Source organism: Excalfactoria chinensis, chromosome 4, assembly GCF_039878825.1.
Source record: "Excalfactoria chinensis isolate bCotChi1 chromosome 4, bCotChi1.hap2, whole genome shotgun sequence".
Classification (NCBI taxonomy): domain Eukaryota; kingdom Metazoa; phylum Chordata; class Aves; order Galliformes; family Phasianidae; genus Excalfactoria; species Excalfactoria chinensis.
Genome location: NC_092828.1, coordinates 80,401,165 through 80,460,252, shown reverse-complemented (window position 1 = coordinate 80,460,252; position 59,088 = coordinate 80,401,165). Strand labels below are relative to the sequence as shown.

The following is a 59,088-nucleotide window of genomic DNA, read 5'->3' as shown; positions in this document are numbered from 1 at the left end:
TGATCCAGCAAGACATCATGCAATAGTGTTGCAGCCCTCCAGAGACTCAGACTTCCTAGATACTAGATCTATCTCCTCCAACCACAGTTGGTTTCAGGGCTTCCAAATACATAGGCATAGTCAGCAAAGACAGATTTGCACTTGTTCCTTTGGGTAGACACAGTGCAAACCAAGAGAGTTCTTCTGTTACCTTTGTAGCTTCCAAGAGACCATGAACAGATGGTTTAACATTACAAGTCTGCTGCTTCTCTGAAAGCAGATTAAGATCATGACCTAATCTTCTAGTTATTAATATACATAGGTATGCAGCTCTGGGTTTGTGAGAGCAACTTCACTACCACTGAATGAATATTTGATAAACTAAGGAAGGAATAAGTCCATCCTGAGAGGGAGTGGGAAGAAGAATCAGCAGAGGCAACCTCTCCAGCAGCTGAGCTTCCACAAGGACAGAAGGGAGAAGGGACGGAAATCATATACAGCAGAAACTACCCAGTCCTTACTCATGAGTGAGCTGCAAGGTGTACAGATGTTAACCAGGTCAGCAAATTGTCACCTGCTTTCTCCAGTGAAAAACTGATACTTGATAAAATTCAGGTTCCTAACAGTGGAACTCCCAAAGTAAAGAAGTTCAGGTGGAAGAATGGAACTGAGCAAATGCTCAATCAGTCATGACAAAGTTGAAGTCCAGCATTCTGGACTTATTTTTCTTTCTGGACATTATTTTTCTCCTGCAGAAGCTGGCAGCCCATGGCTTGGATGGGTACACTCTTGGCTGGGTAAGGAGCTGGCTGGAGGGCCAGGCCCAGAGAGTGGTGGTAAGTGGAGTTAAATCCAGTCATGAGTGGTGTCCCCCAGGGGTCAGTGCTAGGGCCTGTCCTCTTCAACATCTTTATTGATGACTTGGATGAGGGCATTGAGTGCTCCCTCAGTAAGTTCACAGATGACACCAAATTGGCTAGGAGTGTCCATCTGCCTGAGGGTAGCGAGTCCCTACAGATCTGGATAGGCTGGAGAGCTGGGCCAAAGCCAACGGAATGAGGTTTAACAAGACCAAATGCCGGGTCCTGCACTTTGGCCACAACAACCCCAGGCAATGCTATAGGCTTGGGACAGAGTGGCTGGAGGACTGTATTGAGGAAACGGACCTGGGAGTACTGATTGATGCATGGCTGAACATGAGCCGACAGTGTGCCTGGGTGGCCAAGAAGGCCAACGGCATCCTGGCTTGCATCAAAAACAGTGTTACTAGCAGGAACAGGGAGGTAATTGTTCCCCTGTACTCGGCATTGGTGCGGCCGCACCTTGAGTACTGTGTTCAGTTTTGGGCCCCTCACTGCAAGAAAGACATTGAGACCCTGGAACGTGTTCAGAGGAGGGCTACGAAGCTGGTGAGGAGTCTGGAGCACAGGCCTTATGAGGAGCGGCTGAGGGAACTGGGATTGTTCAGTCTGGAGAAGAGGAGGCTCAGGGGAGACCTTATAGCTCTCTATAACTTCCTGAAGGGAGGTTGTGGTGAGCTGGGGGTTGGCCTTTTCTCTCATGTAGACAGTGATAGAACTAGAGGGAATGGTTTCAAGCTGTGACAGGGGAGGTTCAGGCTGGACATTAGGAAGTATTTCTTCTCGGAAAGGGTAGTCAGGCATTGGAATGCACTGCCTAGGGAGGTGGTAGAGTCACCGACCATGGGAGTGTTCAAGAAACGTTTGGATGTTGTGTTGAGGAATATGGTTTTGCTGGGAAGTATTGGTAATGGTTGGACTAGATGATCTTCTAGATCTTTTCCAACCTGAAAAATTCTGTGATTCTGTCCCAGTACAGAAGTGGCTCCATTATTGTTTGGAGGTTTGTGAGAAAGGCAAGGTGATCTGGCCATGTGAAGGCAGAGCAAGAAGTCTCAACTGATTTCCATGAAATGGGCCACCAGACTCATCCACAACCCTGTTTTACCTTGGAAGAAACATCACACTCTGTGCTGCGTTCTGTCTGTGCAAACAGGACAAGCCATGCTTGTCCTGCTTTCTCCAAGCCCAATGGACCAGGTAAAGAGGGCTGCCTCAAAACTGATGTTCTGAACTCAAATCTACAAAGTGCTTACATCAAGTGAGCTCAAGTCTCTGAAGGAACTGACTAGTAGGGGCCAAAGGGTTATGGGGAAGCCTTTAAACATGCCTCAATCTCTATATCTGTCAAACAAGACTAACATTTTCTTGCTCTGGCCTTTCTCTAGATGTTCAGCAACCTCCTTAGAATTGCTGAAAACAGATGGATCAAGGGACAAATTTTCACCACTGGAAGAAAGAGGGCAACAATGCTATCATCAGAGATGAGCTAACACTGCAACAGGGAAGCAAAATGAATTCTTAACAGAGCTCCTTGTCAACAGTCACCTCTGGCAGCGCAGCTGCTGCCTAGCTGGTTGAAGGCCACTACAAGTTACAGTGCCCTGGCAAGGCCTTTATTTGCGGCTACAGTTGCTCCTCTGTTAGTCAGTCAAGGATGCTTCAGAGATGAATGGGAGGACACTACGACTGTATGTGGAGAATAGACAAGCTTCTATGTAACATTCCAAGTCAAGAGCATAATATTCCACATTCCCTTGACCCTACAGTCACTCTCGATTGGAGAGCAACCCTGGTTTGTATTTCTTCAAAAGAGCACAATCAGAGACAGTAACAATGACAGAGACTTGTAATTTTCCAACTAGCTCTGCACACTAGAAAGCTCTAAGAGTGGTATTAACACTTACTCAGAGCAAACACCTTCTCAAAAGATGCTCCTGGAAGGAACACCCAAAACTCCTTTTTTCACTCGCATTATTCTTTCCTTTCTCCTCCTCATTCTGCTTCATCCTACTATTCGAGAATTATTTACTAGTAACCTTGAGGGAGCTATCACACAGAACCAGATGTGCATCCCACGCATTGCTTTGTAGCAGTGACCTGCACTGCTGTCCACAAGCTGCAGACCTGTGAGATAAAAGTTTGCCTTAGCTTAACTCTGGATGCATTGCAGCCCAGATCCTTTTCTTAGAGATGAGCTGATTTTCCTGCAAGAAAAACACTGAACATCACGCACAGAGTCAACTTGCATATGGTTTGGCAGCAGTTCTGTATTGACTTCAGTCACAGATGAATTACACTGCTCTCTGCCAGTTGCCGCATGCTCTGATTATAGGCTGATATAAGTTAATTACACTGCATGCTCAGGACTGAGCTATACAGAGCTGAGAAGCTCACTCAACAGAACAGTCACACTGAACAGCACTGAGAAAATTAGATGTACCTGCTACTCTGTGCTTCCTTGGTAGGAAATATTCTGTCTTCATGATTTTTCAAGCAGTTGCCACACAACTGTCTATGTTTAACATATTGCATTACTGAGCATTGCAAGATGTTGGAACACGGCTAACAGATGCATCTTCTCAATGAAGAGCCAGCACAGCAAGATGCATGAAGTCTGAAGCCAGGTTACAATCATAGTATCATAGTATCATAGTATCATGCGAGTTGGAAGGGACCTTAGAGATCATCGAATCCAACTCCCGGGTTTCGAGCCCTCTGTGTAGCGAAGTGGCACTTCTACCCCTGCACCACAGGGGGGATTCGAACCCGGGCCCTCCAGTGCCGCAGGCAGCAGCTTAAACCACTGCGCCACTGGGGGCACACGCGCCACTGGGGGCACACAATAACAGCTTCCCAGGTCAGCTGACATGAGAAAGAGGGGAATTAATTCAGTTTATTATCTCAGGCTGCCTGGTAGTTCCACAGCTGAAGATAGACTAGGAAAATCATCGAATTGCAGAGCATCCTTTGAAGTGACCCACAGGGATCACTGAGTCCAAGACCTGGCTCCACCCAATATTCAAACCCTGAATCTGAGAGCAGTGTCTAAATGCTCCTTGAGCTCTGGCAGCTTGGGGCCACGAACTCCGCCCTGAGAGGTCTGTTCCATGCCTGAATACCCTCAGGTAAAGAACCGTTTCCTAATACCCAACCCTGATGCAGCTTCACACCATTTTGGAGTCTCCAGATTCTCCAGAAGTGTAAGTGAGAAGGTATTGCCCACCTAGAAGCAAATGCAGTACATGTTAAAACCCCACCTGTGAGAGCTGCCTTCACAGATCAGCATGCTTCCTCTAGAAGAACGCACTACAGTAGTGTTCAAGGAGAACTGACAGTTCATCTAGTCTTGTGTTCAGGTTTGTTTGAATCCTGGAAGGAACGAGGAAGACTGCCCTGCTGTATCTGTGCCAAATCCAATACAGATTTCAGAAGTTTCCATTGCTCCACACTACACTATTTGTTTCAGACAAGTTCAAGTTTCTCCTACAATAGCAAATCTGAGTACCAAGTTTTGATGAGATCTCTGCATTATTTTACAGGGTTATGCAAGCAGAGATTATGCGAAGACCCTCTTAGCAACCACATGGAAAGCAGACACCAACTAAGATAAAACAGGTCATTAGCAGAAAGTTGGCAGTGGTCATCCTCCTCCATTACTGGGCCCAGTCCTGCAAACTTAGGAAACACAAATAGAAAGCAAGCCAGGGCAAAGTAGCTGTGAAACAAATGAGGTTGAAATCAATGGTACAGGGTCAGACCCAGACAGACCCAAGTTTGAGACATACAACGATGCCAAGGCTGGCTACCTTCTTATGAACTCACCTCTTGCTAGATCCCTCGAGGGCCTGGGCACAGCCCTACACACCAGGTATTCCATTGGCAAGTTCCTGAAACAGTTTTTCATCCTCCTAAAACTTAGACTCAGGCTGACTTTCTATGGACCACATGTCAGACGTCTAACTAGGAAGCACATTGCTAGACTCAAAGCAAGCTTTAAGCAATCATCCAGACACCATCTGCAGAATTTCTCTAAACTTTATTGGCACTGTAGGAAGAACAGGGTATGGATTTTAACAACTCCTCCAAACAGGAAAAAAAAAAGCCTTGACATAACAGGTCTCTTTGCAGATAACCACATGGGTCCATGAATTACTCCATAACCCCAAGAAAATGTGTTTTATTATAATCCAGTAAAAAGGCTGGTAAAAAAAAAAAAAAAAAAAAAAAAAAAAAAAAAAAAAAAAAAGAAGTAATAATAATTTACAGCAACAACAACAAAAAAAAAAAAACAAAAAAACAAACAAACAAAAAAAAAAAGCCAGAAAGATAAATGAAGCCAGGCAAACATTTGATAAGGTATTTCTTCTCTACCTCCCTCCACCACCATGAGGAGTAGTTATCCATTTCAACTGGGACATAGAAAGGAAGAAAAAACAAATCTAAAAAATAAAAATTAAAAAAACATGCCTACAAATCTCACTGTAATACTGAAAGCTTCTTACATTAGTTTTCTTGCAAAATATCATTTCTTTATAATACAGTATACATTTCCAAGGGGAGGGGATCATAAACACATCCTTCATCCCCATGACTAATATTTTCTAATTGTGCATAGCTAGTAGTATTGAAATCAAATATCATTAGATACCACTGGAATATAATACTGCTTAAGAAGAAGGCATAGCTGAAACAACTACAAAGAGTGAGGTCAAGTCACTGGCACAGGCTGTTCTATTCCCATTTTGGACCATCTGGAACAAGAACAATTTAAGAGAAAAACCAAACCCTACAAAGAAGATATGCCAGCATCGTAACATATGAGTTCAGCAATGTTATGTGACACATCAAAGCAGAAAGGTTCACTGTTTTATTATTTGAACACATGTTTCAGGCACTATATATCAGATTGTTAGGAAACTGTTTTAATGTAATAAGGGCTTTATTTCCCTGCAAATGCACCAGTAGTTGCCACGGACAGAGCAGAAGTGCTGAGAACCAGCTTTAAAGCACCAGAAGAGAATTGTAATGGTTGTCTGCTCCACCAGTAATGAGGCTCACATAGAGCCAGTGCCAACAACCCTTCAGTACAGAAACACACAAATCAGTTCTGACAAGTTTAACTGCAATGTTTCATTTGTGACTTTCAAAGCACTGGAGCATGTGTTTTTGGTCAGCCAAAAGCTTCCTGCATTCCCATGTTCTGTCCAGGAGGGTAAAGAGGGCTCTGGATGTTCAAAGTAACACACTAAACTTCTAACTGTGGTTTGGTTGATTGGTGTTTGCATGGATTTACACATAGGCTTGTATTGCTCCCCCCCCAAAAAAAAACAAAAAAACAAAAACAACAAAAAAAACAAAACAAAAACAAAAAAACCCAAACCAAACCAAAAAAAAAAAAAAAAAACCAAAAAAAAAAAAACCACCAACACTGGTGAGGTTGCTTCAGCAGCCCAAGGAATTGCTGAGGAAATACTGCAGTTTGTTAACACTGATGTGGACATTTCTTTTTTTGGCACACTCTTTCTTTGCTTATAATAATAGGAGCTGAAAACAGTTCAGCAGTCAGATGTGAATCACCAAGAGCAGTGATACCATACAGAGAGAGAGCATCCACAAAATTAAGATTTAGAATCACATTAGGCAAAATAAAATAAAAATAAAAATCATAAGCTAGCCCAATGACTTCCTATAGGAACGAGCTATTCCAAGGAGGACAAAGCAAATGAGGACACCATTGTAAAGGAAATCCATTGTTAAGAGGCCTCTTCTAAAGGTCTACATTTCCTTCTATGAAGGATCAAGGCAAAAATCAAATTCAACCCTGAGCAAACATGGCTGTTCCCTCCCCAGAAACCCTGGGTAGCTGCAGCATGAGTAGGAATGGATAGGAAGTGATTACAATTGACATAGCCACCCGTGTCCTGCTTTTAAGAAGTGGAACCCTCTGAACTAGAAACTACAAAGGGGCAAAGCATCCTTCTGAAAAAAAACACACACACGCTTGAGCCAGAAATCTGGCAAAATGCTACTGAAGATTAAGGCAATAATTAGACAGATCTCATGACCCTCTCCCCTCAAATGCTGCTGGAAGCCAGGAAGACTCAGCTGCAGCTTTGTTTCTATATGATCCAGATACAAAACAGTTTTGGTCCTCAGCTGTTTATCACTTTTTGTGAATGTATCTATTTTAGACAAAGACTGAGCTACAGTAAGTCTATATAGTCATAAGGCACCAATGACTACATGCTAAAAAGGCCTGATGGAAAAAATTGAAATCACCCCACCTGACTTGAAATATCCTAGTTCAGCAAAAGAAATATGGTTACAGGAGTTTTTAGTTGTTTACATTTCTGCTTACCCCTTACCATTTTCAGTGGTGACCTCAAGATGAAAGGCAATGTTCTTTAGCTATCTCTGCCTCACTAGTTATATTAAAGTCAGACAAAACGACAGCAAACAAAGCCATGTACCCAGAGGAAAACTTATTCTGGAAAGCCTGGAAGTCAAGACTCCAATATAACCCACATCAATGAAGATATTTCAAAGGCTTCCGTGTGATTAGGAAATTTCATGTTTCATCTTTAAAGAATAAAAGGTAACATCAGCAGGAATGCCACAGATTCTGTTTGGTCTGCTTACATTTGAAGGACAAAAGCTTTGGTCTTTTAGAAAGTCCACATTCTACCTCCAACCCTTCTTCCCAGGTTCTCCATCTCAACTACATGATTCAGACCCTTAGTGATGTCAGAAATGTAGATCCTGGCCTCGAAGCTTAATACTGAAGCTTGTGCAAGTTAGTAGGAAGGCACAATGTTAAACTGTTAGCACTTTATATAGTTCAGTGAAAGAATCTGCTGGCCTCCCTACTCAATGGGAGACAACAGCTATATAGCCATTTCAGTGAGCAAAACAAACCAAATGCAGTAAGACTTTATCCAAAGACATAGAATTTCAGATTTGCCCTAATACAAATTTGCTTTCCCAAGCTACCCCAGGAATAGGCAAATGTCATTCTTTCTTCTGTTGCCAAACTTCAGCATTTACCAAAAACTCTATAAATAAGACCATGATTGCTCTTCTGTAGTGGTTCCAGCGCAGCACGATTACAAGTGAGTAATGGGAGAGGATGAGAAAGAAGGGAGAAGGGACTGCAGGGCAGCAAGTGTGGGGAGAGTTTACATGGACTCAAATTCATCAATGCGCTGCTTGGTGTTGCCCTGCCGAATTTGACGGAGGGTCTTGTACTTGTCTCGGCCCAGCCGCATGTTCTCAGCATGGATCATATCATTGGCCGTCTTCTTGGTTTCATCCCGAGCATTTGCCAACTCTGAGGAAAGAGCCTAGTGAAGGGAACAAAGACAGCGATGGGTTAGCCAAGCCAGAACCTCAATGCCAGACAAGGAGGTTTCCTGTTAATCCTCCTACACAGGAAAAAGATAAGCTCAACTGTATGCTGTCTTGGGCAACCTGCTCCAGCTGAGCCTTCTTGAGCAGAATAGTGAAACTAGATGATCTCAAGAGATCTTTTCCAACCTAAATAATCCCATGGAAGATGCAAATATTTTTCCTCTATATTTGAAAATAGAAAATTTCAGGTGCTTCCACCTTATTTATCTTTGTCTAGCACAGTAAGAAAGACTGTCACTAATTTACTTCAGAGGAAAGAAAAAGTCCAGCAGAGAAATACCTAAAGAATTCAAGATTTCCTTGCAGAAACTGAGCAATTACTAGCCTTCTGCCACTGAAGAAATGTGGTGTGCATGACAAAGGACACCTCTGTCACTCTACCTGTACATGACTAACACAGTATGACACAGAGCAAGCCAAGTCTGTTCCAAGCCATGCAGCCAGCAGACATTTTAAAAAGCTACAAAAAACAAGTTACCACCACATTCTAAGCATCAATACCAGAAGAGTGGAATTCTTTATGAGAAGGAGGAGGAGGTGCAACATTGCTGCTCCCATGCTGAGCTGTGGCAGGCTACTGATTGAATGGATTGCACTGCAAAATGCTGACAAGACAGTTACAGCCAGTTGTAGGATAAGAATTCAACCAGGCCCTCCAATTCATTTCAGCCAGTGTCTGAACAGCTGTCAGGTGGCTGGCAAGACTCACACAAGCATATTATATCTCACAGATGCTGCTTCTTGGCATTGTTTGAAAAGATTTTGCTATTTCCAATAAAATAGAAGTGAACTGGAGACAAGTTCTGCACCTTTCCCTAATGGCAAGCAGCAATCCAATAAAGTCACAATCACCTTCCCTCACTCACCATTCACCACTCCCTTTTTTTCCTCCTTCCTTTTTAAGGAATACCTGTAAAACCTCACAGTCACAACGATGAAAAGAACAGAAGCAGTGCCCATGCACATACACTCTCCACTGTGAACTTCTTACCTTCAAGTGTTTCTGCACTCGTTCGTTTTTCTCAGCTTCAGTGGTACGCTGCTCCTCACTGCGGTCCTTGATGGTGGCCTCTGATCGAAGCTCAGCACTGGCTTCTGCTGCATTTTCATCCTGCTCATCATCATGCTCATTCTCAGAGTGCATTGGCTCAGTGACATGAGGAGTGCTCATGGCAGTCTTCAACTCCTCTTTGGTCTTTTCTAGGTCCTCCTGCACCATTTGTGCCTGCAGTAAGAAATACCACACTTAGTGCAACCCAAGTGTGAGTAACTTCTTGCAGAAGTGCACAAAAACACTACTTAAGTGTCCTACATCTCTTGCACACTGAAGTGGTATATTCCAAAGCTACTCAGTCACAATCACTCGCGTAAAGCAAAGCTGCACTTTTGCAGCAGCCTCAGCTTGCAGATACTTTGTCTAGTGTGGTATTCTAGTGCGGTAGTTTAAGTCACAAAACAAATGAAGGTTAGTTCCACAAAAATTACTGTGGCTAGTTCAGATTCTGCTTTACCTTCTGCTGCCACTCCTGGGCCTCACTCTCTTTCTTCTGCCTGGCCAATTCCAGTTGTGTGATCCTAGCTGTGAGTTCTGCCATTTCAGCAGCCTGCAAAGGAAAGACTTTTAGTGCGAACAAAACAGAAGTACTTGCTAAATGAAGCATAAGTCCGAGTTCTGAATAAAAGCAGAATCTTTAATATCTTTCTTGTAAGGATAAAGCCTATCTGCATACTTCAGTCCCACTGATATTGACATGCTGCAAATGGAAAAATAGGGAAGGGTTTTGTTGAGGGTTTTTTCCTCCTCCAAACAGAGCTACAATATTCACGTCTTTCAACTCAATCCAAGGAAAGCAATTAATGAGTTCTACATGCTGTTCTCAGCATCAGATACTGTTGTAAGCAAAAAAATCAAGATAGTCTCAATTTACTGTACAAATGGATACAGACACACATATTTAGATATTAGTTCATCATCTTCAATGTTTATCCTTAAGAACTAAACTATAATTCATCATACTTAGAGCCAAGTTTTTCCATGACCTTAGAAAGACCCCTACAATGTCACTGTTTGTCCTACCAGATTTTCAACTCACCAGCTGTTCCTGTGTCTTTTGTTGATCATGGGATGCTTTCAGCAGGGCCTCCTTTGCCTCTTCTGCTTCTCTACGTTCTTTAGCCAGTTTTTCTGCCTCCTCTTGAGCTCGCTTTCTCTCCTGTTCCAGCTCCATGGCTCTGCGGGTCTGTTCTTCCAGTTCTGAAGGAACAGCAGAGTACATTTGAAGAGAAATCAAGCAAAAAAGTAGTAGAAGAGGCCTTATCCTCTTGGATTAAACTTTTCCTTTAGAGAGAATGGAAAGACTCAAGCAACTATGCCCTTTCTTCCCCTTTACACTGCAAACAGAACTGGAAGATAAAGAGCTAGACCTGTTGCAAGCCAGCAGATGACTTGCCTGATTGATCTGATCTGTGGGAAGTATCTCAAAATGACATCCTTAAAGACAGAAAAGCATGCTGCATTTTGATTGGGCACTGCATAGTAATGCTGGCCAAGGAACTAGATTGTAAAAGCCAGAGTACTGGCTAATGTGACCCTTGCTACACTTTCTGACTCTTTCCTCTAAAGATGTGCTAAGATAAGCTTCCAGATGGCATATGGGCAACTTGAAGACGCTCTTGCTTCCAGAGTCAGTTTGGCTGCCACCTCTTTAATATAAGCCACACTTCAGCATCTTCAGAGTTACATACAGCTTTAGAAGGCTAAACTAGGGCCCTGACACATTGGTTAGCGCACAATACTGGAGTCTGAACAGATCAGAGATGCTCCTAGCTTTACTATTTGAATCCTTCTCATTCAGTCTACCAAGACTGTACATCTAATGGAATACCAGAGTATTTCATATAACCTTGCTGAGCTTTCTTGGTTTGCTCCTCAATTTGCTTGAGTTTTTCCATCAGTTCCTCCTTCTCACGTTCAATCTTCTCTTTTTCTTTTTCTGCCAATTCCCTCTTCTTCTTTTCATTCTCCAGCAGGGCTCTGATGATGGGGAAAGTCATAATGCAATTTATAATTAACAGCTATTCAGTCTGTAGTGCTTCCTAGTGAAACTATAAGCACACAAGAGGAGTGCACTAGATCACTCAGCTGATGATTTTTACTCCACGTGTGCTCCTTTTAAAGTGAAGGAACAAAAAACTCGCTCTGCTGGCATTCACGTTAATGGAGGGTCAAAATAGTAATACTACTAACAGAAAGATCCATATATCAAGATCCAGATTACTCCTTTCAAACAGACGGGCACACATTTAATTCCAAGGAAGTGGTCATGAACCACACCTGTGATGAGCGATACTTCCATCATCTCATTAGATATACTGAAGCAGAAAGAAGTCTGCCCTGTTCTTGGCTCAAGCAGGTTAGCAAGTGTGTTGTCAGCACTTCTATCTAGCACATGATGCTACTGTGGAGTGACCAGCTGAGCCCACATTACTCAGAAACTTGCACAAACCTCTCCATCTGTTTCTGATGCTTCTCTTCCCGAGCCTGTGCTTTCATCTGCTGCACCTCAATGGTATCTGGTTTACGTCTGCGCATGTAGAGCTCATGGTTTCCCATACAAAGTGCCAAGATCCGTTTGTTAATCCGTAACCGAGGGGCATAGAATACAAAGTCCTTGGAACAAGGAAAAGGCAGCATTAAAATTGTTCCTTCAGCATAGTAAGGCCCCTATGTATGCAATACACACCAAAATTCTCTGTTTTCTAATACTGCTAGCCAGCATTTCTGATCAGTGTCTAATTCATTGCTGGTAGCAGTCAGACCACCATCTTTCAGGAGTTAATTTCAAGCTGATTAATTAACATGGGGCAGAATTGCCCAACTCCTTGTTACAGCATACTTGGTATCATCGTAAAGCATTCGTAGTTCACAGGGTAACTAGCAACTTGGCTCTATTGTTTCATTACAAATACAATCATGCTTACAAGGGACACTGAGGCTACATCTTCCTCTGCCTTTATTACCACTTAGTTCTTTAAGTCTGGTCATCACATCACGTGTAAGTTTTCTTATGCCACAGAGCATTAAATATTAAGACCTAAGGAAAAATAACTTAATTCTGTTAAAACAAGAACAGCAGCAGGAAAATGCTTCCAAGCAGCCAAAAACCAAGAATGACCAGAAGAACAGAAGGTTCTTCCAGCTGACACAGGATATTAACAGGCCTTAAAGAATAAATCAAATTAAATAATGTTCATTAAAAAAAAAACCAAAAAAAAAAAAAAAAAAAAAAAAAAAAAGGTGAAAAATTATTCCACGCTGCTAAAGTCAATGGAAGCACACAACAATTAGCACAGGTGCTTCATACCCCCAGTCATATCAGAGAATTGCAATGGTCATAGGAGAACCAGAAACCCTAAGCAAAAATCCTCTCTCCCACTGACTTTAGGTAGCATAAGGTTACACTGAACAAACACCTCCCTTCCCAGCCAGAACCAATCTCCATCTATCCCCTTACTGCTGTTCAATACATGCTGGGCATACTACTTAAGCAACTCCTGATGTTATTGATAAAAATATTATTTACAACTTAAAAAATGAAAGTAAAACCACGGACAACTAATCACTCATTTTAAATGATCCAGTAGCAATGGCTTTAAACTAACAGAGAGAAGATTTGGTTTAGATGTTAGAGGTTAATCCTTTTACTCAGAGGGTGGTGAAGCCCTGACACATTCTGACCAGGAAAGTGTGGGTGCCTCATCCTGGGAGGCCAGGATGGATGGGGCCTGGGCAGCCTGATCTGGGCAGGGGAAGCAACCTTGATCACAGCAGCTGGGGTGGAACTGGGTGATCTCTAAGGTCCATTCCAAACTAAATCATTTGACAATTCAGCTAAAAAGAAACTGAAAGTTCAAAAGCTTTAATGGATGCTGCTTCTTACTGGTGCTTTCTTGTCAATAGGCTTGATTACGAACTTCTTGTCATTGAAAGAAATATTTCTGATCTCACTCCAAGGGAATCCAATTTTTGGTGTTAGCCTGCAGAAGCAGAAAACAGAGGGGATAAAAGTTCCAAGTCATTTCAAATTCCTGAACTACAACATAAAGCTCAAAATTCTGAAAAACCTGCCCCTGTGATATTTCAGTACTCTCAGGTTGATGTGAATAAGCAAATAGAATTGTTCAGAACATTTGATTAAATGGAAAACAGCTGAAGAATGCATCCACTTCAGGAAGACAAAGGATACAGGTAAAACTAGCTTGATAAGATTTGACAGTGTCTTATGGGTTTTGCTCCTAAGCAGCACATTTTATGGTGCATTCTGGCAAAAATGCAACCAAGAACAACACATAAGAAGAAATCAGTATAAAAGCAAAATTCCAGAGCAGATTAACAGATTACTTTTAACTACTTTTACACTGAAAAGAAGATGAAGACAGTGATGAGTGGATTTATTACCTGTCATTCTGCTCATAAATGTTAAGTCCAAGAGCATCTACGCCTAGCCAGAGTTCAGAGCCCTTTTTGTTCTTAATGCTGAAGTAGTTCACACCATACATTTCTAAATCCTGTGCAATTTTCAGGTACTCCAAGACAGCATCTTCTCTGTATCATGCAAAAAGAAAGTAGATATTCTTTCTTCAGTCAATAAGCCATTTGATCAAGAAGATAGAGAATTTGATCACAGATAGAGAAGCAATAGACTGGCAAAGGTTCCAAGAATCATCCTTGAAGATAACAGTGAACAAGCTCTGCAAGTTCAGTTTTATTTTTACTAACATCAGCCAGTTGTTACTAGCAAAAGTCAGAGGCACACTGGCCTAGTTACTCTCACTAGAATAACCTGATGAATGCTAACTCATCCTGGAGCAAGCTACAGATTTACTGTGCGACTTCATACATTATACACTAGCATATCACTAGCATGTATCATGCTATCTTAAATACAGCAGTTTCACATGCATCAGTTACCTAATCATTCCTCGATGTTCCTCATGCCACACCTGGATCCTCTCCTCCCACTGGTCCTTGTTAAGCTTGTGCTGCTCCAGAACTCTAGAAAAAAATACATTGGACTTTTGAGAACAGCCACTGCATTTATGCACACACCACAATATCAGAACAACACTTCATTAAATACCCCATGAGAATCATTGCTCTCAACACAAAAAACATTCCGAGAAATGGTTTCATAATAAGGGTAGGCAGAGACATACACCGGTACACTATTCAAGGCTTCTGACAAACAACAAGCTGTATTCAGCTATGTTTCTACTTGTACCATTACATTTTCAGTGTGGTTTTTTTTTTTGTGTGTGTGTGTGGTTTTTTTTGGTTGTTGTTTTGTTTGTTTGTTTGTTTTTTGTTTTTTTTTCTTTTTTTTGGAACTTCTCCAACTACTTCTAATTACAATTTCCTCAGCAGCACTAAGATCTTTCAGAGAGGCACCAGGCTTCATTTTATTCTGAATGCTCTGTTTAAGACTCCAAAAAATAATTCCAAACTTTTTAGAGCAAAGTTGTTCTAAAACGGACCAAATCCACATACCTCTGTGGGAGCAGTTTGTCGCTAGCAAGGTAACCAGACTTGTGCACCTCTTTATTGAAGTCTCCATACTTTGACTGGACAGCATAGGAAGCCAGCAGGACAGCTGTTTCTGGAGGACAATAAATGTCATCATTCAGAATTGCCTCCTTCACTTGAAGGAAGAATAGGCGCTGTGTGATGTCCTGGATCAGCTCTTCTGCCACATCTTCTGGGTAGAACTTGGCTCGGAATTTGAAAAGAAGAGGGCTTTCCTTGCGTACATCCTGTGCTGTTACCTGGAGCAACAGAGTTTTGAGATTTTATAGCTAACATATCAAATGAAAGAGAGCAGGGTTAATGGACAGGAATAGAAGACAAGCATGCATTAGAAATAAGACTCTTTGCAACACGGATATGGATGGGCAAGATGCTCACATGAGCATCACATTAACAGTTACAAGGGTGGTTAACAGATCTTGCAGGCTGGGGAAGACTGACTGTATGATGGGGAATAGTGATGTGTGACCTGGGAAGAATACAAGGATGCTGTCCAGACATGTACAGATGAGATCAGGAAAGCCAGTTCACAGACAGAATTGAACAAAGGATGTGAAAAAAAGACAACTATCAAGGAGAGTGTATCCCCTCTGATAAATGAGAAGGAAGAAGTGGCGACATGAGAAGGCTGAGGTACTCAACAAGTTCTTGGCCTCAGTCTTCACAGAATCACAGAATTGCAGGGGTTGGAAGGGACCTCAAGAGATCATCTAGCCCAACCCCCCCCCTCCCAGCAATGAAGCAAGTTCCCTACAACAGGTCACACAGGTAGGCACCCAGACAGGTCCTGAATATCTCTGCAGAAGGAGGTTCCACAATGTCTCTGGACAACCTGTTCCAGTGTTCTTTCATCCCTATCATAAAGTTCTTCTGCATGTTTTTATGGAACTCCCTATGTCTCCACAGGCTTCCCACATCCCTCACATGCTTGAAGCTCTAGGTGAGAGTTGGAGGACTAAAATTCCTCCTGCTGTAGCCTAAGAGCAAGTTTGAGACTGCCTGATGAGACTAATGTGTACAGGTCTATGGAGCCCAATGCCACACATTTCAGAATCCTGATGGAACAGAACACAAAGGCTGAAGGCTAATCATAAGGAAGGGATGCCATCCAAAATGACCTGACCAAGCTTGAGAAGTGGGGCCATGTGAAGCTAATGAGGTTCAACAAAGTCAGGTGCACGATGTCACCCTTGGACTGGGGCAATCCCAGTCTGGACAATAGACTGGGAGAATAACAGCCCCACTGAAGAGGGCTTGGGGCATCTGGTGAAAGAGCTTGACATGAGCCAACAGTGGGTGCAGAAGTCCAATGGTATCCTGGGCTGCATCAAAAGGGGTAGGGGCATCAGTGTTAAGGAGGGCATTACCTCTGTCTGCTTTGTCCTCTTGAGGCCCCCATCTGGAATATTGTGTCCAGGTCTGGGGCCCCCAGCACAAGAATGGAGCTACTGGAGAAGGTTCAGAAGAGGGCGACAGATTATCAGAGGACTGAAGCATCTTTCACAAGAGGAAAGGTTGAGGAAGATAAGCTTGTTCAGTCTGAAGAAGAGAAAGCTTTGGGGAGACCTCACTGCAGCCTTCCAGTACTTAAGGGGAGCTTATAAAAAGTCATTCTCTCTCCTGTTTATGTGGTCCAACAGGACAAGAGGAAATGGTTTTAAATAAAAGAGGAGAGATTAGACTAGGAGGTTTTATTTTGTTTTGTTTTGTTTTATCTTTTTAAACTCAGAATATGGTGAGTCACCAGCTGCCTAGAGGAATTGTGGGTATCCCATCCCTGGAGGTAACCAAAGCCAGCCTGATCTGCTGAGTGGCAATCTTGCTCAAGGCAAGGGTTGGAACTAGAGGATTTCTAAGGTCCCTCCCATGCCATTCTGTGACTCTAACAATCAAAGGAAGATGGTATCTACTTACAAATCTTGCTGTAACTTCATGTGTGTAGAGAACAGATCCCTGATAGAAGTACAGAGACTGTTCCTGCCCTCCAAGAGAAGGGAATCCCAGACAAACGAGAGCTTGAAGCAAACATACATACCTTTTTATTTAATTTGAGCCACGTTGAGAATCCCTTTGTGTCTTGATACTGGAGTCCAAAGAACCAGACTTCTCTTAGACCAATAGTCTTGACGACCTGGAATAAAGATGATTAGTAAGAGCCATAGCCGGACAGGCTAATCTTAATGGTAGCAGAAAACCTGCCAGATGTAAGATCAGATGAGCACAGAGACAAGCAGTGCCCTAGCATTCTGCCACCCCTGACACTGTGCTCATACACAGATAAGAGCACCTGAGGATTCCCATGTGGGAAACACATGCATCTCTCTCCCCCATATCCTTAAGATTTGTTGCTACTTAAAATTGGATACTGTCCTTATCAGCCACTTACAAACCAACTTTTCTAGCCAAAATACAATACAATGGATCTGACAGGTGCAGCAGGTAAGAGCCTCCACAGGAAATATCCATGCTGGTATAGAAGCTTTCTTAGTCATGTCCCTAGCAGGTCACAAGTGCTAGATAAATAAGAAATAAGGCAGCTTTACAAACATACCGTAACAAAAGAAAAGAGCATCATGAGGGAGGGCAATATATTGCTGGTAGAAAGGAGAGAGAAGTTGTTTTTATAAAGCAAGTTCACCAGCATGAGGCCACTGCTTTGTGCTCCAACAAGTCTGAGACACACCTGCCATAGGGTTCATTCAGTCTAAAAACTGAAATTCCTTCATGTCCTTCCTGGACACCCTGGGGCTGATCTTACACATGCAAATAGGGCAATTACCTTTAACCTCTGCTGCTAGACAAAGGAGGAAGAATAAAGCACTAATCTTTAAGTCTAACACTACCTGGAAAACTGCTTTTCAACACTACCCACCTCTGTTCTTGTTCATAGCTTTCCTCCTGCAGAGCCTAAAGTATTTGACAAATAGTTGAGATAGATTTAGTACTGCCTCGTCCATGTTTTTACATTGTGTCTCTCTAATCCTCCGATTTCTTTAAAGTTACTTCCTTGCTGATTCCTAAAAATGTGCTCTATTTTCTCTTATGTGGAGTCCAGATTCGTTGAGCCACAACACTAAGGACACGGGGTCCCTGAAAACACGTTACTAGTTTGATTGTTTATGGCTTGGATCAGACATTTCTGATGGCATTACAGAAGTAGCATTACGCAGAAAAAAAAAAAAAACCAAAAAAAACACAAAGAGAACTTTCAGAGACGCGCTATTAGAAACACACACATACAGACACACAACCTACACAAGGCCACAGAGTCTATGTACATGATTCTTCAAGTCCATGAAATTATTCGGCCTGTCTTTGCTTGAATATGGAGAGCTGGCCCAAATAATGTGGTAAACAAAGAAGAATGTAGGTCTGATAAGCCTTCATTTACACGTCACATAGCAGGACACATCCAGCTAAGGTGGCTTTCAAAGAAGCATTAAATTTTGCTGAATATATCGAAAACATCTGGCAGAAAGAGAGGAAGAAAGGCTGTCCTAGAGCCTAAGGAAAGCTTTGTTCTCTGCAGTATTAACATTTTAATGGGATGGAGGCTCACCCCCGCTGCTGCATGTGTCTGCTTGCCTCACTTTCATTTGTCTGCAGCTTAAGCCTAGGAATACAACAAGCTGAACTGCCAGCAAGGAACTGAATGGCATCACACTGAGGCCCCGAACAAAAGGACTTTTATTCCACAGCAGAAGTTTGCACAGCAATTGCAGTGACAACAATGGTCTGGACAGAGGAGAGGGGTAGACAGCACAGCACACAACCTCACAGCCCCAGTCAGCTACTAAATCGAACTAAGACGCATTGCAATTCCTCCTCTAGGAATTATGTAAAATATAAATCAAGGCACATGTTGGCTTGTTAGTCTGAGAACAGATCTGGACCATTCAGCCTTCATCCTGACAGTTAAGATAGATGATGGTAGCCTCTATCAAGTGACAGTCCTTTCCACCTCAACTTAAACAGGATATTTGGTTCTATCTGGGAAGCAAAACTGTCACAAACTGAAAAAGTCTTCTACAGAAGAACACCTTTTTCAGGTCTGCATGGCTCTTTCTGACCTCCCCCTCTGTATGTACCAGTTTCCTGCCCAGCTATTGTTCTTGCCATTAAGAGCTGTCCCACAGTAGAAGGAAGGCCACAAGTAGACATCTTAAATGTAGATTTTAGCATCAGGATGACTTTTCAAGATTGCCCTAGTTTTCAGCCTAGGGAAATTGTCTGGAGAAGGATCAGAGACCTTACAGCTCTCAACCTGAAGGTAGAAAGTAACTGAAAGGAGGTTGTGTTGAGGTGGGGAGTCAGCCTCTTCTTCCACATCAGTAGCAACAGGACTAGAGAGAATGACCTCAAGTTGCAGCAGGGGAGGCTCAGGCTGGATATTAGGAAAAAGTTCTCTAAAAGAGTAGTCAGGCACAGGATCAGACTCTGTCCAGGAAAGTGGTTGAGTTACCATCTCTGGAGGTGTTCAAGAAACATTTAAATGGTGTTCGAAGGGGCATGGTTTAGTAGTGAAATACTAGTGGTAGTGAACAGTGAAGCAGGAATTTGGAACAAAGGAGGGCTAAAGGGGATAGTTAAAGGTAGTTTATAGAAACAAGTAAAGGAAACTTAAAAGTAACAAGTAAAAGAAACAAGGGGCCTAGGAGAGCAAGGAGGATGCAGATAAGGAGTGAGACCTCACAGACAACATCAGGCAAGGAGGAGTAAATACCAGAAGAGGAGTTGCATTCCCCCTGATAAGACAAGAGGGGGTCTGCATGCTAAAGACAAGAGGGGGTCTGTATGCTAAAGAGCTATTGAATATGTATCAGTATTCTGAGAACTATTGACTATGTATTAGAAGTCCGAGAAATCATTGACTATGCATTAAATGTACCTATATCTGTGTCACGATTTTACCAGTCGGTGTGCAAGTTTGGAGGAGCTATCCCCCTTGCACCTGGTGCTGCGCAACGCTGGAATAAACATACCTGCTTTATAACCAATCTCTGGATTATAGAGTTTGATTCCACAAGTCAGTAGATAGACAGCTGGACTAGATGATTTTTGAGGTCTTTCCTGACCCTGTTAATTCTGTGAAATACACTACACATGCAAACAAGTGCAGATCCAGCATGAAAGCAATATCTACACAAAGATAAAGTACTCAAGCAGAAAAGACATTTCAAGTTCCTGCTTCAAAAAAGAAAGCATCACAGGATATTCCACAACACTACATATGTCCTGAACATTGCCTATTGTACTGCCTAAAGATGAAAATGGCCATAAGAGGAATGTCAAGCATTTTTGAGAGAAATCTACTTGCAAACAACATTGCTGGACTAGCTATGACCCTGTGCCACATCTGCAGTTTAATATGTCATAGTTTATCTATTCAATTTAGTAAAAGAGGCACTTTGCAGATAAATGTCATTTAATCGTCCTGCATTCACTGGCACTGAAAACCTCTATGCTACTGCACAAGTGTCCGTCCTTGATTGGGCCATGGATTAGACAATGCAAAAGATCCCCATCAGGCCCAGGCATTATTTGGTTTTATTTCCTGCAATGATTATGACTGGGTAAGCCTTCTCTAAATTACTTCTCAAAATTGAATACAGAATTGGCTCAGCTAGTATTCAGGCACATTATGTCCAAAACAAAGCATGAGTACAGAATGGTAGAAATAAGAATGGAATTCACAGAAGAAAACAAACAAACAAAAACAAACAACAACAACAAAAAAACTCTTCTTAGTTCAATTACAGAACCAAGTTTCTCAGAGAGCCCAGCACTATTATGTATTCATCTCAGAAGCACTCTCTCCACTTCTTATAGAGGTAGTACTTCTAAAGTATAAGCTGGCCTTACCAGAACTTCAGATAATACAATCCAAGCAACTTGCTGAAATCTAGACCAGGCCAAGTGAATGGTGCTATGTGCACTAGTTGAGCCTTCTCTTAATAATATGCAAAAAACAAACAGCAAATCTGAAAGGGGAAGAGAACAATGGTACTTTGACCAAGATTAGCTACAAAGCTTGGAGTCACTTATCCACTAAAGAAGCGAATGGAGACATTAACATTACTGTTTGCTTCAGGTGTTGACCTCATACCCAGGAAAGTGTCTCTGGAAGGCCAACCACTTTCTTTCACAATCTGAAGTAGTAGAAAGTTTTTCTAGTGTCTCATTCCTCCTTAATCTGTGATTTGACTTCACAGCTCTTAACTGGACAGCTGTTGCCTTCAAAGAGATGTTTATTATCTTACTCTAAAGGTTTATTCTGGCGTGACATGCTGAAGTCACTATCCCTTGGATTCTATGATGTCTAAAAGCTAGTACTGGAAAGTCGGAAGTTTATGTGGACAACTACAGGCTCAGGGAGCACAAAGCAAGTCATTGAGAAGAAAATCTGAAGTCAGGGAAGTAAAGTTCATTGTAGGATGGAAAAAGAAGTACTGACTAAACAGTTTCGAAACCACTACTCAATTGTTTAAACAAAAAAAAAAAAAATGAAGTAAGGCCTATCAATTGGGTACGCCCATCTATTGTACTAACCACTCAATAGACCTAGAATTGCAGACAGCTAAGATGCCTCTACAAGAAGCTAGAAGAAATAAGAGGATTCCAAGGAATAAAGAACAAGAAACCAAAAGGTCAAAAGTATCAGAAAAAAAAAAGCATTTGAAAAGCTGCAATGTGCAGCTGATTGGGTACATGGAAGAAGGGAGCATGCTTTCATACTACAGATGTGCTCACAATAGTTGAAGATTTCAAGAGCCCATACTTCACAGAACTACTGGTATTCCTGATGAGTTGGTAAGCACCTCAGTTCAGCAACTGACACTAAGAGGCACATAAGCAAAGCTGCTGAAGACAAGCTTGTATAGTCCTTTTGTCTCATCTTACACAGGTTTTGTCAGTGTAAGCTTCTTAATACTACAACTATACAGTTACAAGCATTGGGAACAGGGTGAGATGGGTAGATCTCTAGTACAAACCATAATGTTACTACCCTATATATCAGTTCACAAGAATTTTTCTGCTCTAAGGTACCTGACTATAGAAGATAAAGTATAAAAGTTTGCTTTGGAATTTAACCAAGCCTGAAAGAAGGAGATAGCAGCATCCCTGCTTCAAGTTCATTCACCTATTAGTGTGGAACTTTCTCTTTAAATTCAAACTGCTCTTCCCCGTGAAGCTGTCACCTAGGTATTAGCTTTCAAAAAGTCTTTTTAATCCTATTCAGAATAGGTCATAGATACTTTGGGATAATAGATATATTTACACTACCTTTAGATGCAGCAAGTGGAATTAAATGCTACCTAAACACTGTTAAACAAAGCCAGCAGTGCGCACTGAGATAACTGTGAAGCTAAAGACCTTGGTAAAACTTATCTGCTTCTTGCCTAATTCAGAACTGACAACTTACTCAAAATGAAAGGGCACTCTGGGGCAAAAACATTCAGGATATATATTTTTCTGTGAAACTTGAAGCTGGGTGGTCAATGTGCTGCAGCAGCAAAAACATAAGGTTGCTTTGTAGAGAAACTCTCTGCCCTCAAAACAAACAAACAAAAAAAAACAACAAAAAAAAACAACAAACAACAACAACAGAAAAACACAAAAAACCAACTCTGAAGATAGCAGATACTTCTTCCACATTCAGCATCATGCACAAAACCTAGATTAGCAATTTCAGGAGCACACCATAGTTTAAGGGAGCTAGGAAATTAACACTCACTTTGTTCTTATAGATCGTAGCATGAGACCAAAGACCACCTTCAGATAGAAACTGAGAGAGCGAACAGATATTAGTCAGACAACAATCACTGCCTAGATCCCATTAGTAGAGTCAGCAGGGAAAACAGTTCTGGACTAACCCTTCAAATGAACTAAACTACACAAATAGCTCAGGCATTCTGAACTATGAGACAGATGCCAGATGAAAGCATAAAAAAAACTATGAAGAGGACAAGCCAGAACTGGATAAGCTGCAAGATTGCATTTTGCCTAAATTCTCTTAAAAGTGAAGAGGTATTAGTTTTAAAGAGCAATGACGAGAAGTAATGGGGGTAAAGCAGAGCACTGGATTAAAGGTGAACTAAATGAAAACAAGAACACAACATATTACGAAGGAAAGGAAGGTTTATGCAGAAGAAAGAAGCCTACAGCTACAGTATACAAATACTTGCTCCCTTATCCCCAGGATTTTTAGCCTCCTTTACGCACAAGTCTGACTGTGGAAAAATTTGCTTTTGCACATGCAGCTGTTCACAAAGGAGTGAAATCAATTACTAAGAGATGAAAAGTTCCCACACATGAAAAATGATCACAAGTTTCACAATCACAGACAAGCCGTTGAAGTCCAAGTTTCACATCACAATTTCATTTTATACTAAATGTCCAGTGAAGCAAAAGCTACAGATGGTCTAGGGCAGACTAAAAAAATTATGCATGAATTTAAAGCACTACTGACTTCAACAGCAACACTTCTTAGTACCTGGTGCTTTGCTTTATTTACACAATGACAAAAATTGGATGTTGAAAAATAGCATCCAACTGAAGAAGCACCTCTCAAAATAAATAAATAAAAATCAGTTCACATTTTGTTGAATTTAGGATTATATCATGTCAGCTTTAACAGAATAAGGTTTCATAAACTAAATAGCGAAGCTTCACATGGCACACATGTATTCTTGATGGAATCCAGAACTCAATTCCATCTATCAAAAGAACTGTGAGAGGCTTGAGATCACACAAGGCTCAATATCCTGGAGCTACTACATAGTGACATGCAAACAACTGAGAAACTACATTGCAGCACAGAACTTTCTTGAAAGCCTTTTTTCCCCTATCCCATCATAAAAGGGCACTCTTTGCTGAGCCCTAGAATCTCACTCTACTCTCTTCATTCCAGGGCTGTGCTATAGAGAACAACGTAATATCTAGTTTTGAATCATTTATGTGAGTATGAGAGAAAGTAGCAGTTTGTGGTTAAATGTTCAAAAAAAACCCAAATTAATAAATTGGAAAAAAAAAAAAAAAAAAAAAAATCAGGCTCTTTGACCCCGGATAAAATAGCTCACCTCTATGGGTGGGTCTGCTCTTCAGTTTCTCTGTTTATTAAGACAGGCTTAGGATAGAGCTGGCCCCAGAATGCCTAGTACTACCAAGACATGGCCACACCTGACATACCTGGTCTGGCAGTTCCTTCATCTAGTCATGAATCTGAGATTCATTTTACCTTCCTTCAAACCATAAACTTATTGCTCAGATTCTTCTCCAATTAGGAAACCCTTGTGTTTGTTTTTTTCCCCCCTCAGTGTTCTCACAAAGCCTTGACTGTCTACAGGAAGAGACCACAACACTTGCTAGCAGCACTTTGAGTGACTAGACAGTTGCCTAGAAATGCCCTTCAGGATTACAGCAGGAAGGCACAGTGGAGCCTGTCAAAGTTTCAGCAGCTGCAGTTAACAGTCTGTCTTCAGCTGCTCCAAATTTGTGATGCACATCTCCCTCCTTATGTTTGGAAGAAGGTAGAAAGAAGTTTGCCTAGCCAGCGAACACAGGGGAAAGCTAAAGCACCTAGATGAAGGCTCAACATATTACAGTACATAACTTCTTTTAGCATCTCTCCCAAGCTCTTTTGAGAGCACAGAATATCACTTTGCATGCACAATGCTGCAACAATGTTTGAAACCTCAGCTAAGGCCCTCCTGTTCTAGATCAGTTACTCTCTGAAATCAATTACACAATGTCTGCAACTAAGCCAAGCAACAGCAGCTTACCAGCTGCCCTGTAAGACTGATATCACGAGTTGTGGCTACAGGTATCTACTGCTATCCAATGCAAATTATGAACTGCAGTACGAATACAGTTTAGAGAAAGTAAGAATAGCTTTTAACGTTCCTGGAACTAAAAAACGAACAAACAAAAAAACAGTAGTTTTGAAAAAAGCATATATATGTATACAATATATAAATATATATATATATATTTCGAGTTCTCTTGAAGTTACTATACACACTGTCATTTAGTATTTGAAGCCCCTTCAGAAACTGTTACCAGAATTACAACACCAGCATCAACTTCAGATCTTCTGCAGCTCCATCACTTACCTGATCAAAGAGTTGTTTCCCTGTAGTGTTGGGCTGGATGGCAAATTCCAGCTCAGCATCCATGGTGGTAACACGTACACTGATCTGGAAAACAAAAGAAACATCATTATAATACATTCAGACAATACACAGTCATGAAAAACATCATCTGCCTCCATCTAGAGACCCATTCCTAAGCTTCCAAGAACTCCACTGCCAGCAGTTATAAAGTCACCTGCCCAGACATCACAGTGTTCCCAGCACCCGCCACTTCAACTTGCCTACAGAGACTGGGACTCTTGAAAGCTATGCTTAGTGTTCATCCTGCCTGATCCAACTTGTGTTCAAATCTACATACTGATAACAAACAAGAGGGCCATTTACAGCTTATGAGGTTGTATTTCTCAGTGTAGAAAACCCTGGAATCATTCAACAAAGCAAAGATGTTCCAGGCCTTTTAACACACAAAGGATAAACATCAAAGAAATCCCTGGAAGCATTAACACCTCAGCCTGCTGCAGAAGAGTAGTAGGTGTAGAACAATAATGTTCCAGTCTCCATGGATATCTGGATAGATTATAAGGCACAACCCCTCGTATTTCAAGGGCTAGGAATACAAAGCAAACAAGTTAGAATAACCTCACGTGCTAAAGGCAAAAAGAATGCACACCGAACTAAGACACTAATATGAGTGGGCACTTCACAAACAAGTAGAATGATCCCTACATAGTTGCATAGTACCACCTGGTTCTTTCAGGGAGGTGACAGACATAGGAACAATGAATAAATGGTTTGGATGCATCTTACTATGCAGTCAAATTCCTTAAAAACACCATAACCAAGTAAAAAGTACTTAGAAGCAGTTTCTTGTACCAGGAGGAGTGTCGGATTCTGCATCTATCTTCCCTACAACATGTACCAGTAAGAGCAAAGATGTCCATAAACTCTGTCTAAAAGGTATAGGGTTAAACAAGTCACTAAGCAACAGGTTGTTGGTTTGCTTTAAAGACCTTTCTGTTCACCTCACCCACTTACATACCAGCTACCATGAAAACAATATAGAGACTTTAATATAAAAACCCCTTCCAACACAAATCATTCTATGATTCTGTGAATTTCATAATCTGTTATTGTTTGTAAGACTCACACCTCCATTAGCACTGTAAAATAAGGTTCCACAGTACAGTCAGTGAAATTTCTTCATTGTCATTCAGTTAAACATACTTGAGCTCCATGATGGGTTATCATTATTTAAAGTGCTAATTGAAGGATAGGAGAGACATTTTTCTTAGTAGTAGCCATCTGTGCTCAAGTTAAGAAGCAATTCAAGGTTTAGGAGAAGTAAAATCTTGAATAGGGTGTGCATTTGCAATTTCAGTATACACTTTTTTTAGAATACAGTATGAGTAAAGATACCACAGGAAACAGGCATGTATTTTACAGAACCACACCCCGGTAATGCTAGCTTCCCTGATCTGAACAAAGATGTAAGAAATAGCATACTGCTCTTAAAGGCTGAGTGGGGGAAAGCATATCCTAGGATATACCACCACCTCAAAAATATCTTAAGTTACTTTTGTAGTTCCGCCTTTCCCCCCGTCATGTGCTCCCAAGCTGTATTTTTAAGCCAGCTGTTGTGAACTGGAAAAGTTTCCACCATTACAGGCAGTGGGAGGTACTGCTCTCCAGATAAGAAGCCTGACAGTACTTCCAGAGCAGATGCAGCTTTACTGGGGTGCTTTGCTTCTGCTCAGTACTGCTATTGAAACACAAATCAGTTCTTAAATCATGGAGGGGGGGGGGGGGGAAGAAAAAAATAATAATTAAAAAGCACCAAGGAGGGAACTTTGTTCTAAAAGATGCCCAAGGACAACCCAACTCTTGGTCATTTCACTGTTACCTTAATGGGTTATGACTGCAGCTCAACACAGAAGCCACCACAAACTGCCTCCCTGATCTACTCACCTGGCAAGTAAATGCCAGGCACTGCATCTTCATTCTCCTCCTTCATTCAAAATACTATCTTCAGTCAAACCACTCTGCTAAGGCGCGCACAGCTGAGTACTGTCTAACAAAGAAGTAACACAAGAGGTAGGCAAAGTGCTTTATCAGAGAAAAGAATAGTCTGTCCCAGCATGATTTAGACTCTTATGCTTGCTTCATCCCTTGAGTTACTCTGCCAAAGTACTTTTAAACCATTAATGTAGTTTAGCATCAATGCTTATGCTAAGCAAGAAAAGACTCGGGATTCATTAACATTAAGATTTGTATTTCTAAACCATCTAATGAGGTTTTCCTAGAATATCCTAGCAAATACAAAGCAGTAGATGCTGGTCTGTCTCCTTGTAAAGAAATAATTGTTGCGTATATACAACAGATTTGTTCCCAAATAAGAATAAAAGCCTGTCTTCCAAGTAACGGCACAGGAATGGTGAAGCACTACGCCTGAATTAAGAACAGTCCTTTTCCCCTACAGGCACTCAATCTTTGTCCCATAACAAGACAAGTTCTGCCTGAAAATCTAGATTGCTTTTCCCAAGCAGAACATATCAAAACTACTAAAATAGAATCCTCTAAAAGATGGCCAATCATGTGGAGACTGGCAGGACTATAATAAGAGTCCAGTTCCTCATCAACACCTTCATTTGAGGGCAGTCTGCAAACAGAATAAAACACTCCTCCTGACCATAACTGATGTGGACTGCCAGGCATACACAGTTCTAGCTCTGCCATACCAGGCAGGTGAGGCACATCCTTCTCCAACACTAGCAACAGGAGAAAATACAGTGAGAAAGACATTACCTACCACTGATTACAGAGTCCGGAGGACAGCATTTCCTTTATCCAAAAAGCACTGTTAGTAAACACAAATTGTCAGTGCTCTGTATGTGTTTTTATAGAACTTGTTTTCATCAGAAGCAGATTTACAAAAAAATGCTAGCCTAGTGCAATAATTTATACTGAAATTGTATTTAAAGCAACTAATTGGATTTCCATCATTTATAATATGCTCACTGTGTACCCAAGAGTCTCCAACCCTCAAAATTCTGCTTAGATCTTAAACTAGCAGAATTTTTACCCAGGTAGATGGCTCCTAAGTATGTTTCTTTTGTCTTTCCACGATTATTTAATAGAGTATTTTGCATACTAACAGCTAACAATACTGTATAAAAAGCTTCTAGAAAAAGTCATCTTGCACATTACAAGAAAATTCTTCAAATTCGGAAGGCAACTTTAATTACCCTAACCTAAAAAGTACTCAAGAAAAAAAAAGCCCAAATTTAATTGATTCATTTCATAATGGTTACAGGAAAGAACTAGAAACCTAACAACTCATCCTCTTCTCTATTTGAGAACTGACATTGTTTTACCAGTCAAAGCATAACTAAAGATTGTCACTACGAAAGCATACTAAAACACCTCCTGAAGCCAAGAACAGCACTGTGGTGAGGGCAACAACTCATGCATAGACAGAACCTCCTTCACTGAAAAGACACAGTTTCAGCCCTGAGAGCAGCCAAATGAAGTTCCTTTCAGTATGCTAAAGTTTTCATAACACCACCCTCCTCACACAGCATCCAGCAGACTGCAGGAGACAGACAGACATGCTAGCAAGTACAAAGCACCTATTTGCAACACATCTTTTCAGAAAGATTGCCCATATACCTTCAAGTCTCACTTTTTGCTCCATTCAGATTCTAGGTAAGTTCTACTAACAGTAATGATCAGTGGCTCTTTTGTAAGTCTGTAAGTGAGCCCAGCTATAATAACCTGCTGCAATTATGTGCTAAGACGACAGTTTGCACCTATATATGAAAGACTCCTGGTTTCCAAATTGGAGAAAAAAAGGATTTGATGGCTGGACCACTCACTGGATAAGGAATTGGCTGAGTGGTCACACTTGGAGAATTATGGTGACCAGCTCAATATCCAGGTGGACATCAGTGAAGGGTGGCAATCCTCAGGGATGGGTGCTGGGACCAATGCTATTTAACATCCATGTAGGCAGTGTGGACAGTGGGATCAAGTGCACCCTCAGCAAGTTTGCAGGCTACACCAAGGCTTGAGAGGTGGGCACATGCCAATCACATGAAGTTCAACAAGGCCAAGTGCAAGGTGCTGCACCTGGGTCAGGGAAATCCCAAGGAGAGATACCAATTGGGTGGAGAATAGCTTGCAAGCAACCCTGAGAAGGATTTGGGAGTGTCAGTTGATGAAAGGCTCAGTATGAGCTGGCAGTGTGTGCTCGCAGCCTAGAAGGCCAACCACATCCTGAGTTGCATTGAGAGAAGCATGACCGGCAGGCCAAGGGAATAGATTCTGCCCCTCTACTCTACTTTTATGAGACCACACCTGGACTACTGCATCCTGTTCTGTGGCCCCCAACACAATACAGTATTGGACTCTACAAAGCCCCGATCCTGAGTTATAAAGCTTCTTTTCTTCCTGGGATTTCCTGAATGCAAGGCTGTTACACACTGCTGATCTGGAGGCCTCAATCTTCACATTTTAATGTCTTCCAGGCTTAAGACACCAAGAGGATCATTTCTGGGTAAAACTGAATAACTACAATTAGGGAGAAGTCATACTTTATTATTTGACTGTTATGAAAAAGATGCAAATTTATTTTTAAAAAGAAACCCCAGGCCATCCCTTAACCTCGGTAGGCTTTCTGCACTACAGAGCATCTATTCACCCAGCAGTTACAGCAGGTAAAGTTAATTAGCCATGTGTACTGTTGGCACCAATTATGACTGGAAAACAATTGCATATGTAAGTATAGTTCAAATTCTGCCACTCTCACATAAAATATGTGTTTTTGAGACCACAAATGCTTCTCAGGGCACCTGCTACACAGATGAACTAACATGGGCCCTGCCACCTTACATGCCTATTGGTCCAGCGCTCTGCTGGAAGGACAGGAGTCATACAGCAATCCACAGAGCACACTGAAGCACCTTGTTTTGCCTTGAAAGAGCATCAGAGGTAATGCAGCCCCACCCCCCCTACCTCCCCCCCAACCTGAAGCACCAGCAATACTCACAGACATCTGGCTCTTTTCCGAGTACCAGCACACTTCTGATGGCAGACCTGGGTCCTTTGTGTTAGGGTGAAGCTGGACTCAGGTCATATGAAAGTGCTTGCAATTTCTAGAGGGATTACATTTAATCAAACCAGCCCCCTTCCAGCCGTCTTAAAGGGCCTTTTCATAACCTTAAGCTCATCAGAACTCCAGCAGAGAGCAGACACAACCCAAGCACCAGCTCTGTCCCTGCCGGACTGCAGCCTCTAAAGAAAGCATTAATCCCACAGATGGCTTCCAGAGCTTTGCCACTCTCCAACACTCCTCTCCATTCAATTGGGGAATGATACCACTCATCTGACTGGAGCCATGTGGAGTCTCACAAGGCTAAGGAAGCTGTCCTATAATAAAAATAGCGAGTGTTGAGGCAGGGATTGTGGCTGCTGCAGTTCCACTTCACTACATAGCCCTGTTCTAACACAAGAGCAGGCGCTAGCAAGCCACACCAGGAAAAATTACACAGTTTAATCTAAACAAACTTGGGCTCAAACAGTCTACCCCTCCCTGAAAGAAGCATAGCAATAAGCCAGCTCAGATCCAAAGGACCCTATGGAGCCACATCTCAGTGAAGCCACATTACAGCTGCAGACCCCTGGAATTCCTCTTAGTGTCCAGTGAGGCAGGGTGTACTCTGCAGGCAGCAAGCTGCAGCTTTCACACAGGTTCTGAACCACATTACTGAGAACAGCAAGACTAAAAAGCTGCCACAGGAAATGAGCTGCAGTGACAGCAGTCAAGATTGAGAAAGTTCACAGCTTTCAAAAGTATACTTGCAGAAACTGAACTGAAAAAAGGGTGGAGGAGGCAGAGCCTGAGCTGGAGGAAACCAGACATGCCCTGACACAAGTATGCATCTGACATTCTACCTCACTTCTGTAGAGACACTGAGAGAGTGATACCAGTGCAGAAAACACTCTGCCTTTAACTTCCAGCAAAATGCAACTTTGGGGAATTGATTTAGTACCACTAGTAGGACAGAGAGGGAGAGCTGGTTAGAGCACATTGACCACTACAATAATAGTTGATGCTACTGGTTACCCACTCTTCTAGCTCTCAGAGACTAACATGCAAGATTTTAGAAGTCCTCTGTCCCATGCAGAGCTTGGAAGAATAGAAAACAAAGGGGTTCAAAGTAAACTAATTTTGGGGCCACTCTACCATCATTTCCCATACAAATATTCTCACAAGATTTACAGAAAGCAGCGTATCTCCAATAGGTGAAAGAACCTACATCTGTTCTTGAAATGGATAAGGAGACTGACTGAGGTTGCACTAAAAATCTGGTACATAAGTAGCCAGATTCAAAAAGGAAACTAATTGATTTACCCTAACGTCATCCCTGTCATACTGTAGTGTCAGAGTCCTAAATATATTTGTTTGATTGTTACCATAAGAGACTGTTGCTTGAACCCACGATTAAAAAGGCAAGTTTAACCACATGAACATAGAAGTAGTACTCCAGCAAAGTTTGTTTTTTTTTTTCCCCCACAGAAAAACTTGTAGGCTGTGCAAGTCTAACTCTACATAACTTATGATTTAATGACCAATATTTACTGTACATTCAATCTTCTACTTGGCAATTTTGCAAAAAAACTTCTTAAGCCCAATAATTAATAAGAATAGCAAAAATTGCATTACTCCTGACAAGAGTGCTACCCCTCTTCTTTTATCTGCCCTTTTGGCAGATTTAGATACCTATCATAACAAGATGCAATACAGCACGTTGACAGACATCTCCTCAAGACCTCTCTTGCCCTGTTATGGAATTTTCTAGCTGAAGAGCAAGATCTCTATGGTTACTGATCTAGCAAGTGTCTCTCTAAATTACACATTCCTGAAAATACTTGTTACCTGTTGTTCAAAAACTCTTATGTTTCTGTTACCATAAGTTTCAATGAACCATATAGCAGAACTGAGAGCAACCGGTTAAAAAAATAAAATAAAAAGTATCCGAGTTATGGGAAGAGGCATATCAGTGAATGACTCACACTCCTGGCTCTCAGCAGAACAGCTTCTCATTGGAGAAAGTCTGTCTTTGAAACAGGACAGTACCACAGTACAGTTGGCAAGGGCAACCAGTTCCTGTAACTGCCCTCATCAGCAGAGCTACAAGGAACTGCAGGCAGGCACAAGTTTTTGAATCTTTTCTCTACCAATGCATATTTGTGCTAGGGTCACAGCCAAGATATTCTGCCTTTTAGTTCCTCTTTCTCACAAGGGATCTCCTCACAACTCTTCCATTTTCTTCGCTATGAGATGAAGTTGAACAGTTCACATCCTAGAGACAATAAAATTCTTTCATACAGTGAAGAATAAACTGTAATGTGACCATGAAAAGAACTGTCTCTTTAAAGACATCTTTTGCGATTGGAAAGGTAAGCCTACAGAGCAAAGCAACACAGCAGTACTTCATTGCTTTTCTGGTTCTTGAGCAAAGTGTGAGAAGAAACAGGTAGCTTTTTGCTTAAGTCTCCTCTTACAACTGATCAATACCTGATATTCCAAGGGGCCTGATTAGAGGATAAGACAGTTGAGCCTCGGGGGATCCTCAGCACAAGACCATCAGACAAGAGATTTGTTACTCATGTTGAGTCAGGGTGGCTTCTTCAGGCATCCTCACATATGCCAAAGCCTCTTTTTCCCAAGTGGTTAACCAAACTTACAACCCCAAAGGACAACCTTTTTAAAAGCTCAGGTCTCCCTCAAAACACATTGACAGAGCTCACAAGAAAGCCTCAGAAAAGCCTATTCCTTGTTCACAAGGGCTGATACATTCCCCACACTTTAGAGGCTGTCTTCACCCACCCACTCTACCTCAACATCTGTGTTTTCTCATAATCAGTGTTTCAAAGATCTGGGCTCTTTTCAACAGTGCTAGCAAACTCACACTATAACACAAGGTTGTACAAAACCAGAGCTTTATCAGTGCCTCTTAATGGGATGGAGAACATGGAATTTTAAAATTCTAGGGACATTGTTTACCTAGTTTAATTGATGATCAGGTTTAGGCTCCCAGACAACTTCTATTCCTGTAAAAGTTCTTCTCTGTGAGACTACCACCAAGTCAGTCATTCAAAATGAAAAGGACAGGGAATTTCCCTAAACAGCACATCCTCCGAAGTCCTCAGTAACACATTTCCCAGTTAAAGTAATTTGAATATAATACCTTCCTTAACAGCCAAGCAGATAGTAACCAGGTACATCCTACCAGTATTTCAACATAATGGCTGCTAAGAGCCTAGCAACACTGTCTGAAGCACAAACAAATTTCAGCTTGACCAGAGGTGCTGCAAGACAAGAGTCCTGAGACAGAAAAAGATGTCATAGTTGAGTCCTCAAATTTACAATCAAGTTCAGATATTTGTAGATCACACAAACATTACATAACTTATTCACAACTTTGTGCAATGGGTCAGTTCCTCTATTTTTTGTCATTTCCTTTCTCATAAATAGATTCCTTATACACCTCCCTTTGCTTTCCTGTAGCTGTTCCAAGACCCAGTATTGCCATTTGTAGTTCCCTTTGAGCTAGTTTGAAGCCAGACCCTAGAGAACTATTTTTGTACCTGTCATGCTCTTCATTATATTAGTCAAAATCCAGAAGAGATGAAGAAAAAACAATGGTGGGGAAAAAAAAGTAAAAACTTTTTCCCACTTTTACTGTTCCCTCTTCAGAGGGAAAACAAAGCAAAATCCAGCCATATGCAGTTGCTATCATTTGACCTCTACATTACCAACAAACTTTGTTTTTTGTTTGCTGAGGTTTTTTTGTTGTTGTTGGTTGGTTTCAAACACCAGTTTGTTTTGTGCATGCTAGAAGGCGCCATTCTCTGGACAAAAAATATATGCAGCTGTGCTTCACATGTCTGAGTTTAACCACATCCCTCATTAATGCTCTTCAACTTAAAGGCACTCAGCAGGGCAGTGGGCATGTTTGAAATCCTTGTAGCAACATGTGTGACATTTCTCACAGCTATTGAGCACACTTCTAAGGCAAAGCCAATTACAGGTTACAAGATTACAAACTAGTTTTTTGGTCCAGCCAGCACCACCTTCCCCACTAATCGGTGTTATGATCGTGGCTGCTACTTCAGCAACTGAACATATGAAATAATTCCAATACCCCACCATCACTGGAAGCATATCAGATTTTCCATGTAGATTGTTGGACAGCAGCTTTTTACCCCTTAAACTTGCATTAGTCTAGTTCTTTCCTCCCAAGCTTCATTTAAAAGGCAGGGGATTTCCCATAACATTCAGCAGCTGCAAAAGAATAGTTCAGGGTGTTAAGAAGATGTGTCTGGTAGCCAAGATGCATTTTCAAACTATTAATAGGCTTTACAAACCAAACATCCAGTAAACACCTGCCAAAATTACAACCAGCAATTTTGCTGGAAGGAGCTCAAAACAAGATCAAGACAGGATGCTAACAAATGTGAGCCACACAAGCATACCACATGAACGTTAAGCACCCAAAGGTTAATAGGCTAATAGACTCAACAACCAGCTCCTTATATAAAGGTTTCCAAATTCATATACAGTTAAGAACAGTAACTTGAAATGCAGGGCAGTAAGAAAGCCACACTCAGAAGCTGCACTTATCATTCATGAGAATTTCCACAGGGAAGATGCACAAAGATCACGTCTGTAATTGAGCTCTTACTTCTGCAGAAGGATTCTCATGTTTGGACAAACAAATTAGAAATGTGCTCAACTGTTTCAGATGCTTCTCTGATCTTCAACCAAGAGACATCGAGCACTTAGGCTTGCTGATAACAAGCAAGAAGGGCAGCTACATGCAGCAGCTGCCTTTTCCAGACTTTCAAAGCAGTGCTTGGGTGTGGCACATTGAGTTCTTGGCCAGATCACAGAGCTCACTCAGTATCTTGAACAATAGCCAGACTTCTAGGAGTTAGAACACAGCCTTATTGTGGGATTCAACTGCCCAGACTATGAGCCATTCCTCCAAATTTAACTGCAGGCAGAGTCAAATGTGAGGTAAAGCTGTTTCATCATCCTGTGATTTTCAGTTTTATCATTTTCAGTGAGCTAGAAAAATCCTGCAAATCCTTTCAGTACAGGGTCTCATGTAGGCTGGCTGCTTCTACACACATTTGGATCACGGTTCTCTAAAATGAAGGATTTCCCTGAAGCAGATGAGTTCCACAGCACTTTTTAATGTGTAAATTTCCCCACCCACATTTGCTTCCCTCTCTAACCTATTTTAGGTTTTAAATAGCTCTGCTGGGACTGTATGTAGCTTACAAAAGACCAGCTTGTGATCGCTGAAGTACCTTCTGTTATTTTAAGCTCTGTATAGTTCAAACACTTGAGTTTTCCTAATATAGAGGAAAGCAGCTACAACAGCAGAACACACAGAACCCTGTGTCTCAAAAGGCTCCCAAATGGATGGGTGTAGAGCTGCTGGCAGCAGCCTGGAGAGAGCATTGCCAGCACATGCAGGGTGTGGTCACACTATCCAAAAAGGCCTGTCACCATAAGGCACCCTCAACTGCCTCCTTTGGACCAGCATTAGGCAACTTTCTGGTAAAGCCTGGTTGTCTCTACAGAGAGCTGTAAGTGCTACAACTTAACAAAAAGAACAAAGCTTCAGACTCTCGGTGAACTGCTACTGAAACAAACTATTCCCAGCTTTCTACAGGGCTGCATTTCCTGAAACAGTACTGTAAGCATTGCTAAGAAGCACCTATGAGCATCATTGCCATCTGCACTTCAGGGCTCTGACAGCTTGCTATGATCTTGTGGCCTAGAACTAGGGAACTAGAACTATGGGAAACCATTTTTTTGAAGACTGCTGGACACAGACACCTTGCATAGGTCAACTGTACCAGCACATGGAACAGATAAGCTAGGTGCACTCAGCAACTGAGCTTACATGTATTTCTTGGGGGGTGAGGAGATGTTGGGGAAAGAGAGAAGGAAAAGAAATGGGGTTTGCTTTTGATAGTTTTTTTTGTTTGTTTGTTTGATTGTTTGTTTTTCCCCTCATTATATATGAATAGCTCTTCTACTGTCTCCATCCCTCCATGCTCCTGAAGATAACCTTAAGAACTTCCAGGCACCTACATAACACTTTGCAAATTCAAGTACTTTCCAAGCTATGTATGAAAAAGTCAAGAACTATTGTCCCTCCACAGCCTACACATGACCCTGAACAGTTCAATCCAACTTAGAAAGTGATCCAGCCTTGAAATTAGCCTCTGAGCATGAAATGGGACCAGATGACCTCTACAGATTCTTCCTCAGCTTAAATTTTGATAGTTCCGCAAGACCACAAAAGCTGCTGGAAAGCTAGCTATCCTGTACAAAGCAGTTAGAACAACAAGCTCTGAATTTTAATAGAGGAAAATATATAACCAGAACCGTCCCGCCTATCAAGCAGCCAGCCTGAAAAGATATAGAGTATATTGAGGAAATATATATGGATCACTATTTTAATCACTATTCCAGAATACTCAAAGGATAAAAAAGAAAAGACCAAGAGGGCTAACAGAGTTGTTGAGAGCTCTAACACTGCACTTTCAAATTTGTCTGTCAGGTCATTTTTTACAGTGCAACAAAGCAGAGAAATAATACTCAAGAGTCAATTTCAGTATAGCTCAAAAGCTATAGAAAGGAGAGGTTTAGACTACAGTTGCATGCTTTATTGGACTGTGTCACAAGAAACAAAGTACATTTATTAAATGGTGTGACTAAATGATTGATCATACTTTTCCACTACTTAGTCATTTCCCCACCTTAACTGTGTCTAATCCAGAGAAAAAGAAAGCTGAAAGTCATCAGGCCTTAGTAATGGGAAAAGGAGAAGCCAGCAATAAACAGACAAGAATGGTTCATGCCTGCAAAAGATATTATTTTTGCCTAAAAAAAGAATATCTGGAGAATACAGGAAAGCTCACAGCAGCAGTAGCAAAGTTCTCTATTACACTGCATGTAAGCTTGTCTGACACTGACTTAATCTCGGAAGAAAGCTCTACATTATTCACACTCCAGTACACTGCTGAAGTTAACATCCTCTTCAGAAGCCTTTTGCTAAGCAACCAACACAGTGATCAACAGTGCTACAAATTTGCAAGAAAGCAGAGATCGGTTTGCATTACTGTGCTCCACTACCTTAGTTATCCTCTTTCTGGTCTTTTCAGATATTTCTTTATCTCTATCCAGAACTGTTAAAAACAAAAAAGCATCGAGTATCTCTTCCTTCCCATCATGACATATAAATCTTGCTTAATCATGTCTCTCCACAGAACTGATCCAGAATTTTTTCGTTTGTTCATCCTTTTGTGGGCATCTCTCTCCTTTTTGCCTGTAGTTGTTAGTCAACCAGCCACAGCCAATGGGAAGAAAAGAACTACGTACAGCCAAAAACTCCTTTTCTATGCCTAGGAGTGAATATGTTTGGGATGAGAACAGAATATTATTCCTTCACTCTACACCTGACTGTTTGAATAGGTTCCTCAGGACAGCTGCAGCTTCAGAAGCATCAAAACAAGTAGGAGTTTTACATAAGTCATATCACTAAAACTCTTCCATGTTTCCTCCCCACTTAATAGAGGTTCAGAAAGTTAATATACACAGGCCAGGAATTTCTGATGGCCTTGTTATTCCATTGGAGGATCACACATCCACAGAAGCAAAGAACTCCTTTCAGAGATGCACAGAAGGGAAGCAGCACTAGATCACCTGGCCATGTGTCCACATTTGCTACAGGTATAATTGCCTCTTGCAAACACATGGCCCAAACCTCTGCCTTTGCATATTTTCAACCTCCCAACATCTACAGTTGACTCTGTGTCTTTGTAATCACCAGAGCCACCAGTGATTTTCTTCCTGCCTCACTACCAAGTATTTACTGCACCATCTATTTACAATAAGAGCCAACAGATAGTTACTGTAGTCAGAAGGGTGGGTATAATGTCAACAACTTCTAGAACACTTATACAGGTTTTTACAGTTGGAGCATTCAAGTTGTTACAAAAATGTTAGCCCAAAATTAGCTTTCCATGAATCTAGAGACTTCAACCAGCTCTAGAAATTTCTGATAGGGTAAAAACAAATTCCTTTGCTGCAGCAACATTAGCCGCACTATGAAAATCCCTGCTGTTCTCAAACACTGCCAGGGAAAAGACAGCAATTAACTAGCTGCTCTTCTTTTACAACAGTTAAATGTCCCCCACTATGCCTAAGCAGGAAAGGATTTCCTCTTTTCCATCATTGTGTCTGCAACAGCAGGGAGACTTCTCACAGAGGATGTAGATTTCGCTGTCATCACATGGAGAGGGCAGACAAACAAGACACATGGAGGAGGGGATCCAGGAGTTAGCACTGAGATCTTGGAACTCTTTTTTTTTTTTTAAGTACTCCACTGTAATCCTTAGAACAACGACTGAGCACAGACAGCAGTTTTATTGTGCAAATTCAGAGAAGCCTTCTTGCAGCAAGGGGGGGGGGGGGGGGAAAGAAGGAAAAAAAAAAAAGAAAAAAAAAAAAGAAACAAGTAAGCCAAATAAGGCTGTTTGAGCTGCAACAAGCCAGGAAAGAGTGCAGGAGATGACGTAGTTAGAGGAAGTTTTTAGTCAGTTTCCTTTAAAACTGGGAGCAGAGCCAGAGTTACCTCTGCCAGACAAGTTTCCCTTAGAGGTGTCAGTTAATCAGAAAGGATGAGGAGATCCCAGCAACTCAAGCTAGGTTCCTCCTAGCCCCAGTTACACAAAAAGACAGAAGGTATTTGAAACATTCCATTTCCGTTTGCCAAATGTCTTTATGTAGCTACCTAGAGACATCAACAAGCTCTGCACAAAGAGGAATTCACTTCAGACCAGATATCACAGTCGTTATGCATAAAACAACTGAAATGAGCTTCCTCTAGAGGCAACAATGACATTTCCTGTCAAAAAAAAAAAAAAAGAAAAAAAAAAAAGAAAAAAAAAAAAGAAAAAAAAAAAAGAAAAAAAAAAAAAGAAAAAAGAAAAAAAAGTCCATATTAAAACATCTTATAAAGTAACTGCACAAGAAAAGTAAGAATTGCAAGTAACACTCAGGGTTAATCAGATGAGGCAGTTGCCCCAAGGGAAGTACTGTAACCCCTTGCAGGTCCAAAAAAAAAAAAAAAAAAAAAGCAATGACCAGTCATGCAGTATTGAGCACTATTTTCCCCATAGGATCCTTACAGCAGAAGTAGCAAATCTAGAGCTTTCCTTGGGCTTTTATTACATGCACCTTACCAGCCTACTTCTTGCTCAAAAAACAAACCAAAAAGCCAAGAATTAAAAATCAAGTCGACTAATATTTAATCCTATTGAACCTCTGATATGATAAGCACTCAACCTTAATAATATGTCGTTTAGTTTTCAAACAAGATCATGACTACCAGCTTAGATCAGGCACTCAGGATAGGCCTTCCTTGCTATGGCTTAAAACTGCTGCAACAGATGTTTTCTGTAGCGCACTGTCAGTTGGAGGTAGGGCTTTTCATTAAAAAGGGAAGTAAAATGTTAGCATTATGTATAAATAAAGCGAGCACAAAGGTTATTGAAAATTCCTGTTTAACTTCAGCATAGAAGGCTCAGAAGTACCAACAGAAGCCTCTGCTCAGTGTCATCAGTACCAACTGGTTCATCTGCCCAAGAAGTAAAATCTTGCTACTCTTTGCCAAATCCTGGAACACAATGCAAGGTAGGGTATAAACATCCAGTGACAGATATAAATCTATAACTATGGTAGTTAACCTGGTCCCAGAGCATACTCAAGAGTGTTTTAGCTATTCTTGCTTCCTAAGTACAAACTCATCTGAAATTCACCAATAGGGAAAAATTGGCTTCTATACAAAGCAAGGCCTTTGAGAGCTCTCAGTCACACCTTTTCAGTTCAATTCAATGCATGTGAGTGCTAGAAGAAAGATATAATGGTTTGCCCAACCAGCTCACACCAACATCAGATCAAAGCCCAACTTCAATCAGCAGTGCCAAACTTCGTGAGTTATAAGAGGGAGGGGAAAAGGGAGATGCAACATCCCAGGACCAACACTTGGTAGGCAGAAGGCATCTGGAATGCTTTCAGTGTTCCATCATGGTGTGATAGAACTTCCAATACAGGGCACCAAAAGCAAGCGCCTAGCCATTCCTAGCTATGTTTTCTATCACCGCCTACCCTCTGACTCCAGCTTTTAAGACCTCTAGAAAAGCCCACAAGAAAAAAAAAATAAATAATAATCCAATGCTACAAATGTAGCACTCTGCTAACAGCTGCCACTTAGTTGCAATGTTTAGTAGCAAGCTGCCACACTTCAATAAGTGATCCAGCAGGATCTCCTCACGCTTACCACACAGTCCCACAGTAACCTCCCTTCTAACCGGACCTACTCCAGTCCCAAAAGTGGCCTCAAGGACATCTGGAGTCCAACTGGCGTCCATCAATATCAGCTGCAGGCTTCATGAATCTATCGGCAACTGTTAGGCTGAATTTCAGAAAACATTAAGGGAAAAGGCAGTGACAAATAAGACTTGATTTCATATCTGAACTATCATAGGAGAGTTGAGACCTGCAAATCTCGTTGCTCTTTTGATCTGCAGGCTCCATGCTTGTCCCAAGCTGATTTTCTTCTGCAGTAACACTTTGAAACCTGGAAGACTTATGTTCCATACGTACAAAGAAACAGTTCTGCTAATGCAGAAAGAGGACTCCACATGTCACGATTCCCACTTTGAAGCTGTTAGCTCTGATTGTATCAATTTATCCACGTTACCTAAAAGAGAACTGCTCAGTTCCCAGTGATAGGACAGTTATAAAAGTTCAATACACACTTCATGTAAGGTAGATACTCATGCTTCAGGTTCTCAAAACCACTCACATAGCCACTAAGCCAGCACATTCACAAACAAAATAGCTTAAAAATATGTTGAAATATCAGCATTGAAATAGATATGACTAGTACAAAAAGAGTTGTCTTTCCTCCCATTACTTCTCCCCAGCTAAAATGTTTCTTGCAGTATTAAAGTTAAAGCAATTAACTATGGGGCTTGGACCAGCTGTCAATATGACAACTCATTCATTTTTATCAAGATTTGGAACCGAGTGTGACATTCAGCTCTATCAACCCTGAAATGGCTCAAGAATAGAGTAAAAGACAGTGAACATGAGATCACAGCCAATCACAGTCAACTGTCTTCTCACAACCATCAGAGCTTGAAACTGACAACAGTTTGCAAGAGGCATTTTACCACGCAACCACTTCAACCCCCTTGCAATACAAAGTGTTGGGGGGAATTGTATGTCCTCTTTCATGAGTGCTTCAACTGTTTACATCCTGCATGTCTTTTAGAAAATATATATATATATATATATATATTATATATATATATATATAACAGGAGTTGGCCACTTAGTTATAAGAGTGCTCAAGGTAAAACAATGAAGCCTTCCTGTGAAGAGTGTGGCAGGATTAGTAAGCAGATCTGTGATGCATTTTCTGCATAGTCTACTAGGCCTTTAACAATCAAACCCCCTCTTGAATGCAGACATTACACTTCACAACAACAAATCATGAGCCACTAGTTCAAAGGTTACCAGATTTAATCTTGGACTCCTATTAATAGCGTACTAAAGCATAGTGCCCCCGTGAACAAATCTCATGTAACAGACAATTTCTAGCTAGGTACGTTAACATTTAGCCTGGCTTACCAGAAAGCAGGGCCTCAGAACTCAACAGGTTTTGCTGCTCAAGCCACAAAGCAGCCGTAGCATGTTCTGTATGCTTGGTGAGATGAACGATAAGAGCTACCAAACACTTTAGACACAAACGTTTTTCCTGCACAGCCAGAACTGTTCCCAGGAACATTTCCTCCATTTGCCTTCTTCACAATGGATTTATTTTTGTGATGAAGCCTACATATAGCTATATCTTGCTGCTCAAGTTTCACCTACATTTGACCTCAATTAAGGAAAGTTACTTATATTTTATTGTCTTGTGAATTAAGTAGCTATTAACAAATCTTAATCTAGAATGTTAGTGGTCATGTTTCTTTCACATGAAGAACTGATTAAACAGCTATGCCAGCATTTCCTGCTCCTGTAAACCACAGTTCAAGAAATGATGTTTAAAATGCTGCTTCAGTTGGGCCTGCAGTTGTGGCAGATGGGGCAGGAAACTGAAGTGACTACTCTTAGCAGGAGGCCTTCAGCTTTTCTTCTCAACAAGCACAAACTTGTGAATCGCTTTCTGCAACATATAGCAAAGCACCTACATTTCTTTATCTAATTCCAGTTCTGACTGTTCTGTCAGAACTAGAAAGCAGCAGATGGTGAATGTGAATCCAGCCTAGGGTGTGTCTTGAATGGAGGCTGTAAGCACCTGGTAATGCAGTGTCAAAACACTTGGGTTCATCTTATCAGCAGGGAACCCTGCCTCATAAGCCTCTCCATAACATATTCGGGATTTTTGGTCCGATTCGAGATAAGTCACTCCACAACTGCAAACCCTCTTCAGGCTAAAAAGCATCAACTGAGCTTTACACAGAAGTCCCTTAACCTGAGCTAATACTATTGATCTTACTGAATTTTTTGCCTTTTTTAGGAAGTAACCCTTCACTAATCATTACTATCGTTTGAAGAAAGGCCTTTCAAAACCTTTACAAAGTACTGTCGCCTCAACCTGTAAGAGGCTGTTCTTTATATCCTTTAAGACTCCAATGTTTAAAATTAAAAACAAAAACAAGCAAACAGACAACATGCTAAAACACACTAACCCAGCCCTTGTCTCAGAGAGCTGGCACGCTGGCATTCAAGCAAGCAAGAAAAGCAGAAGTCAGTTAAATATGTACTTAGTATCTATTTTAAAATGATAACATTGAACTACTTTAAAAATAAAAATCAGGGTGGATTCTGTTTCAACTTCCCCTTATAGAGGGGTGTGGTTATTTTGTTTGGTTCTCCCCCTCACTTCTCTCGATGTAAGAGATACAGACTTTCAGTTTAAGACCAGAAGTCCCTAGGCCATTTCAGAACATTCTGAGTGAGGAAACATCCAGAGCCTTCTAGTCTGCTCCTTCCTGTTTTATCAACTGAGGGCAGGGACCAATTCTTTCTGCGGACCGGACAAATTAAATTGAGAAGAAGGAAAAAAAAAAAAAAAAAAAAAGTAAGTTCCTTATTAGTCACTGAACTCCTGCTGTAAGAAAGAATCAAGTACAGACTTGAACAGACTTTCTGAAGTATCAAGATCTCTCTAGCCAAGAAATACTTGGAGTCAAGCTGGGACAAACCTCCCCTAGCAACCTGAACTGACTAATTACAAGTTGTGAAAACCCCAAACTTCTCCTCTCCACAAAGCACGTGAGAGGTAGCTATAGATTTAATTAATCCCCCATCGGGCTCTCCAAAAATTCACTCAACGCTCTCACAACACAGAAGACACCGGCAGAGCAGAGCAAAAAGGCGCCTCTTTATTCAGACATTTTAGAGAGGAGGACAGGCGACACCCGGAGGGAGTTGCCCAGCTCTCCGCTAGTCAGCCGGCCGCCTCTCGCCCGGCCCGGCCCCTCCGGGCGCGGGATGCTGCGGCGGGACAGGAAGCGGCCGGCGAGGAGCGCAGCACAAGATGGAGGGGCGGGCGGATCCCTCCCCACCCGCCGCATCCTCGCCGCAGGGCCCGCGCTGCACTCCCGACGAGACCCTCCCTCCCCGGGTCATGGCCGATCCGTAGCCACCGCCTCCGCCGGTGCACCCGTGACTCAGCCGCCAGGAACGGTGCGAGTCCAGTCAAGAAGAGCTCCCGGCGCCCCGCGGAGTGCGGGGAGGGCAGCCGAAGCTTCGCCATCCCTCCTCCCGCCAGGCCCAGGAGGAAATTCGGGGCCAGACAGCTGGCTCACCCTCCCGGAGCGGCTGCGGGGCACTCACCGTTTTCGGCATCTTCCCGGCGTCCTGGACACAGCTGACCGTTCGTCCTGCGCTGTTGAGGCTCTCCACACTGCTTCTAACGGGACTCTCTCGCCCGCCTGTCCCGGCGCAAACCCCACCCCGCCGGCGGCCGCCTTCTTTTGGGGCTGTACCGGGGCGCGGCCCGGCCCCGTTAGCAGGGCGCGGCGCGTTCCTGCTCGCGACGTCGGAAGGCGGGGCTGGGAGACACCGCCGGGACTACAGCAGGCCTCGACCCCGCGAAAGGACCCTCTGCGGGGCGACCTCGGAAGGGGAGCGGTGTGGGTGGCGGCGGCTGAGGCTCACCGCCGCAAACCCTGAGGAGCGGTCCGTCGTCCCCTAAATGAGGTGCCCGAGAAACCAGGAAAGCCCCGTGATGTGAAGGTCGTATTCGTTAAAATAAAATAAAAGAAGTATTTAGCTTAAGTTATTTCCTCAATATACAGTTTTACTGGATTAATGCTGGGTAACTTGGAACTTCTCATAGCTTTGAAAGAATCATAGAATCACAGAATGCTTTAGGTTGGAAGGGACCTTTAAGATCACCTAGTTCCAACCCCAAGCTATGGGCAGGAATACCTCCCACTAGACCAGGCTGCTCAAAACCCTATCCAGTTTGGCCTTGAATGCTTCCAGGGAGGGGGCACTCACAATCTCACTGAAGGCAACCAGCCAGCCAGTTCCTCATTCAGTGAGTGTTCCAGCCATCACATCCATTTTTCTCCAATTTGGCAACCAGGATGTCATGAAGGACAGTGTCAAATTCTTTGCATAAGTCCAGGTAGATGATGTCAGTTTCTCTTCCTTTATCCACTGACACTGTAACTCCATCATTAAAGGCCACCTAGTTTATCAGGCACAACTTGCCCTTGGTGAAGCTGTGTTGGTTATCACCAGTCACCTCTTTATTTTCCCTGTGCCATAGTAGGGCCTTCAGGAGGATCTGCTCCATGATTTCACCAGGCACAGAGGTGAGGCTGACTGGCCTGTAGTTCCCTGGAACCTACTTTTTTCCCTTCTTGAAAACAGGGTTATATTTCCCCTTATCCTATCAGTGGGAACTTCACCAGACAGCCATGACTTTTGTCATGTTGTTTGTTTTCTACACTTACACTCCCACTCACAGCAGTGGGAAGAGCAAGGGGGAATCTAAAAGATATTATGGGACCTGACTCCAAATAGAAAGGCAGTGATGTAAAAATGCTCAGAAAGTTGTGTGGGATAGGAACAATATGAGCTTAGGAGATTGACACTGCCACCTTCTCCTCAGCACAAGAGGATAGGCAAAAGTACTCCTGGCCCATTTAATCTCAAACTAATCAAGAGAGATTATTCGTATGGATGATGGAAGAATCAATTCATACTTTCTTAACAGGATGATTCAAAGCTTTTGTATGTATAAAACCTAGAAAATCTTTTTGGCATATCATGAACTAAAGAGAAAAGGCCCTGGCTGTTCTCCATGGTTGTGTGTGGACTAAAAGCCTTTGTGGGTGAATAGTAGCAGTCCCTACCCAATGTATCGCAGCTGCACAGGCCTGCCTCCACTGTTTCCTGTTATGATCAGGCTCTCTTTGCAGATAGAGTCTAGCGGTGAAAAGCCCAGCAGGTGTTTATGTGCAACATTGGCAGTCATCACTGGTGTGATGACCAAGTAGGACTCCTGACCTTCTGACTCAGAGATCAGAAGTTCCAAGACTATAGCTAAGGACACCAGACAATTCATTTCATGTTCTGGGCAGCCTGGTCTAGTGGTAGGCAACCCTGCCCATGACAGGGGGGTTGAAACTAGATGATCTTTGCAGTCCTTTTCAACCCAGGTCATTCTGTGATTCTATGACTCCCAGAGAGCCTGAAAGCCCCTCAGAGACTGAGTAAGTAGGTGGCTCTTATACAGGTGGCCACTGGATAGGCATCTATCAGGAATGCACTTACACACTGAGGGTTTCTGAACATTTCATAATGTAATAATCAGGAGTAAATGCACACAGAGGCTGTTCAAGAAAATGAAAAAGTGCCATAGAAGGACCCCCATTAATGAACAGGAACCAGGGAGAAGTCAGTTCTGAGTGGGTTATTCAGATCAGTACATTCTGTCTGTTTAAAACAAAATCATGCCCAAGAACATGTGGATCACCAACACCCGCAATGAAACATCACTGCTAGACTCTAGCTGCAAAGAGAGCCTGATCATAACAGGAAACAGCAGAGGGAGGCCTGTGCTGCTGTGATACACTGGGTAGGGCTTGCTACTATTCACCCACAAAGGCTCTTAGTCCACACGCAACCATGAAGAACAGCCAGGACCTTTTCTCTTTAGTTCATGGGATGACAAAGGAGGAGCTCTAGATCAGGAAGGAAGGAGGCCTTACAAGGTATATTCCAGGGGAATCAGCAGAATTATATCAGGGCTGAATCTGAGATAAATGAAGTGAGAGCAAACTATTGTGTCAATTCTTGCCAAGTTTATTAGAAGTATCAGAGTTCTTCACACAAGTGTCAGTAGTTCACCTGTCCTGGAGTAATAAGCAGAATAAGCTTACTCAGTATAGACAGCAACTGATGGTCTTTGTTGATCTTTCATAAGATGCACAACAATTCCTTTGACAAGATGTCAGTGACATTTATAGTTCTGATTAATTAATCTCTCATCACCGTGGGAAGCTGTCAGAGATACTTCTTCTCCCTTCAACCCATTATTCTGCTGATCTATAAAGTCATTTCTTAAGAAACAGAAGGCAAGTGATTTATTTCAGGGTTGTCAATCAGTTGAGGAATCTCAAAGAGGCAGTATTTATTGAAGCAATTCATTCTCCCTCTCCATACACATCATACCTCCTCCAGATCTTCATCCTCCATGCTTTATTTTCTGGGTGATTATTCAGAGAATATTCTTGCATCACTGTATCTGTAGTCCTCAGAACTCACAGCTGGAGTCCAGTCCTCCAGAGCTCTGCTAATTGCCTTCACATCAGGATCAACTCTTCACTAAGTAGTTATCAGTTTCTTATTTTTTGCAAGTGCTTGAGGAAATCCTGCATTCACTTCCATTTTAGTGATGGGTGAAACAATGAGCTGTAATTTTTATTGGCTACAAGGGCTTTAAACTCAGATTTAAAGAAACCTGTGGAAAGACAAATCATAGAATATTTCACACTTCTTTTGTAAATTCTTTTTCTTGCCCATCCTCTCCTTACAGAGATACACAAAGACATGGTTTTCTATAAGAAGTAATTTATGAGATTAGCTTGGGCACCAACCAGGGGCCCAATATGCAGAGATTAACAATCAAAGTCACCCAATATCTTCCCCATAAAAGGGCTCCTGGAGGAGCTAAAATAGATCTGAGTACAAGTGCATGTTTGATGCTGATGCAGGAAAGTAAAGATAATTAACTCCGCATGCTTCTGATTATCACTTTCACTGTCTTCACATCAGAGCAATTATTAAAAGTAACTTGCAGTCCACTCTGAATCGTAGAGACTGTTAATAATCCTTTAGTTAGAAAAGCAAGTACACTGAGATGGCAATAAAATGGGCTCTATCTTGAGGTTGATATCTATTCCAAAAAATTATGAAAAAAGAGGTGATTTAAACTGTTCATTCATATTCTTCTTTTCTTTTCTCTCCCCCCCCCCCCCCCCCCCCCACTGCCCCCCCACCAGAATCACATAAAATTCTGGATTCTATGATTCTCCAAGCCTTCATTAAAGATTTCCCTGATCATCGTGCCAGCATCCATGGAAAAAAAAAAAAATGTATATGAAGAATCTCTGACCACTCAGTCATTCTTTGTTGCTGTAGAAAATAAAGAAGGAAAGAATGTGTGGAGGAGGAAATGAAGAGCTGCTTTTTTTTTTTTTTTTTTTTTTTTTTTTAAATATGGGAGTAGAAAGCAGTGAACAGGAAAGTGAGAGCTCTTGCAGTGACAGCAGTAACAAATCTTATCTCTTCATAAGTCCTGTGGCTGCCATCTACACAGGATCTGCCTACACTACTTTTCAAAGATCACTGGTTTCTTCTTCATATGGAAGTGACCAATTTGCTTCTCCCTGAGCAAAGTAAAATTACCTGAGACACTGAAAAAAAATCACAAATTCCATCCAAAAGAAAATTTATTGTTGAAATAAATGTTGTCTTTTTTTTTTTTTTTTTTTTTTTTTTTTTTTTTTTTTTAAGGCCAGAGACTAGAAGATAGCTTTACCTTAATCCTATAATAATATAACCATATTGGCTCTCCTAGAGGTACAGACAAAATTTTCACATTCAGGTTTCAGGCAACAGTGCAGATGCTATACTTCCTGTTAATTATTTGTTAGTAAACATTTATACACAGTTTCCGAATTCTTAATTGCAAATAATTGTTTGCTGACTTTTTAATTTTATTTATTTTGAGACTGTCTGTATAAAGAGTGCATCCAGCCTGGCCTTGAGCACCTCCAGGGATGGGGTACCCACACTTCTCTGGACAGCCTATGCCAGGGCCTCACCACCCTCTGAGTAAAGAATTTCCTCCTCACGTCTAACTTAAAACTCCCCTTTTAGTTTAAAACCATTTCCTCTTGTCCTATCACTATCAGATCGTGTCGAAATACCACCAACTGAAATTTGCATAATAAATGTAGATAATCAAGGAGTCTAACTTTACACATCTTGGTACTCTATATCATCATGCACAGCAGGAGACCTAAATTTTTTTACTTAATGTTGCACAGTTGCCAAGAACAACTGGAAAGTCATTCAGGTGCCTCCCTGATCCACTTACTCTGCAGGTGCACAAATACTGCTGCATGGCAGGATTTTAACTTCTCAGTATTACAGCATATCCATTTGTGCATTCTATTCTTTATAGGAAGTGGTGGTGCAGCCTGCTAACCTGAAAATTTCCTTGCTTACTTGAACAATTCAAACTCAGAGTGAGAGAATAACAGACCCTGACACTGGTCTTGACCAAGGTTATCAGTAACCTCAGGGGCAGCAGGATACAACCCCACTGCTATGTATGTGCATGCAGGATTGAGTGAGCTGGAGAGCAAGTGGCAGAAGAGGAGCTTGCTTTTGTCACCAACTCTCAGCAAAAGCTGCATTTTAGTGAAGCCTGGGGCTCTCAAGAACACTTAAAAGCAGCTCTTGGTCTCTTGGGCAGTTCTCCTTGTCCACATTTCCCTTTTAGGTCCAGCTGGGACAGCAGAACATAAGCCCTCTTACACAAATGATCTGCTTCATGATCCCATTTCATGCACTCATGACTCCAGAAAGCTACTCAGAGCCTTCTTACATGCACAGAAAGGCCCAAGCAAATGGCCTATGATGTTCCCAGCCTAAGCCCATCATCCCTTTATACTCACATAATGTAATGCAATGGAAAGTACAGCAATAATAGAAGGGTAGCAAAGTAATAGACCGCAGCAAACATGGATAAGCCCAAATACAGCAGCTGTGGATGCAGACAGAAAGGAAGAAAATGTACTTACCTTTGGAAGGCCTCACATATGCAAGGGTCCCCAGCAAGATACCCTCACCTCCACTGCCAAACCTTTAAATGAGGGCTGGGTCTGCATGCACCTGAGCTCTCACCAGCAGCTCAATCACTCTTTCAAGCCACAACTTAGCATTTCCACTACAACTCATTAGCCATTTAATAAGCCACTGTGGGAGAGAGAACACAGTTACTCCTTCAGAATCAACTACCATAAGTAGGAGTTACCTGTTCTGAAGCAGTAGCTGGTAAATAAGCTACATGTTAATGCTCAGACAGCCCTGCTTCTGATGTTGGCAGTGGTTTGGGCTCTAGTGCATTCAGCTGCAGGCCTGTATGGCATACAGGCTGTAACTGAGCTGGATTAAGAAGTTTTCAACAAAACTCTCATGGAAATCACCAGTTACTCAGCCACCAGACTACTAGTAAGCTGCATCTACACTAACTTTTTAGTTCAGAGCAGAAGTTGGTTTTTGAAGTGAATTTCCTGTTCACTGCATTTTGTTTCCTGTCGTGTTGTAGCCTCATAATTGGTGGACTAAATTCCTTTTGGATGAAAATAGGCCAGAAGATGTGCTCCAAGAAAACATCTAATGAGCTCCAGCAATAATTTGGTTAACAAGACAAGAATAGAGTGTCTCCAAAATAAGCTTGCTCTGAAACACATTTCATGTCCATGTTAGATATTTAACTGCAGCTGTTTTGTTTTCCAGATCTGCCCCTATTACATCACTGTATGGGAAACTATTAATCACAGCCTGAACCTCTGATTAACTACCCGAGGCAAATGAAGGGTCAGCTGTGGGAGCACAGGTGAAAGTAATTCAGCTGTACTCCCAGAAGGGGTGGAGCTTGACTCCACCTCTCCTAGATCCCATTTAAGGCCAACCACCACTAAGGTAGCATCTCTTTCTGGAGGTTGCTCCTGTGTGGAGTTTTTGTGGTATGCCTCAACATTGATGAGCATTCATCTTGACTGAGTCTCTTCCTTATGTATCTTCTGGTTATCCATTCACTTTGTAATTACAACTATACAGCCATACTACTTAATGTAGATGCACTTACCTGTCAAAATAACCTGTGTGTCTATTGAACCTGTTTAAGCATTTTTATTGGGACAGATTTTAGGCTACATCAGCTGGTAGAACTAAACTGGGGAACATAGAGACATGCAGATTTACTGTGGGGACAGTAACTTCCAAGGCAAACAAGCTCTAGTGCAGGCAGAATAGGGTCCTCAGCATCAGGAAACCCAAGGCATGTCTGGGGGGTAGGCTGGCCAGTGCTCCACTGATTGTTAAACTGTAGTTCTGGAGTTGGCTTTTAAACTCTTCTTCCCTCTGCAAAATGTCACATCCTCATCCATGAACAGAAAACTCCTTCTCCTTGAAAGTGTGTGCTTCCCCAAAAATCTTACCCACAAGTTAGCAATCACATACAAACTTGCTGGTATTGCTGTTTATAAATCTAACTTCTCCCTACTACTCCAGAGTTCCTCATTGACACAGTGATCCAGTTCACACAGAGCAGAAGGGAACTCTCAGTTTTCATGTGAACGTTACATCAGTTCTCCCCACTGTACTGAAACTTCATCAAAATTGATGCACTTCAGTCTTAGCAATAAGGAGGAGATAGAAAACTGGCCCACATTTCCAGCTAGTGACGTATAATATAGAAGATGATCTCAGCACTGTTACAGACAAATCACCCTTTACCAGTTCTTTCCGTGGCATCATTCATTTTTTCCTGAGATTTAGATCTATTTTTGGAGGTCATAAAAATACACAGGGAGTTGCCAGTCATTTTTATTCCAGTGCAGGAATGCTATATACAGGAGACATTATTTTTGGCTCCTGCTTGAATTGTTGTGTTTTTTTTCTTCTTTTCTTCCAAGTGAGAATCAATCCGTGACAGAAGACAATGTTGTCTAGGTAAGTATTACCGCTGCTTCTGTGCTAGGATATCAAGCAGCCTCAAAGCAAATAAACAATTAATAATTGTAAAAAAGAAAAACAGAGCATCACTGTGCAGGAGATTACTTGGGCTGGAGTATAATCTGAAGTGTTCACTATACCTTTCCCACCCAGCTCACTCACAAGTGAAGGGAACTCCCTCCCACCCTGTTAATGCTACAAGGTGTGATCTGAAGTCAGGATTATGTGACTGTGAGAGGCAGACACCCCTGGGCAGTACTAGTTCCCCCCAGTACTGTATATGCAGTCCTTTCTTTATCCACAATGATGCACCACACAGCCCCAGTTGGACACAGACATAGCAGATAATATATATTTCCTAGGTTTTCACAAAGTACTCCCTTGCCATTCCATCTCTGTTCTTAAAATACAGAGAATGACAGTTGGTCATTAAAAACAGGGATGGATAGGTGGGTAAATAGATGGATAGATATGTAGATAACATATGGTTAAGTAAGTAAATGTATGGATGCACACATACATACAATGTTATTAGATATTCTCTGTCCTAACTGCCTGCCATTCAGCAATAGACATGGAGAAGCAAATACTCTATCCCAGTTGTGCCTGCTGTGTTTCAGGAGGTTTCTTCTATCTTCATGGGGACTACAAGCTTATCTGTCCAAAACAGCCATAATGTTTTTCCTTTTTCCTTTGTCTTGCAGTTTTTTCCTCTCACTCTACTAATTTCTGGTTTTGAAGTGTCTTGTCTTTTTTTTTTTTTTTTTTTTTTTTTTTTAAATTCCCTGAGTTGAAACTACAAAAAACGCCCCCAACACTGAAACAGATCTTCCAAGCCTAAACATATTTTAAGACTACTTCCAAGCCTAGATGACTTCTCCCTTCATGAACAGAAACATCCATACTCAGCAATCCTGGGGGCAGGGAGGATTTGTTCACTACTGCTGATGTCCCTGTTCATTGCAGGGGAGCTGGACTAGATGACTTTTAAAGGTTCCTTCCAACGCAACTGATTCTATGAAGTTTGTACAGTGCTTTGAAAATACAGAAGTCCTCCATACCATTCTATTTTAGAAACACATCATTTTAGAAATGATTTAGAATCATTTTAGAAACACATTTAGAAACACACAGCCATCATCATACCAAATTCCCTCTTTGTGAACAATTCTTTCTCAGTATACAGCTAATCATTAAGCAGAAAAGATGGATCCTCAAGAGCACATGAAATAACAGAAGTCCTCACTGAAGCCAATGAGTTAAATGGCCTTCTGGCACTCCCAGGGCTGAGTCACAACATAACAAACATTTGTCTGTGAACGGACCTTATGGATTTCTGAATGCTGAGAGAGAAGCAGCAGGGCATGGGTCAAGCTGCCTCTTCCCTGAATCACAGCACAAGTCTTTGCTAACCTGTCAGCAAGTCTCCCTGTACTCACAGTGCCATTGTTTCAGAGAGATGGTGGGGATAAACAGGGTGCAGCAATTTCCTACAGCACCAATTACTGGCTGTATGAGTGGAGCCTCATAGTTCAGGGCACTGAAGTCTCTGCAGGGAAAAAGCAACTTGCCTCACACAGAGCTCTAAGACTACCAGAGAACACTTGCTGTCCTCTGCTGACAGCTACCAGAGGAGCACCTAATCGGAATCAGTCAGCAGGCACCCAGTTTGCTGGAAGAAGCTTGATTGGATGCTTGCATGAACTCCCTAGCTTCTCTTCATGTCACCCATAGCAGGACATCCAAAGTAAGGAAAAAACCTGCGTGTTTGGAAACACACTGTGAACTAGAGAATAAGTTTGAGATTTTTTGCTTCCTAGCTGCACCCAAATATCTATTTTCAGGTTTAAAATAATTATTTTCATTATTCTTACTATTGCAGACTTAAAAAATATGTATATACATCTGCACACACACACAAACAAACAAACAAAACAAAAACAAAAACCTGTGGATATTAAAAACCCCAAAGCTAAATCATAAACACTGGCAATATTGCTTTACTTCACTACAATGAACATCAGTGTTAAAATAATAGAAGACTTGGCTCCATGTTTCTGGAAGTGTTTAAACTAACACTCTTGTGAAAGAAGCTGTAGTTCTAAACTTTACACTGTATTGGATATTCTCACCAAAGGACTGGTCCACAATATTGACCATATTTTAGTACTTTAAAACATACTTAAATCATACTCCTATTGTTATATGTTTTATAAACCACAAGGTTTGGCTTCATAAATCATTTTATCATTTACCCATTGACTTTTTCCATCTCAGTATGAGACATGTATCAGCACTACAGAGATAAAAATACACTTTTGGTTAAGATTGTTGCATCTGATAAAAGCAGCAAAAAAACCCAAAATAATAATAATAATTTACCTCAGACTGTCCAAATCATTTATCAGAAGGGTTCCATTTTGTTCTCTAGGAGCTGAGCAAAGACACAGCAGCAGCACATTGCATTGGTCCTTGTATGAGAGATTGGTAATCACAGCCTGAACCTCTGATTAATCAGTTGAGGCAAGTGTGGGGTCAGCTGTGGAAGCACAGGTGAGAGTGATGTAGCTGTGCTCCCGGAAGGGGTGGAGCTCGACTCCACCTCCTCTGAAACCTCATTTAAGGTCTGACTCCCACTGAGGCAGCATCTCTTGGAGATTACTCTTCAGTGAGGACTGCTTCAGCTTCTTCAGCTAAGGCACCACCACTGGTGAGTTTCCCTTTGCTTATTACTTCTGTACATTTGTTACCATCTTCGCTACCATTTGTATATTAACAACCAGTACAGTCCTTCTCCACTGTGACATATTTCTGCCTTTGTCTTGAGTTTATACACAAAAAGCTAGGAAACGTCAGAGGCCTTATTTTGCTTTTGGCAGTTGTAATGATAGGGTTTCCCTCATTTCACACCTATGCTGCATGTTTCCTCAGGGTTCACACGAGCAAGGTTAAAACTGCAGAGCAGAGCCATTTTTTCTCCCTTTTTGAAAAAATAATTAAAAAATAAAAATCAACGATAAGGAGAGCAGCAACCATAACATATTAGCCTTTATTTTGTCTGCTGGCATTCACTGAATCACACTGGTTGAAAGGGACCTTAAGAGAACATCTATTCCAACATCCCCCGCTAAAGCAGGCTGTATCTGCTGTAGATTGTTCCACAAGGAGAGCTGCTGGCAATACCAGCATAAGCATAATGGGAGAAAACAACACAGGATTAGCTGTGTACCCAGATGATATTTACAAAGTTGCCAGCTTTGATTGCTGATGCATGGAAGAGCTGTGTATTACAGAAATAAATAACCTCCTTTTACCTCCATACCTGCAGGAAGCTTTCTTGTTTCCTCTTATAGAATAATGGGAAGGGAAAGCAGGATTACAATGGGCCTCCATATCAACTAGCACTAACTAGTTTTGTGAACACCTGATAGACTGCAGAACACTAGATATGCACACACTGCTTCACAAAAGAGCAGACAAAATACAAGCAATAAATGAAAATTCACATTTGAGCCAAAACACTACTTTGCTTTTGCCAGAAAAAAAGATGTGGCAGCACAGCAAGGCAGGATAAAGGATCCTTTTCATCCAAGGATTGAAGAATTGAGATAACTAATCAAACCCATTTCTCCACAGAGAACAGAAGTAGACTGCAGTGAATACACAAAGTGAAGAGCAGCATTGCGTGAGCAAGTCAATCCTGTGCCACAGGAACAGAGAACATACTGACATAGCACCATCTTTTTCTTGCATGAGAAGGTGTATGGGAAACTGCTGATCACAGCCTGAACCTCTGGTGAACCATCTGAGGCAAGCAATGAGTCAGCTGTGGGAGCACAGGTGAAGGTAATTCAGCTGTGCTACCAGATGGGGTGGAGCTTGACTCTACCTCTCCCAGATCCCATGTAAGGGCTGACTGTCACTAAGGCAGGATCTCTTTCTCTGGAGATCTCTCCTTTGTGGAGTTTACTGCGAACCTTCAACATCAGTCAGCATTTTCCATTTACCATAGATTATCTTTCTATCATGATAATTTTTCATACAAATCATCTGTTTAACCTCTGTTTACCTATAGACTGTATAACTGTGCTATTGTATAATTGCACAAAAGGGATCAACACCCTAGAAATACACAATATAACATCTTAAATGAATATTTACACCACCCCAAACATATCAGCTACCCACAAATGAATAACAGCAATAATTCCTCTGTCATCAAGTACTCATCCCTGCTTCCTGGCTGCTCTGCTATTTGGCAGGCCATGTCTATTTAATGCATATCAGCAAAAATACCAAAGCCAGAATAATTGCACACTAGATCTGGTAAATTCAGTGCTCAGAAAGAGCACCTCTCCTTACCTCTTCTGCCAAGAACACACAAGCCTCAGCCCTCAGATGAGATGCAGAATAATAGAAATAAGGGCCTCAATACTCCATAGCCATGCTAATGGTACCTGAGTAATTTGCTTTCCTGGTACTTTACATAAAGGTTCTAGATCTTAATTTCAGTGGATGCAGGGTTCTGTCATAGTTGTGAATAACCTTAAATTCCCAGCAATGCAAATGGGCGACACTGGCAATGAAGAGTAAACTACTCAGTGAGTGATAATCATCTTATATAAATAGCTTTGAAAGGAACTCAGCATGGCAAAGAACTGAATGGCCTGGTTCTCCTACCCAAAATAGAAGAAATGGGACAACTCCCTTTTGTATTCCAGTAAATCCAAGGTCAAATAATAACAGCAAAACTTACACGTGCCTGTTACATTCATCCAGTAAACTGCAAGACCATTCTGTTTATTTTGCTGTCAAATCTCAAGCATGTTTTATTCACTAGACTTATTTTTATCATTTTTCTCCTGACTGACTTTCTTCAGACCTTTAAAATCTACTTTGTGGTCATACTCAATTCGCTGAAAATGTTTAGATATATAGGATTAGTATAAAACCACATGAAGATAATAAGTTCCATTTTAAAAGGTGCTTTTTGTTCAATGTCAGTGCCTCAGTTTGTTTACATTTCAAGTGAAAATGGTAATTTCTCCCGTTTTGGGAAGAAAATGTTACCCTGTATTCATGTTTGCAAAGCATTTAGCAGACAGGATGGTCTGAGTCCAAATAACTACAGTTACAGTACCATACTGCTGAAGTTTGTTACTCTGATGATGAAGAAAAAAATCTCAGGTGTCCAACAGTGGTCTGCTTGAATGGCTGGTCACAAAGTGCAGCTGAAGGGTGGGTGTGGATTCAGCCAACTTTTACCTCCCAGAAAAGCTATGGCACAAACTGAGAACAGTGAATCAGGATTAACTGTAACTAAGACGCAAATCTGACTGGTTGAGTCAAATTCCAGGACAGTTCATGTATCCGAGCTCAGAATAGCTCAGCTCTTCATTTTCCAGACAAATGTCTTCTGATGTAGTACACAGGAAAAGAGGAAGAACATTTCACTGGCAGGCTCTGCCACATTTGGGACTAGAATTATTACTCGGAATTATCAATTTAATACCATATTGGACCACTCTATATTATCTACAGATTTTTGACTTAATTGCGCTATTTGTGGAGTGGAACTAGGAGTGAGTACTGTAAAAAGGGGATGTCAGAACAAATAGCTGGCATGACTAGGGGGAGAGCTTACCTCTTTGTCCTCTGCTAAGAGCATTCCTTACATTTCCGCTCTACTTTAAAGCAAGCCCAGTTCCAGGCATCAATGCATCATGAGGCATAAACGGTTCCTCTTTAGGAAAAGTAAAAGCAGTTTTTCCTGTTTGTGAAATCCCCACGTCGCCAAGAACAAGAAATCTTTCAAAACTCTATCTTCGCTGCTCACAGAGCTTCACTGCCTTATAGGGTCTGAATCCCCTGGAATCACACTGGGGGAGGGCTGGGAATGCTGACTTTTCCTCCTTCTGGGTGATTCTGGGAGGTCCGGAAGTGGTGTCACAGTACATTTTAGGCTACAATAACAGGAAATAATCAAGTGTTTATACTGGCAAACTGGGCTGTGATGTGAGTTTCCTCTTGTTTCCCCCTCCCTGCCTCACCCCCACCATTGACTTCCTTGGTATATCTGCTTCCTCTGATTAAAATACTACAAGGTGACAACACTGAAGGAGGAGAAAGGCAAGCAGGGTAGAAAGAGAGATAGAAAGGCATATTTTGAAGGGATGTCTCTCCCATTATCACTCACAAACAGCGTATCGTCAACCCCTGCCCCCTGCCATACACATGCTGTGTTAGTACAGCAGCCCAAAAATTTGGCCTGATGAGGCGCTAGAGGATACACCCCTCCCCAGTACAAGTGAATCACAGAACAGATCTCAGCAACGTTTTGCTTCTGAATTTCTCTGGCTGCAGAAACTGTGCCACACAGGTGGGATTGAAAGTATACTGAGTAGGCTGATGGACTCCAAGGAATAGGAGACCACACTTCCAAGTGTTTGGATCAGAGGAAGAATACAAATTACTGTGCCCAGAGTCCATGCCACAGTATGACACCCACATGGATTCTCAGTAAGAGGTCCCCAAGAGTGCTTGGTTTGGGCAGAATTTAAATCATTGCTTGGACCAGGGATGTACACAAATCTTAGATGTCCTGTCCTTTCCAGCTTGCTAAAAATGATAGAAGAATTAGGAATTTACAAGGAAGTTTTCTGTATGGTAGGATTCTCTACAAGAAAAACTAGTATCACTGCTAGGCTTACCAGCTTTCGGGCAGTTTGTGTTTCCCTGAAGGATATGACATGAATGTACTCTTCAGGCTCATTGCCACTGCAGTGGGCTAGCAGAGCTCAAAAAACAGTTCTGAGCTGTGGGACATGAAGAAGACACTTGGGGTGGCCACCTCTATAGTGTGTACCAGGATGGCTGGAGTTGAAGGAGGATATACAAATAGATAGAAGAGATAGGTCATTTACAACAATGTGAAAGAAACTGTGAGGTGAGAAAGACAGCAAATCTTAAAGAAGTTCACTGAAGAGGAAGATGTGTAAAAGCAGCATACCTCAATATAAGCTGGAGTATCCTTTCTACACACTCTCACAAGATTAATCATAGGATGTCTTGGGTTGAAAGAAACCTCAAAGGTCATTTAGTGCTAGATCAAGCACTAGATGAGATCACCCAGGGCCCCTTCCAGCCTGGCCTTGAACACTTCCAGATATGGGGCATCCACAGCCTCCCCAGGCAACCTGTTCCAGCACCTCACCACATCTTCCTGGTATCTAACATAAATCTTCTCCTCCTTCCCTTTAAAATCATTATCCCTTGCCTTATCACTGCCTCTTACACTACCATGCAAAAAGTTTCCCTCCTGTTTATAATCTCCTCTTAAATACTGGAAGCCTGCAATGAAGTCTCCCCAGAGCCCTCTCTTCTCCAAGTGAAGAAGCCTAGCTCTCTCAGCTGGCTTTATAGGAGAGGGGCTCCAGCCCTCTGAACATCTTCATGGCCTTCCTCTGGACCCTCTCCAAAAGCTCCACATCTTTCCTGTGCTGGGGGCCTCAAACCTGAGTGCAGTATTCTGCATGGGGCCTCATAAGAGCAGAGCAGAGTGGGATGATCCCCTCCCTCACTCTGCTGCCACCTCTCTGCTGATACAGCCCAGGATACTGTTGGCCTTCCATGCTGCAGAAGCACACTACTGGATCATGTTAAAACTTTCCTCTACCAGCATCCCAAGTCCTTCTCAGCAAGACTACTTTCAAGTTCTTCTCCCAGACTGTATATGTA

General features: G+C 41.8%; 1 protein-coding gene and 1 long non-coding RNA gene across 2 annotated transcripts; both read right to left on the bottom strand.

The window, feature by feature from the left end:
- Positions 1–4,860: 4,860 nt before the first annotated feature.
- Positions 4,861–44,055, bottom strand: MSN (moesin). The gene is made up of 13 exons (XM_072336007.1): positions 43,921–44,055; positions 24,945–25,028; positions 16,868–16,963; positions 14,797–15,071; positions 14,221–14,304; positions 13,708–13,854; positions 13,190–13,286; positions 11,756–11,919; positions 11,153–11,283; positions 10,343–10,503; positions 9,761–9,853; positions 9,241–9,474; positions 4,861–8,182 (listed from the first exon to the last, which is right to left on the bottom strand). The coding sequence occupies exons 1-13, from the start codon at positions 43,930–43,932 to the stop codon at positions 8,018–8,020; spliced, it is 1,743 nt and encodes a 580-aa protein (XP_072192108.1). The 5' UTR covers positions 43,933–44,055; the 3' UTR covers positions 4,861–8,017.
- Positions 44,056–45,967: 1,912 nt separating this feature from the next.
- On the bottom strand, positions 45,968–53,838 carry LOC140252056 (uncharacterized). The gene is made up of 3 exons (XR_011903522.1): positions 53,734–53,838; positions 49,413–49,587; positions 45,968–47,062 (listed from the first exon to the last, which is right to left on the bottom strand). It is a non-coding gene; the product is annotated as an uncharacterized lncRNA (long non-coding RNA).
- Positions 53,839–59,088: the final 5,250 nt, after the last annotated feature.

Bases quoted from the DNA above. Each gene is read 5' to 3' on its own strand.
- MSN (XM_072336007.1), bottom strand. The intron at 10,504-11,152 runs GTTATATGAAAT...CTGTTCCTTCAG, and splicing joins AACCAAGAAAGCTCAGCAAG to AACTGGAAGAACAGACCCGC. The intron at 9,854-10,342 runs GTGAGTTGAAAA...TTTCCTTTGCAG, and splicing joins AAAAGACACAGGAACAGCTG to GCTGCTGAAATGGCAGAACT.